This window comes from Gossypium raimondii, chromosome 1 (genome assembly GCF_025698545.1).
Source record: "Gossypium raimondii isolate GPD5lz chromosome 1, ASM2569854v1, whole genome shotgun sequence".
NCBI classification, from domain to species: domain Eukaryota; kingdom Viridiplantae; phylum Streptophyta; class Magnoliopsida; order Malvales; family Malvaceae; genus Gossypium; species Gossypium raimondii.
The window spans coordinates 6,307,981-6,380,069 of NC_068565.1; the positions used below are offsets into that span (position 1 = coordinate 6,307,981).

A 72,089-nucleotide genomic window follows, 5' to 3' on the forward strand; every position below is an offset into this window, starting at 1 on the left:
GTTTTAAGTTTAAAAGGATACTTGTAGACAGTGGTAGTGTAGTAGAAATGTTATCTTGGGAAGCGTATCAGAAGACAAGGCTAAAGGAGCAAGCATTGTCCAAAGCTAGCCCACTGTATGGTTTTGCAAACTATCCTGTTAAGGTGAAAGGCTCGACCACTTTACCTGTCACCTTGGGGGATAACGAGCATACAACTATGGAGTATGTCCAGTTCTTTGTTGTAGACCATCCCATGAAGGACAATGCTATCTTTGGGCTACCAATAATGAGGATGAAAAAATCGGTTACTACAACGTTCTACATGAATATTAAGTTTTCAACAAGGATGGTGGTTGGATTTTTGAGATTGGATCAGTGAATTACGAGGTAATAACATATGTTGTTGGTTAAGCAATTCCAAGAGCCAGTAGTTAGAGGATAGAGTTCGCGGGGGACAGAGTTACCAAGTCAAGTCTTGGACTTGAATAACGTGGATGTGAGGGATGAAGAAAGAAGTAAGAAGCAGTAGAGCATACTGAGACTTTACAACTATTCTGTGACAATGAGGAAAGAATTGTAAAGATTTCATCAGCGTTGGTAACAGAAGACAAGAGCATATTGATTCGGTGTGTGAAGGAAAACTCAGACGTTTTTGCTTGGTTAGCGGCAGACATGCCAGGGGTAGACCCTCAAGTGATCGTCCACAAGCTAAATGTGCTCCCAGGGTCAAAATCGGTTAAGCGGAAAAAAGAAAGTTCATTCTGCAAGTGGTAGAGACAATAAAACAAGAGGTAGCTAAACTATTATCAGTAAGTTTTATCAGGGAGGTTAAGTATACAGAATCAGTTTCAAATGTAGTTATGGTGAAAAAAGCAAATGACAAATGGAGAATGTGTATTGATTTCACTAACCTTAATAAGGCATGCCTTAAGGACAGTTTCCCTCTACCTTCAATTGACCGTTTGGTTGATGTCTCTACAGGTCACAGATTTATAAGCTTTATGGATGCCTTCTCGGGCTATAACCACATATTGTTGGATCAGGATGGCCAGGAAAAGATATCATTTATCATTGAAGAATGACTTTTCTTAAAACACCCTATACCCGACCTGGTCGCCAAGCCTAGATACGGGATGCCACACCACTATCCCATCTTATGTCCATCGAATAGGAAGCTAGATTCAAGCAAACCAGTCATCTTTTGTTAACTCGTATAAGTTTTAAGACGTCTCAACAGTTAGTTAACATTGTTACTTGCAAATAATATGTTAATCAATCATAAACTCTACCAAAGTTATGTATAAGAGCTAATTAGCAAAATTTCATAGAAATGTCCATAGGTATCTATATTGATATTCAAGTATCGATATTTCCCTTTATTGGTATTGATACCACTTGTAAAAATGATACCAAATGAACTTATTGTTTCTCGATTAAAAAACCCAACTATCGAAAACTATCGGTACCACTGAACCAAGTATCGATATTTATTCCCTGAGTATTGATACTCAAGCAAAAGTATCCATACCTGTAATACCCAAAATTTTTTACAATAAAATATTATCTTTGATAAAATAAAACAAGGAAATAAATCGACAAAAAGGGGAAATTTTGGAGTTATGTCAACATTGGGAAGTATATTATGACATATTAGTTCAAGAAAGGATTAAATCGCAAAAGTGAGAAAAGTTTTATTGCCCAATAGTAAATACTGAAAAATTGAGGGGTTAAAGTGTAAATATAAAAAGTTGAAGGACTAGTGGTGTAAATAGTTTAAGGGTGGAATGATCTAGAAAATAAGGAAAATGGATGGATTAGGACCAAATTGAAAAAGGTAAAGAATTTTAAGGGACTAAATTGCAATTTTACCAAATTAAGTGATGACTCAAGGATGGAATTTTAAGAGATCATAAAGGGTAAAATGGTCAATTAGAAGAGAGAGAAATCTAGAAGATAATGATGATGTTGGAGATATTTTATATTAATTAATTAAATAAATATTAGTTTATTTGTATTTTAATTTAATTTTTAAATGATATTTTATTATTTTATTATTATTTTATTTAGTATATATATAAGAAAAGGAAGATGAAGAAGCATGCAACCCACCATTTTTCCATGCACCAACGTGAGAAAAAGAGAGAAAGAAAGAAAGTTTTGCTTTCTTTACAATTTGGTCCTTCCACCAAAAATTCACCATTTTCATCTAGAAATCAAAAGAATTTTCATAGCCACCAGGAGAGAAAATTGATAAGGAGAATATTGGGAGCTAGAATATCAAGTTCGATTCAAGAAATAAAGGCTGGAGGAGAGAGAAAATCAAGTTAGAGATTGAAATCAATAGAACAAGGTAAGAACATTAAGATTTCAATATATTTTTGAGCTTGATATTATTGAAAAAGTAGGGAATTTATGTTAATGTAGGGATTTATTATATAAGGTTCTATATTCTTGATATGTTAGTGAAGGAAACAAGAGGAATTGATAGAAAATATTGTAGAGAAAAGAAAGGAGGGTGTTATAAATTTGATTATTAACATTTTGCACTAAAAGCAGTTTTGGACAATTGCAGAGGTTAATTTTGAAAATCACCATAAATTGTGGAAATTGAATTATAGAGTGAATAAGATATTAAATGAAATTTTAATGAGTCTATTTCTACATAAAATAAACAGAGCAAGTAAAAGAGTTATATATTTTGAGATATTTGACTTTTAGTTAGGAAGGGTCAGATTGATTTTGGAATCCCCTGTTCTAACTTTTATAAATCATTATAAATTGTAAAAAATAATTATAATTTTTAATTTATATTATTAAATTCCTTAATGAGTCTATTTTCAAGAGAAATAAACAAAACTACCATCAGAATTTTGTACTAAGAGATATTTGATTTTTAGTGAAGAGAGGTCAGAAATGGCGGGCAGTGAAACAAGGGAATCTTTAAAGAATAAACTGTACCAATTGGCTAAACTAAAAATTCTGAAAATTTCATGGTAAATATATATATGAGTCTAGTTTTAGGGAAATTAACAGTGCATAATTTTAAATTCTGTAGCTCCAGATAAAAATAATTTAGTGATACTGACTCGGATAGATAGCTTTGAATATACTTAAGGGTGAATAATGAAACTTTAGAAAATGTTATTTCTAAGAGTGTTAAGTACATTAAGGATGTGGAATGGAGTGGAGAAGGAGGAAAATATATATGAATATTCTGATAATATGATTTTATTTTAAAAATAGCTAATTTACATATTTTAGGTTTAGGGACTAAATTGAATAAAAGTAAAATTGTTAGGGTAATTTTGTAAAATGGAAAAATGACGAAATTTCAAGAATTGAATAGTTTTATTGTCTAAATTAATAAATTGAATGAAATTATTAATTTAGATCAAGATCTCGTGGAAAGTCGAGGAAATGCAAAATTTCCAAAATGCCCCTATATCATGGTATTTATGCAATTTAGCCTAGTAAGTTTGTATTACTGTAATTCAAATCTAATTATTATTAATTATTGTGTTTTAATTGAAATACATGGTAATTAAATGGAAATTGCTAGTGATATGATTTGAATTGTGAGCATGAGAAATTGTGAACTGAATGAAATGGAAATGAAGCATTGAATTGCATGGGCATGTATCGGGTCTCGTAGGCCTATTTATTATGAATATAATATTTTAAGGATATATTGTGAAGAATTATAAAAGCATGTTAAAAAAAATTTTGAAAGTTTTAATTTAGATGAAATTTTATAACTAAGTTAAATACATTTACAAGTGTATGTGTTCTAGTAATGCCTCATAACCTATTCCGGCATCGAATACGGGTAAGGGGTGTTACAATACCAAATCTCTATTTTGTTTCCTGTACGTTTTAATTCACATAGGTATCATGTAACACCTCTAACCCGTATCCGTCGCTAAAACAGGGTTACGAAGCATTACCGAAATATACAGATCAAGTAAATAGATATTTTATTTTATACAGTATTCATGTCAAAAATCAAACATAAAGTCCCTTATATGAACCTTCGAGGTCCAAAACATGCATTAGAAATGAGTCGGGACTAAACTAGGTACTCAGAGAATTTTTCGCAAAATTTAAAAAAAAATTCTTAGGTGCAAGGGTCACACAGCCAAGAGACACACCCGTGTCTCAGGCCGTGTAACTCTCTAACTTGGGTCACACGACCAAGACACACGCCCGTGTGCTAGGCCTTGTGTAAATACCTGGGCATTCTGTTTTAAAATTTTAAAGATGTAGGGGACACACGAGCAGGTCACACGCCCATGTACTAGGCCGTGTGTCACACACGGCTGAGATACACACCCGTGTCTCTGCCTGTGTGGACGAAAATAGGCTATTTTCTAAGCCATATTTATCACCCTATTTTATCATCCTCTTACACCAACACTTTAACACATTCACAAGCTATTATATGTCATTTAACCCAACTCAAAATTAAGTCCTATACATGATATAATACCTCATATAATCAAGTATACACACTCACTTAAATTACGAAGTACACATATATGCATAACTTATCAAATATGCGAACTTAATTCAATCATTAATATGCCAATATAATTTCTATCAATCAACCATTTCAACCACATACCAAACATATCCATCACAAGCCATTCCAATGGCTAGTTACAATTAAAGCATTTATATGCCGATATTGACCAATTAACCTATACATGCCATTATAACCATAATTAATTTACCATATATATTTACCAAAATGGGCTGATAGATAGTGTGAGTGATCTCTGTCAAGCTTTCAATCCAACGTATAAAACAGGGGAAAATAAAACAGAGTAAGCATGAAATGCTTAGTAAGTTCGTATAACATGGTAATTAACTTACCATTTATTTAAATTCAATATAAACATACAAGGCACAGTCAATCAACTTGATCACGAGCCCTAACACATATCTTCATTACCCTTGTTAGTCATATAATTCATATAAATATCAAGAAACATGTATGGGCTCAACAATAATTAGATTTCCATGTACATATACTTTCCACATCATGTATTTATATAACATATAAAAATCATATCCTTGGATTTCAAGTACATTTTCATAATAATTCGTCTTGAGTTCAGATTATTTCATATCGAAACTTTGCCCATTAAATCATTTGAAATGTCAGTGTCACATGGGTAATACACTCAAGGTGTACAAATCTATAATTATGGATGAACATATTCATCAAACAAATTCCATGTTCATATATTATCATCTCGTATTTCCATATATATTGTATCATCATTTTCATGCATTTCAGGTAGATACGTGTATTAATTCATTTCATGTTCATATTTTCTCATGTCAGGATTTTGACTTTTGAATCATTGAAAACATCGATGGATACACAGGTAGTACACTCGAAGTGTACAAATTAGAAATCTGTCAATTCATATTCAGAAGTGCTCTTTAAAGCACATAATCGGGAAATCCTCTCTTAAGCCATATAACAGGAAGCTCACAAAGAGCCATTAATCGGGAAGCTCACAAAAAGCCTATCAGGAAGCTTATCCGGGCTATATAATAGGAAGCTCATAAGAGCCATAATTAGGAAGTTTACAAAGAACTTTTAATCAGAAAGCTCACAAAGAGTATTTAATTAGGAGCTCTAAATAGCCATATATCAGGAAGTTTAAGTGAGTCATATCAGGACGCTCACAAAGAGCTACGTTTGTGTCTGCAATATATATAGGATCACAACCGATCATATAACAGGACGTTCACAAAAAGCTACAGTAGTCCGCAACACATGTAAGATCACTACAGATCAAGATGCTTGCAAGAACCATATAATGAGAAGCTCGAGAGAGCTTATAACAGGATGCTCGTAGGAGCTATGGTGTGTCCGCAACACATGCAGGACCACAACCAATCAAGAAATCCTATATCCATCGATTTCCATTATTCAAACGGGATTTAATATTTATCGGGCTTTGTCGGATATGTAACCAATTTCATATATTTGGCATTTATACAATTCACATACACAACATTTAATTCAAGCATATAAATATACAAAATTTAGTTACGCGAACTTACCTTGACAAATGTTCGTGTATGTAAAATCTACTAACCCGACATTTTCTCTTTTCCTCGTTCTAACTCCGAATTTGGTCTATCCGAATCTATATGAATGAATTTAACATTAATTCATGTTCATTTCAATTCAATTCACATCTTAGGCAAAATTATCATTTTGCCCCTAAACTTTTAATTAATGATAATTTTGTCCCTAAGCTCGAAAAATGAAATTTATGCAATTTAATCTTTATTCCAAGTCTAGCCAATTTTTACATGTAAAATTTATAGCCCATGTATTTAATAAAATCCAAAATTTTTCCATGAATTTTACAACTTTTCAATTTAGTCCCTAAATCATAATTTCATCAAAATCCCCTTTGCAAAAGTTGTTTATCTACTAATAACCTTTCATTTTCTACCATAAAACTTCATAATTCATCTATGTTCATCCATGGAAAAACCCTAGTACCTTGATAACTTTGCAAATTAAGCTATTACGATCTCGAAAATATAAAAATCATTAAAAATGGGAAAGAATACTTACCTAATCAAGCAAAATAAATTGGCTTGAGCTTAGGTTTCCATGGCTAGGGTTTCCATGCTTTTAATTTGGGAAAGATGATATAAATGATGATATTTTAATTTTTTTATCATTTATCATCTTTTATTATTTCATTTTCCAATTTCATCCCTTTCTTTATTTTATTTTCCATGGATGAATCATCATCCTTAACCACTAAGTATTTTTAATGGTCTATTTGCCATATAAGGACCTCAAATTTTGAATTCCATAGCTATTTAATCCTTTTAGCTATTAGAACTCAACTTTTGCACTTTGTGCAATTGGTCCTTTATCAAATTAAACATGTAATCGGTAAAATTTCTTTACAAAATTTTTATACGACATTACTATCATACTATAGACCATAAAATAATATAAAAATAATTTTTCTTCCAAAACCGAATTTGTGGTCCTGAAACCACTTTCCGATTTTACCGAAAACTGGCTGTTACATATCATATTTCAAAGTTATTTCCACTTATTCTACTTTGGTGAAGTAGTTCCTTATGAAACATATTTCGCAAAACATCTCTCATAATGCAATTTATTCTTAACAAAAAATTCTTTTTGGACGAGATTTATTCCCGAATTAAGGTTATTTTGATTTGTTCCAAACGTGAGTTGTTCTCAACATGAAAATTACTTTGGATAAGAGTTGTTCCATAGTGATACTTTTCTTTGAAGAACTTGTTCTAATAATGGTCCTGGTTCTAAATAGAAATTGTTTCAAATAACTATTGTTTTGAGCATAATTATTCTTGAAATGCAATTATATAAATGATACTTATTCTGTAACACCCTTAACCCGAATTTGTCACTGGAATAAGGTTACGGAGCATTATCGAAGTTTACAAATTAATTATCAGACATTTCATTTCATCTAGCATTCATATTAGAAACCAATCAAAATCATACATATTGTACCTTAAACGAGCCATCGAGGCCCAAATTACATATTAGAAACAAATAGGGACTAAATCAAAGGCACAGAAAATTTTTCAAAAATATTTAAAATTTTCAACACTGCAAGGGTCACACGGCCGTGTCTTAGCCCGTGTCCGAGTCCATGTGAGTATACTGACTTGGGTCACACGGCCAAGTCACACACCCGTGAGCTAGGCCGTGTGAGCATTCTGTTTTGTGCAAATATAAGATACAGGGGACACACAGCTGTGTCACATGGCTGTATGTCAAGCACGGTTGAGACACACACTCGTGTCTCTGCCCGTGTGGATGAAAATTGATCATTTTACAAGCCATATTTCTCACCCAATTCTATGTTAATCTATACATGCCATTATAACCAAAATCAAAACATTTGAAAGTACCGATAGAACCAATGGATAGTGTGATACAACTCCGACAAGCTTCCAACTTAATTGAGCTTCCGATAATCTGAAAAGTAAAGGAAAACACATACATAAGAACTGAATGATTAGTAAGCTCATATAACTTTAATCATAATATTTCTTTTCAAATATGAAATTTAAACATATCAAGAATAATCCAATATTGATACCACAATACTTATAACGTTATATTTAATAGCTCACTAAGTGAATAAATCTACAATATCACTATATATATATATATATATATATATATATATATATATATTATTCCTAACATAGTAGGAATTTTAAACAACTCTTCCAAAATTTCTTTATTTTCATTTGTGTTTCTTTACCTTCCACACTTATTCCATATGTACAACACACCAGTTATAAGCATATCATTCAACCATAGCCACAAGCTAGTGCATTTAAACATAGACCTTTTTTGAATTGATCACATGATAACTCATTTAATAAGAAATTGCATAACCTAAACCTTACCACTCTTTCATGAGCACAAGCATATTTCCATTTAAGCACTTACCATTTCAATGCACCTTATAATTAAACATATTACCCTTATTTTTAAAAAAATTTTGAATAATAACAAATGTAATATTTAAAACGATATGTATTTATCTTATTTGGGGTATAATATAAAGACCGCCAATTATATTTAAGCATAATGCATGATGTAGTGATGATGACTATATGGATAGAATATTGGAATGATAAAATATAAATAAATAAAGGTATACTTTAATAATAATAAAATAATCATTAAACAAATAGATAAAGTAACTTAAAATAAAATAAACAAAAATACATGATTGAAAAGACACGACTTAAAAATGCCAAAAATAATAAAAGGAATAATAAAATAACAGAAAAAATAAAATAAAATAATAATGAGATAATAATGACAATATAACAATATGTACAAATATGAACAATATGAATTTTAAAATAAAAAGCAAGGCAATAATAATAAATAAATAAATAAATAAAATCCAATGACTGAAATTAAATAAATAAAGGATTTAATTGAAATTTAAATGAAACTAGGGGTATAAATTGCAAATAATAAAATTAGGTGAATAAGGATTAAAATGTAACGCGCTAAAAAGGATAGGGACTAAAAAGGAAAATATCATTTGTCCTTATGCGCATCGTTTCTTAGGTGGACCAAAATAAAAAAGAAATGAAATTTTATGGAAAAATTTGTAAATATATAAAAATAGATAGGACGAGATTGAAAAATAAATAAAAGGCGGAAGGGTCGAGACTGCAAATAACCCATTGGTCACGAAAACACGCAGATCTTAGCTACTTTCGGGTCGAGTCTCAGGTTTGAGTCAAAACGATGTCATTTTGACGTCTGCAAATCGGCCCAAAATGGTGTCGTTTTATACCATATATTTAAGCCAACAATCTTCCAAAAAAATTTCATTTCTGCCTTTAAAATTAAAGGGCCTATTTTGGCCGTTTCATTTCCCTCGGCCTCGATCTGAGGCTAAAATACCCAAGCAACCCACCAAAATTCAGAAAAAGAAAGAAAAAAACAAAGGGACCTTCCGGTTCCTAGTCACTCCCGACGAGGTTTTCAGCCACCTTCTAGACCAGAGAAATCTCTGGCGACGGCGGTTAAGGTAAAACCTTTCGTATTTTTTTATATATATCTCTCTATATAAATACAATATGTTTTAAAAGAAAATAAATATGCCAAGGAGAAACAAATACCTTTCTTAAAAACTATTATGAGTTTTTTATATTTCTTCTGATTGACTTTTTTTTTTTTTTGCGTATATATCTCTGTAAAAATTACAAACTGGGGTATTGGCCTTTATAGCCATGAGTTACATCAGATTGCTATTTTGTACTATTCATTTCCACTGTTTTTGTTACTATTTTTGTTGGTTCTTTTGTTGTTTCTGTCTTCTCTCTTTGTCCTTTTCTGCAGGCATCGGCGTGGTCAACGGAGGGCAATGAGACGCGCACCTTCGCCATTTTGGTGCAACGGTGGCAGCAAGGGTGCGTCATGGCCTCAAGACGAGGCACCTCGGCGGCGTGCGAGTGAAAGGGAGGAGCGGCAAAGAGGGACTTAGGGTTTTTTGGTTTACCAGAAACGTTTAAGTCTTTCGGGCCATTGGGCCTCTTTTTCATTTGGGCCTGTAAATTTGGACTGTTATTATTTTTCTTTTTGGTTTGGTTTATTTTTATTCGGGCCAGATAAAATTGGCCTGTTACAATTACGTTTATTTTCTTTAAATTAAGAGTTATTTTTTAATTTAATTTAATGTATTATTTATTTTATTATTTTCCACATGTAATTATCTTATTGTATTATCTAAGTAATAAATTACATCTCATTAAAAATGTTTCACATATAAAATTCCACATCATCTCCATTAACTTTTTAATGGTACTTTCATTAAATCTATTAAAAATACAGATTAAAAAAAAAGAACAAAGGTTGATGACTCAAAATGCAATTAGAGCCATTTTGACAAAACATGGAAACGTTAGTAGCTAAATTTGTCATTAAGCCTAAAAATTAATAAACGTTCTTTATAGGATATTTGAAAAGAAAATTAGATAAAAGGCACATAAATATTTAGTCTTATTTATAGGATTTTTAAAAAAATTTACTAAAATGCATAGGAAAATAACTCCTATTTTATTGTATCAGAATAATTTTTCTTATTTACACTAAAGTAATTAAGTATAAAATTAAAATTAATTATTGTTCTAAGAGATTACAAGTACAATTACAATTATAAACTTAAAAATAGGTTTATTTCTATCGAATTCAATTTAAATATTTGAATTCAAATCCTACCCATATTTTAAATAGATTTAATTTTTCTAGGAGTTTTAAATTTTGATGGACAACTTAATCCTTCAATCGATCTAAAATAAAATGATAAAGCTTAAAAGGATTTGCTTTTGGAATATATTTTTAAAATTTAAGAATAAATTTACATTGAAAAGAAGGGTTGATGTGTAATGAAAAAAAACATCGCATAATATTATTGGAAGGACTATATCGTATACTATAAGAAGAGTTTACGAATAATTTCTTTAATTGGAAGAGATTACATTACATTATCAAAGTTTGAGCATCAATTTTTTAGTTCTAATTGCTAAAAAAAACATTATCTGTACTTATTATAAAAATTTTAATAAACCTTATGTTACGGGTTAATCAGATACTAACTCGGTTGAAAAAAAATTAATACATTTTTTTAAATGACTATTATGATGATTCTTCTGTCCTTTTAAAATTAAGGGACCGCAAAGGGTTCGGATTTTTTTTCTGGTTGGGCCTTCAAACAGAGATTGCTTACTCAAATAGAGCGACTAAGGCGTGGTGTGGGAAGTGAAGCAAGGTGTCTAATCTGTGGCCATGAAACAGAGGATGTTCTTCATGCTATAAGGGATTGTGATGCAGCGAAACAGGTATGGTTCTGCATCGTCCCTCCCCATAACCTAACCTTTTTCTTTTCAAGTAATTTACCGGAGTCGCTTGAATGCAATTTGGATAATCGACTCAATTTAACCTGGAGGAATGTCAATTGGCCGTGCTTCTTTGGAAGAACAAGAATATATACACCTTTAACGGGGTCCAGTGCACATAGTTGGGCCAACCAATACATTTCATCTTGCAAGGAAGGAACCCCAATGAGATTGAGCTCGAGAGAATAGACAGTAAAAACAAGAAGATTGAGTCGATTAAGATCCGATGGAGCCATTAAATTTAACACAGGTTATGCTGCAACAGGTGGTGTATTGAGAGTCACAGTGGCAAATGCTTACTCGGGTTCAATTGCATATTAGGTAAATGTTCTATTTTTGAAGCTGAATTGTAGGGCATCCTCAATGGTGTGATGTTGACACAAGGCAGAATACATGATAGAATTGTGATACAATCAGACAATATGGAAGTTACCGGAGCTATCAATGAGTCCTTGAGGGGATCAAATTCTGCATTAATCAGGCATAACTTACCGCTTTTGCAAAATGAGGAAAATTTGTTGATTGAATATGTTCCTAGAGACGAAAACAGAGAAACTGATAGTATTACCAAGCTGGCCTTTAGCAGGGAGGAGGGTCTACAGTTATATGAAACTTCTCCTCTTGAAACTTCTAGTATTTCATAATAGTTTCCATTTTTTTCACCAAAAAAAAAAGAAATAAAAACCATATATCAAAAAATCGAACTTAGATAAAATTTATATACAATTTTTTTTTTCAGAAATGTTTTTTCTTATAACATAACCTATTAATTATTTTAATAACACCAAACATTATTGCTAACATAACATTACAACATTATAGCATTCGCCAAAAACTTAAATGAGAAATTAGGAAGAGTAATCGAGCTCGAGTTCTTTGTTGCTCAGACTCGATAAAATGAGAGCTATATTTGTGTCGACAGGGAATATGTGTTGGATTTGTCGGATTCTTATAATTGAGTAAGAAAAGAAAAAGGAAAAATAAAAAGAAGATGGAAAAGAAAGAAACAGGCAAACAAAATCAAATGAAAATCGAGAAAATAAAGTTGAATGTGTCCAAAACAAGTAGAATGCTTTATCTTTTCAACGTCAATTTCATGTGAATTACTATTCCTTCAATTTGGTTTGTCTTTTGCAATCATTACAATATTTGATTACAATGTACTCTAAGGTGATAATCAAGTTTCTTGTAGATTAATCAATAATCTCTAGTAGAAGAGCCTAGTTACTACTACTCACTCTCCATCAACTTTCCTCCAAATATAGCACTAATGTTTGTTTTGAGAAACTACCTCTCTTCTTTTGTTCTCAGTTTGTTTAGAGGTGTGTTAATTGGCCAGCCTTTCTGCGACAAAAATGAATCTTGAAAATCTCCGAAGTACCAAGTAAATCCCATCGATTTCTTCAACTTAGCTCCTAAGTTCCAATGGTTAGATTCGATAATGAGACATCCTCCTCTTCCTCCTCCTCCTCCTCCTCCTCCTCCTCATCATCATCATCATCATTGGAATCATCTTCTTCAGTTTCTCGAGGGAAATATGATGTTTTCTTGAGTTTCAGAGGTGAGGATACCCGCAGGAATTTCACGGATCATCTTTATGCTGCATTCAAAAGGAGAGGAATCACCACTTTTAGGGATGACGAAAAGCTCAAGACAGGTGAACCCATAGCACCTGAGCTCTTCAAAGCAATTCATGAGTCATGGTGCTCTGTAATCGTTTTGTCGGAAGGGTATTGTTTTTCGAGTTGGTGCCTAGAAGAGCTTTCCGAGATTATTCAACAGAAAAACGACAAGGGACATAATGTCTTCCCCATTTTCTATTATGTGGATCCATCTGATTTGAGAAAACAAACCGGAAAAGTTCTAGAAGCTTTTATTAAGCATGAAAATAATTTCCAGGACAACAAAGAGAAGACACAAAGGTGGCGATCTGCTTTAACTCAAGTAGCTAACATCAAAGGATGGCACTTGAGTAACAGGTAACTATCATATTCTTTCACTTCAATAATATCTTACCAGCATCAAGATTGAAATTTGAGGCATTAGCTAAGGACTGTGCCCTTAATGTTTCACTAAGCTATTTCCTTTGCTTTGTATTTGAAGGCATGAATCAGAACTTATTGGAGAAATCATTGAAAAGGTATCAACAAAATTATGTCAAACATTTGCAAGTGCTCCTAATGACATGATTGGAATTGAATCACGTTTGGAAGAGTTAAATTGCAAAATAGGCATAGGGGAGGAAGATGATAGTGTTCGGATTATAGGGATTTGTGGTATGGGCGGGTTAGGTAAAACAACTCTTGCAAGATCTGTTTATACCCAAATTTCAAGTCATTTTGAAGGCCAAAGCTTTCTGGCCGATGTTCGTGAAGTTGCGGAGAAACATGGACTTGTTTGTTTGCAGAAACAACTTCTTTCCCAAATTTTTCCAGAGGAAAGTTTCAACTTTTTTAATGTTCATGATGGGAATGACATCATACGTCATATGTTATCTCATAAAAGGATTTTTGTTGTTATTGATGATGTCGATAACATACAACACTTAAAACGTTTATTAGGCAAGCGAGCTTGGTTTGGTTTAGGAAGCAGGATCATCATAACAACAAGAGACGAGCATCTGCTGCAAATCTACGGAGTGGATGATGTGTATAATCCGACGAAATTGAATGCCAAGGAAGCACTTCGCCTTTTCAGTTTGAAAGCTTTCAAAAGTGAAACACCTGCAATGGAATTTTTTGAGCTTTCTAAACGTGTAGTGGAATATGCCAATGGCCTTCCGTTAGCTCTTGAAGTTTTTGGTTCTTTTCTGTCTGGCAGATCAGATGAAGCTCAATGGAGAAGTGCTATTGAAAGACTTAAAAAGAAGTCCAACAAAGAAATTCTAGACAGGCTTCAAATAAGCTTTGATGGGTTAGGACAATCGGAGAAAGATATATTTTTAGATATTGCATGCTTCTTCAAAGGAGAAGACAAAGATATGGTAACCAAAATTCTCGATGGTTGTGGCTTTTTCCCGGATATTGGAATAGATGTTCTCATCAAGAAATCTCTTGTAACAATCGATGAAGACAACAAATTGTCGATGCACGACTTGTTACAAGAGATGGGAAGGAAAATTGTTTACCAAGAATCTCCTAATGAACCTGGAAAACGTAGTAGATTGTGGGACGAAAAGGATACGAATTATGTGCTAATAGAAAACACTGTAAGCCTTTAGCACTATTAACTGTTACTCCACCCTTGAATATTTGTTGATTCATACGATACTAGGATGCAAGTCTAGCTTTGAACTATTTTTGGACGTGCATTGCACTGTTAAGTCATTAAATTTACCGTATTAATTAGTTGATTGCTCTGATTTTCAGGCAACGGAAGCTGTTCAAGGTCTAGTCATCGATTCTATCAGGTGTAAATTCATACACCTATCTGTGTATATGTAGTTGATTACTCTGTATATTGTAAAGCTCATTCCTCTTTTTCCTTGGTGGTTATCAGGAAACAGAACACTTGGACTTTGAGTGCTGATGCCTTTTTGACGATCAACAGGCTAAGACTGCTCAGAGTCTTCAATGTTCCGAATTCTCGTGGTTTCAAATATCTTAGTAACGAGTTAAGGCTTTTAGAATGGCATGGATATCCTTTCAAATCCTTCCCTTCAAGCTTCCAACCAGAGAACCTTGTTGCACTTCTTCTGCCTTATAGCCGCATTGAAAAGTTGTGGAAGCCAAACATGGTAAGAGTTACTTTGTTTGATCAATTAATTTTGACCAAGATAACATAAACACAAAATACCGAAAATAAAATGGCATTTCATCTTTGGTTTTCTTTTTCATTTTTTTCTTTTACAGCCTTTATATAAGTTAAAATTGGTCGACCTCAAAGGCTCTAAAAACCTTGTGAAAACACCAGACTTCAGTATGGCCCCAAATCTTGAAAGTTTGATTCTGGAAGGTACTGGAATGGTAGATTTTGATCCTACCGTCAAGTTTCTAAGGAGGCTGAAGCTTTTGAATTTAAGAAACTGCAAGAGACTTAGGATTTTCCCATCCAAAATTGGGAATGGATCTCTAGAAACATTAATTCTTTCAGGTTGCTCAAATATAGAAAGGATTCCAGAGATTGTGGGGGAAATGGAATGTCTGAAAGAGCTTTGTTTGGATGGGACTGGTATTAAAGAACTTCCCTCTTCAATTGGACATCTCAGGCGTCTTATGTTGCTAAATTTGAAAGATTGCAGTAAGCTTGAGAGTCTCCCAAGCAGCATAGGTGGGTGTGAATTCCTTAAAACTCTTATTCTCTCAGGCTGCTCTAAACTTAAAAATTTTCCAGAGAGTTTGCAACAACTAGAATCTTTGGAAGAGCTTAACCTAAGTGAGACTGCCATAACGACACCACCATCCTTCATTTTTCATATGAAAAATCTCAAGTTTCTTTCTCTACAAGGATGCAAGGGACCACCATATAGAGTACGATCACGTTGGCGTTTTATTTCTAGGCCCACACAAAGACTTAGTTCGAACTCTATGACCTTGACGCTACCTGCTATTTTGTCTGGTTTGAGTTCTTTGAAGGAGCTGAATTTAGATGACTGCAACCTTTATGATGGGGCTATTCCTGATGACATTATCAGGTTGTCCTCATTAGAAGCACTACGACTTTCTGATAACAATTTCAGGACCTTGCCTACTACCCTTGGTGGACTTTCCAAGCTTACTTCTCTAGTACTGAATAACTGCAAAAGGCTTAAATCATTGCCCGAGCTACCAGCAAGCATAAAATTATGGTTAGATGGTTGTGGTTCACTGGAAGCAGTTGCAAATTCGACTACAGCTTTCAATTCACGGGTTGATGGATATATTTGTGCTTTTAACTGCTTCAAATTGGCAGAGGGTAACGATGCTGTAGCAATGCTGAAAAGATGTATTCAGGCTAGTGTTTTTGTTTTTATTTTTCTCTTATCACTCCCATTGATTTATTTACTTAATATTTTTATCTATAGCTCCCAAGAAGTTATGGTTCTAAAAATACTAATTATCATTTGCTGTGTTTCGTAGGAAGGTGCAAAGGTAAGAACGACAAATTATGACATTATAATACTGGGAAGTGAAATCCCAAAATGGTTTACTAATCAGACGGATGACCCTTCGGATTCAATAATAAAGATACAATTTGTTGAAAGCTGGACTGCAATGCAACATGGAGCCAGAAGCATGCTGCTATCGAGCTCAGCTCATTTTGCTTGGTGCGCACGAATGGTTTTGGACCAAATGAAGCAAGCGGCATTCTTTGTTTTGTTTTGTTGTAATTTAGTTCAGTTTAATTGCAACTAGCTTTAATAGTTAGTAAGATTAAGTTAGTGATTAGATAGTGATGTAAAAGCGATATGTCGACTCTTTTGTATTTGACTTAAGCTTACAATGGTTGTAAATTAGTGGAGGCGTTAGATTAGTAGGTAATCATCAAATGAACAAATTGTAACTCCTTTTATTTCAAATTTTGAATGAAAATGTAATGTTCGATTACAACTTTCTTTGAGTATTCAATTTTGTTCACTTTTGCTTTGCTTTGCTTTTCTTTGCTTGATTCTTCTTGCTTGATCTTGCAAACACCGTATTGTAACCTTGTTTGATTTTTTTCACGCCATTGTTCCAACAAATGGTATCATGAGCCTAAGTCTTAAGGGACCATTGATTTTGCTTCCCTGCTCAACATCGGCTCAAACTTATGAGACCTCCAAACAAGCTTGAATAAGCTAAAGGAGGAGTTTCAAGGAAAGGTGTGAGCTTTCCAAATGTGCAAGCTTAGCAAGATGTCAAAGTCGCAAGCTTAGCAAAGTCGAGCTCATTGAAGACACTGTTGAAGACAATATGCAAAGATGTGAGTCTCATCAAAGGTGTGAGTTCAGCAACATGTGGAAGCTCAATGTGTGTTGAATAGTTGCAAGCCTATTGAAGACAAGAAGCAAAGTGTGAGCTGTCAATTGCAAGCCAAAATGGCAGAATGAAGGCAAGCAAACTATACTCACGAACTGTTTGTGCAAGAAGAAGAAAAGAAACAAGGCAAGATGTGTTGTCAACCAAGGTCATGAAGGAGGAGAAGACTCCATTTGGTGAACAAATCTTTGACACAAAAGACTGGGATAGTCAAGTGTGTAAGTCGATTTGTTGTTTGTGAATGAAGCCAAGGTCGAAAATGAATTGGTCAGCTTGAAACAAAGCATCTAAGGGCTGCCAAGTTCAAAAACTTGATGAATGATATGTATTTGCAGCATGGAGTCCAAGGAGGAGTGTTGAAAATGGCCAACCATGCTGCTATTATGTTTTGTTAAAATGCATGGTACTATGATGATTCATTGAATGCATCTCGCTTGTATGCATGTTTAAAGATTTGTGCATGTTGCGACAACATATTTTCTGCTTTTAGTTGCAATTTAATTTAGTTTGGTTGAGAATGAACTTTGATGTTGATGTTTTGATGGGTTGGTTGAGTGATAAGTCGACTTATCCATGTGTACAAGCAATGTTTTTAAAGTTACTAGGCTACTTAGTGGTATTAGGTAGTAATAACTGATGTAGTTGGCTATAAATGTATTGTTTTTCTTATTGAAAAATTAAGCATATCAGTTGTAAGGCAGATTGCTTCCTTGCTGCACGTTTGTGAGCAAGTAAATTGTTTTTGTTTCTTCCTCCTTTGTTCTATGTTTTGTTCTTTTTCTAAGAGTTGCTGGCTCATGATCTTTGGAGTGTGATCGAGAATGATGCTGAACCACCTCCATTAAGAGCCAATCCCACCATTGCACAGATGAGGCAACATACTGAGGAGCGAGCCAAGAAGCATAAGGCTATGGCCTGCTTGCAAAATGGAGTCTCTGATGTGATTTTTACTCGCATCATGGCCTGTGACTCACCAAAGGGCTTGGGAGAAGTGAAGGAGGAGTTCATGGGGACCGATAAGACAAGGCAACAAACAAGTGATTAACCTCGGAGAGACTTTGAGAATTTGAGGATGAAGGAGTGCGAGACCATCAAGCGAAGACTCGAGACGGGATAATGGCCATTGTCAACAAAGATTAGGCTCACAGGAGTGGACTTTGAGAGAGAGCGAGTTGTTGAAAAGGTCATTACAACTCTCCCGAGAAATTTGAGTCAAAATTTCTTCACTTGAGGACTCGAGGACTTATCACCATTTCATTGTCTCGAATCGATAAACTCCTGTATGCACTTGAGCAAAGGAGGGCAAATAGGCGGAGGAGAATCAAGTCGCTTTCGAGGCTAAAGCCGGTGAAGGCTCGAGTGTGAGTGCAAAGGCAAAAAGCCCCGGCATAATAGAAAGGTCAAGTCAGGAAAAGATGAAGCAAAAAGGGTGTTCCCACCATGTGTTCATTGCAAGAAGACAACACATTCAGAAAAATATTGTTGGTTTAGGCCAGATATTTAGTGTAGAAAGTGCAAGCAGTTTGGCCATGTGGAGAAAGTGTGCAAGGGCAAACAAATGAAGGCTGCTCTGCAACAAGCTAGACCTGCTGAGGACATTCAAGCTCGGGAGGAGCATGTGTTCACAAAGAACTTGCTTTGTTGGCACAACCAAGGCCGCAATGATTGGCTACTAGGCGGTGGTTGCTCACACCATATGGCGCAGCGAGAAGTGTTCAAGGGCCTAGACAGAAGCTTCCACTCGAGGATTAGAATTGGAGATGGCAAGCTGATTGAGGCTAAGGGCAAGGGCAGTGTGCTGGTTAGCACTGGTTCAGGTAACAAGCTGATCACAGATGTGCTTTTTGTACCTGATTTAGACCAGAATTTGCTTAGTGTAGGCCAATTAGTTGAAAAGGGCTATACATTAGTTTTCAAGGATGGTTGTTGTACTGTTCAAGACATGAATGGTCTGGAGTTAATCTCAGTCTCTATGACTGATAGATGCTTCATGTTGGATGTTAGCCAAGTAGAAAGAAAGGCATACACCAGCCTTGCTGATAACACTGATTTGTGGCATAAGAGACTAGGCCATGCCAATTTTAGATCTCTTGATTTGCTACATAGGCTGAATTTAGTTGATGACATTTCAAAATTGAGGTTAGTGGGAATGTTTGTGAGGTTTGTCGACTTGGTAAGCAAGCTAGACTACCTTTTCTCACGACAGTGCTTGGAGAGCTCAAAACAAGCTCAATTGGTGCACTCGATGTTTGTGGCCCTATGAGAACACCTCAATCGGTGAGAACAGTACTTTGCCCTGTTTATAGATGATTTAACAAGGTTGTGCTGGGTCTACTTCTTGAAGCTAAAGTCAGAAGTGTTTGAAGCCTTCTGCAAATTCAAGGCTTATGCTGAAAATCAGTCAGGCTGCAAAATTAGAGCCTTGAGGACTGATAATGGCTCTGAATATGTGTCTGAGAGATTTGAAGCTTTGTGGCATCTTTGGGATTCACCATCAGCTCACATGATCTATACTCCTCAACAGAATGGAGTCTGTGAGAGAAAGAATAGGACTGTGCTGAACATGGCCAGATGCCTCTTGTTTCAAGGCAAGCTTCCAAGCCAGTTTTGGGCTGAGGCAGTCAACACCTCAGTGTATCTGCTCAACAGACTGCCAACTCGAGCAGTCAAGGATAAAACTCCTTTTGAAGCTTGGCATGGAGTCAAACCTGTGGTAACACACTTAAAAGTGTTTGGCTGTGTATGTTATGCACTTATTCCAGTAGAGAAAAGGACCAAGCTTGAGAGCAGAGCAACTCCAGGAATCTTTGTTGGCTACAGCAGCAACAAGAAGGGCTATAGAGTGTATGATCCTACAGCAAAGAAGGTCTTAGTCAACAGGGATGTAAAGTTTGATGAGGAAAAAGTGTGGAATTGGAATGGTGTTGAAGCTGACATGTCTGAAATGAACCAGTTGGACTTGGTTGCTGAACCCATAGAAGAGGGACCAGGAGAAGATGTTGTAGATGACATACCAGTGAGGGGCACTAGAACTTTGGCTGATGTCTATCAGAGGTGCAATGTTCTTTGTGATTGAACCTTCAGACTTTGAAGAGGTCGCTAAGAATGAAGTGGATGAAAGCTATGGAAGTCGAGTTAGAAATGATCAACAAAAATCGACTTGGGAGTTGGTGAGCGGACTGAACACAAGAGGGTCATAGGAGTTAAATGGGTGTACTGGGCCAAGTACAATCTTGATGGCTCATCGAACAAGCACAAGGCCGGGCTTGTGGTGAAGGGCTACTGATCGCCAGTATGGTGTTGACTACCTAGAGACTTTTGCTCCAGTGGCAAGATGGATACAATTAAGTCATTGCTTTGCTTTAGCGACTCATAGCGATGGAGAGTTCACCAATTGGATGTCAAATCAGCATTTCTGAATGGTTTTCTCAAGGAAGAGATCTTCATCGAGCAACTGAAGGTTTTGAAGTTGTTGGACATGAAGACAAAGTGTACAAGTTGAGAAAGGCCCTCTATGGTGCTCAAACAGCACCAAGGGCTGGTATGACAGAGTTGATGCTTACCTGACCAATCTTGGATTTGTGAAGAGTCTTAGTGAACCTACCCTGTATGTTAAAAGGTCAGAACATGAAACCTTGCTGATTGTCTCCTTGTATGTAGATGATTTGCTTATGACAGGGAGCAAAGTTGAGCTCATTAATGAGTTCAAGGTCCAAATGCAGCAAGTGTTTGAGATGACAGATTTGGGGATCATGACTTACTTCCTTGGCATGGAAGTGCACCAGTCTGATCGAGGTATCTTCATCAGCCAACACTCATTTGCTTTGAAGATCCTAGACAAATTTTGCATGCATAACTGTAAAGCAGTCAGCACACCAGTGGCTCAAGGAGAAAAGCTGACTAGCAGTAGTGATAAGCAGAGGGTTGATGAGAGACACTATCAAAGCCTAGTTGGTTGTCTGTTGTATCTAACAGCAACCAGGCCAGACATCATGTTTGGTGTCAGCCTGTTATCAAGATTCATGCATTGTTGCAATGAAGCACATTTGAAAGCAGCAAAGAGGGTCCTTAGATACATCAAGGGCACTGCTAGTTTTGGTGTAATGTTTGAAAGTGGGAACCAACTGAAACTAGAAGGCTACTCTGACAGTGACTGGGCAGGATCCCTTGATGACATGAAGAGTACCTCAGGATACTTCTTTACACTTGGATCGGGGATGTTTTGCTGGAGTTCAAAAAAAGAACTGTTGTTGCTCGATCCACGGTGAGCAGTACATTCTTTGCAGCGGGAAGCGATTAATCGAGCCATTTGGCTAAAGAAGCTGCTTCATGACCTTAATGAAACTCAAGATGAAGCAACTGAAATTTGGGTGGATAATCAGTCTGCAGTTGCAATAGCCAAGAACCCAGTGTTCCATGGTAAGACTAAGCATTTTAAAATCAAACTGCATTTTGTTAGAGAGGCTGAACAAGCAAAGGAAGTCAGCCTTGTGCATTGCAACTCGAGGGCACAATTGGTCGACATAATGACCAAGCCCTAGAAGGGTTTCGATTTGAATCTTTGAGAAGTGCAATTGGAATGTGTTGCATACAGTCCAAGGAGGAGTGTTGAAAGTGGATGCAATGCAACATGGAGCCGAAGCATCTCGCTATCGAGCTCAACTCATTTTGCTTGGTGCGCACGAATGGTTTTGGACCAAATGAAGCAACCGGCATTCTTTGTTTTGTTTTGTTGTAATTTAGTTCAGTTTAATTGCAACTAGCTTTAATAGTTAGTAAGATTAAGTTAGTGATTAGATAGTGATGTAAAAGGCGATATGTCGACTCTTTTGTATTTGACTTAAGCTTACAATGGTTGTAAATTAGTGGAGGCGTTAGATTAGTAGGTAATCATCAAATGAACAAATTGTAACTCCTTTTATTTCAAATTTTGAATGAAAAATGTAATGTTCAGTTACAACTTTGCTGAGTATTCAATTTTTGTTCACTTTTGCTTTGCTTTGCTTTTTCTTTGCTTCGATTCTTCTCGCTTCAGTCTTGCAAACACTGTATTGTAACCTTGTTTGATTTTTGCTGCTGCCATTGTTCCAACACAATTGCCTCCACGCTTTCTGATCGGTTGCCAGTTAGTAGGATTCGCCTTCTGCTGTGTTTTCTTCTCTAACTTCGATAATAAACCTAGGAGGGGGGAGCATATTTCCCATGCATCTGTTATCCATGGTAGAAATTTCTCTCGAGAATTTGGAAGATATGACTTTCATTTAGAAGGTAAATCTACGAGGGTAGGTGAGGACCACCTTTGGCTACATTTTATGCCTTGTAACCAGCTGCGCTTGTTTTCCTTGGCATTTGAATGTAAAGGAAAAGAGATTTCTGAATTCATCACATATGTGGTGAAGGAAAGTTCTGAAATTGAGGTTTTCTTCAAAATCTGGGGTATCCATTCCAAGCTGAAGAAATGTGGGGTTCGGATGGTGTACAAACAAGATTTGGAAGAGATGGACCAAACCGGAGATGAGCAGCAAATCAGACCAGCTTCTTCAAATTTTAGTGATGCCAGTTCAAACAATGGATCAACCGGGAATAATATCAGTTCCCCCATAGAGAGAAAATGGTTTAGTATCTATTTGTTTATTATTTTATTCCCAAAAATCATCAATATAATTGATACATACGTACGTAATGTATATATGGTATTGCCATCTCTTTTATAAGGCTAATTTGCTTATGTCTACGTGCTTTGATTCCAGGTTGAATGACAAAGCAAGTCTTCAGTGGACCAAACCTTTTTTTTGTCGCGACTGTCAAGCATATATCGGAAACGACCGATTACTCACTCAGTTCTAAGTTTTTTGGTCTGATCGGATAGAGAGCTATCTATAATGCGTTTTAGGGTGGGTTTGGATAGGCGATTGGGTGCGGTGCGGTACGTTTAGTTTATTTTTTGTCCCATGCTACAGTATCACTATAATATTTAATCTCACCGCCACCGCTATTTTTACATTAATCGCAGGTAAATACACTGTCCATCCAAACCCACCCTTAATACATTTAAATTTACATCCTCCTACATTAGCAATTTAGCATATATAATTAAAATAAATCAGTTATGGTATCCTTTGTAAGGTGATGAACTTTATAGTTTCGATATCTTCCTACAATTTAACTTGTAGGTTTCTCAATTTTAACATTCGATTTTCAAAATAATTAATAGTTATATACTAATCAGATTTTATTTTTAAACAATTTTTTATTCAGTTTTTTCTTTATCACCTCCATCAAGATAGCCTATCAATGATGGCTATAAATAACACTTGATTGTTGGTTAATTCATTGTCGTGAATGACAATAAAGTGTTATTTATATGCATTTCTAAAATTCTAGTTTCATGTGAATATATATATTATTTAATAAAATATTTTTATTTTGTAATTATTATTAAAAATAATTAATATATAATATTATAAAAACTTTTAGATCATAATTAAGTAATTCTACAACAATGTTTAAAAGATGGACATAGATGTAATTGTAATTTTGTGTATGTTTCTATTGTGATTTTCTCAATTGATAATAAAATTAATCACAGCTTAAATAAAAATAATTTAAAATAATATATTTTATTAATTAAATTAAATAGTTTAAATTATAATGGAATTGCAGTTAAAAGATAGATTACTTTTAACACTTATCGTGAGTTTGAATACAGGTAAAATAATAATTCTAACATGAAAATTTATGTAAATATCTTGAAAATTAAATTTTAAAACATTAGACTTTAATTTAATTTAATTTGGGTGCTTACATTGATAAAAGACAAAATTAATTATGATTTTAATGTATTAAAATTATCGAATTAGCTATTAATTTTAAATTTAATAAAATGTTAAATTCAATTTCTTTTAATTTTAATATTAAAATTTATTTTTAAAATTTTATTTTTAATTTTTTCTAATTTAAAACTGAATAACAATATTATTAATTAAAAAGTAAATTCAAAATGTATCAAATATAACTAAATTAAACTTTCTTTAAGTGAAACAACTATTGATATTATTAAATCGTTTAATTGTATTGTAAAAATATGAATTAAATTAAAGATATTTTTAAAACTTCAACTTTCTAACTAAAATAAAGTAATTTTTAGACAAATAAAAAGTCAAACTTCCTAAAATTTAAAATAAAATCTTTAATCTATTATCCTTGTTATCGTCTTCGATTAATATTGGACTTTTGAAATTATAAATTACCAAAATAATAATAATAATAATAATTATTATTATTATTATTGTAAATAGGAGGTTTTATAAAATTATAATAGTAATTTGAAAAATAACATAAAAATTAAAATAAATAAAAGCGTATAATTATAATGTCAAACTTTCACTTTAGATAATCGAATGATAGGAAAAAGTGAATAATGGTGAGTTTAAAATAAATTTAGTATAATAAACTAAATAGATGTGTGATAAAATAATATCATAATTTTACCATATCATTGATTAATACTGGGACGGAGCCACTTGGAGGCTTGTGGGGACCCTACAAGGGAAAAAATAATTATAATTTTTTATTTATTTTATATGATTGATTCAACAATAACTTTAAAAAATTTATCAACAAAAAAATTAGAAATAACTCACCAAAATTTTTGAAAAAGATTTATCTTATAAACAAATTATTTTATATAAAAATAAATGAATTTATCTCTACCCACTAAAACTCAAAAAAAAAATCCCTACTCCTTTTATTTTCTTTTTAACACTCGTCACTTCTCTCTCAAATTTCTCTTATTCTCTCTCACACACTCTCTAGAATTTCTATAAGATAAGTGATCAATCTTTTAATACTTTCAAGTGGGCCTCCCTAACTTGGTAACAACTTTCTTTTCTTTTCGAGTCTTATTGATTAATCATTAGAAATTTAGGATTGTGACTTTCTTGTGATAGTTTAGAATTGTGCTTATTAAAGAAGCTTTACAAACAAGTGAACGGAATGAATTAAAAAAAGGTGGAGAAAAACATTGGAATAGATTTTACAGCATTGAGCACAATAACAAATGGTAGTTTATAAAGTGAAAGAAGGGTCCTGTGCGACTAAGAATAAAGTTAGGTAAAGGAATTGTTTAAGAGAGCTTTAAAGAGAGTTCCTAAAGTCACAATCCCAAAATGACAGGGCAAAGCCCAAACAATAAACATGACTAATGCAACTTGAACCCAAGTCACACTTGAAGCGATTAACACCCTTAACCATCAAGCCATCATATGGGATTCAAACATTAATGGTTTTTATTAAGGAATTTAAGTTAGTGGATAGTAACAGTGATAGTGAATAATGAATAAGAGTTCACTATGTTTAAAAAAAAAAAGAATCACTCAATGTTACAAGAAAAAGTTAAGTGTAAATCTCTTAACTACCTTTGTATCTAATTCACTAAGTCAAAGGTTCCGAAACATCCCAATAGTAAAGATAATCCAAGAACCCTATCATATTTTAGAGTTATTTCCACTTATTCACTACACCAAAATAGGCTTTTAACGGCAATTTTAGCGGCGTTTGGACAAAAAATGCCGGTAAAAATCGAGCATTAGCGGCACTTTACGGAAAATGCCGCTAAAGATTGAGCATTAGCAGCGTTTTTACGCTGCTAAAAATGAGCATTACTGGCGTTTTTCGAAAAAATGCCGCAAAAAACCTAGCATCGTCTTTTTGACCCTTTGGGGCTTTAGCGGCGTTTTTGGGAAAGCGCCGCTAATGCTCGGGGCTTTAGCGGCGTTTTTGGTAAAGCGCCGCTAATGCTCGGGTCTTTAGCGGCGTTTTTGATAAAGCGCCGCAAAAAACATTTTATCGTTTATTATTTATATTAATTAAACAAAATTCAATTTATTTCTAATTGAATATTTAAAATCTTCAGAAAAAAATAATGACACATAGAAATAATTTGAAATAAAACACATGGAAAAATTAAAATACTATTATTTAAAATAATTTTAAAGTTTTTTGGGTACATGATTCTTGATTATTTTTAATTTATATATTAAAATTTTCTTATATAATCGTAAAATAGATTGTATTAATTTTAAAATATTGAATTAATTATCACTATAGTTTAGGGTTTTTGGTTTAGGGTATATGATTAATTTAAGATTTAAGGCCGGTTTAGGAGTTACTATTTTAAGGTTAATTTAGGGAGTATATATGGATTTAAGGATTATGGTTTAAGGGCTGAGATTTAATGTTTAGGGGTTAGGAGTTAGATGTTAGGGGTTAAGAGTTAGGGATTTAGGGTTTAGGGATTCAGGGATCAGGTTAAGGTTTTGGGTTTAGATTAATTATTTTTTAATTTATATTTTAAATATGTTCTTATATAATTGTAAAAGAGATAATAATATATTTGTTTAGGGTTTTTGGTTTAGGGTATATGATTAATTTAATATTTAAGGCATGTTTAGGAGTTACTATTTTAAGGTTTAGGGGGTATGTATTTAGGGATTATAGATTAGGGATTATGGTTTAAGGGTTGTGATTTAAAGTTTAGGGGTTAGTGGTTAAAAGTTAGAGATTTAAGGTTTAGGGATTCAGGGGTCGGGTTAGGGTTTTGGGTTTAGATTAATTAGATTTTTAATTTATATTTTAAATATGTTCTTATATAATTGTAAATTTACAATTAATTTTAATATATTAAAATTATGATTATAGTTTAAATTATTTAAAAGATAATAGATAAACTTTATATATATTAAATGGTTTAGGATTTAAGGTTTACTTGAAATTTGTTAAATGATGAAATTTTATACAATCAATTAATGCTTTTATATTTAAAAATATTTAATCTAAACCATTTGATATATTTAAATATTAGATTTTAAAAATTGATAAATAAATAAAAAAAGTAATAGATTGATATGGATAGGTAACTATCTATTTTGGATAGGACCAAATTATAACAAATAAAAATAAAATACAAAACTAAAATCATTCCACATCGAACATCATGGATAATTCTATTAAAATGGAGATTAGATCGAAAAGAATAATATAAAATTATGATTAACGTCTCAATCTTTAATGAAATTTGATATGTGAGAGATTGATTACTTACATTGGATAATTCTAACTTAATAATTAATTACAGCCATTTAATAATTCGTTTTCTTATTAAAATATCGATATTTATTTTGAGAGTACTTGATTTTTTAATAAAAATCTAATTTATAAAAAATAGTTATAATAAATATTTTCTAAAATCACATAACTAATAATTTTTAGCAGACAAAACATATTTCACGAAACATCTCTCGTAATGCAATTTATTCTTAATAAAGATTTGTTTTTGGACGAGAGTTATTCCCGAATAAGGGTTATTTTGATTTGCTCCAAACATGAGTTGTTCTCAACATAAAAATTATTTTAGATAAGAATTATTCCATAATGACGCTTTGCATAATTATTCTTGATACGTAGTTATTATAAACAATAATTATTCCAAATTTCGGTTGTTCTCAAATGACAAGCACAATATTAAATACTAATTATTCTAAATTAGAGTAATGTTCTAAATGTAATTATTTTCTGAATAAACAGCGGTGCTTTATCATTAAGCACAAATCTCATGAAACATATTTTCTTTTATATATTAAAAGATAGAAAAGGTTAACTGCACAATAATTATTGATCATTGATTATTCCTAAGGTGCAATAATCGAATAAAAACATAAAATACCTACGAAACTAGCAAGTGAAATTCGGAGAACCAATAGCTTAAATTATAAAGCCTCCAACTATCAATGGAACTAATTTAATTAAGCAAAAATTATAAATAGTAATTAATAAGGAAATGGTTAAATTATGATATTAGTCTTTGTACTTTGTGAAAATTATAGATTTAATTTTGTACTTTATTTTGGTCACTTTTAGTCCTTACATTTTCAAATTTTAAAATCCCAATCCTCGCCAAATGATAATTGTTAAATTCATTAAGTTCTACGATTTTTAAAATCTAATGTGATAAACATATTCTCATGTGTGATACCATGTTAACTTGTTATTTTTCACATATTACTCACTTAAAATTCAATTAATAGATTAATGTTTATCATTTGCGGCAAAACTGGAATTTCAAAATTTGAAAGTATATGGGAACTTAAAATGATCCAATTGGATGCATAGTATAGGACTAGTAATTGAATTGAATCCAACAAATTCACTGTTATTGCTTGGGTCAGGACTAAAATTTCAAAATTTGAATAGTACAAGAACTAAAATTAATCAAATAAATTACAAAATATATGGGCTAATAGCAGAATTTAACCTAAGGAAAACGCTTTCACCTACCTGGCAACCATTATTACTAGTGGTTGAATCAGTCAACCATCAGTTGCCGATCCGATCGGTTTTAATTGGTTCAATTAAAAATTAAAAAAATTTCATTCGGTTGAATCGTCTTTGTTTTCTAGTTGACTGGTTGCTTGGCAAGTGGAGGGAAATAGAAAGGAGTATTGTTAGTTTTAAATTTTACATAAAAGTCAAATCTTTCTTAGTTGAACCTATCTTAAGGGCTTAGAGTTCAATATTGTTTTTTGCAAAGCTATAATCAGCTGATGTTTCTGCTACAATTAACTGAGTCTGTTTGTTAAAGGTGGAACATTTGTTCTAGGGTTTAGAGAAGAAGGAAGTAAACTGATTTGAGCTCCAAAGAACTCACCTTAACAACCCGTAAGAGCCCTTCCATTGCAACTCGATATGGTGTTACTACTGAGAAATTCTTGTAGGTTTTCCTGGAAGTTAAGCTCTTTCTAGTAATTTCATCTCTTGTCAACTTCTAGTAGGTCATGTTAAGATAAGTTGGGAAACACCAGTTTCTGTTTTTAAGGTTAGTGAGTAGGAATGGAATGTTTGGGCATGTGTGTTTATGTAACAAGACTTTTTCCAGTGACATTTGGGTCATTTGCAAGCAAACATATTATATTGTTTATGGATGACAAGGTGACACCGCACATTGCTTTAGATTTCTGGGCATGTTAAGTCTTATCCTGAAATTTGAATAAAGGAGAAAAAAACATGGAAGTTAAAGAAATCTGGAATTTCAAATATTCTTTAGACGAAACAGCTGGTCCTCGGAATTTCTAGAGAATCAACACTTTAGTCGACTATGTATTTTTCCTCGTTCTCACTTATCTAAAACCAGCAAAGAGAAAGGGTAAATAAACCATTATTTAAACAATTTAAATAAATTTGTATATTATATTTCGCTGTTCATACTTTCTGTGCTCAATTTCCGTGTTCCACACTGAAACTGTTCCTCGTCGAAGCAACATAATAACATAATCTAGAAAGAAGATTAAATTTATAAATAAATAATTGTTTTTTCTATACGTAAACAATAAAATATTTACAAATAAAAATATTAAGTAAATTCTGAATTTTATTAAATTTAAATCATTTCACCCCATTAAAAATAATGTTTTTTTAATGAGATAGTTTGTGGGAAAAAAAACTCATAGTAAATAGGATATCAATCCACTGAAAATAGGTTATCATGTAAAAAAATGACTTAACGATAAATTTGGTCACTAATGTATACATATTTTTGTCGACCTGTCCATGGGCCGGGCGGCCCAGCTTGACGGCCTGCCTGAAATATGAGGGGGGTTTGGGTAAAAATATAGGCCCGAAATATGGGCTTAGGCAAAAAACGAGGCCCGTTTAAAAAATGGGCAAAGCTCGGGCTCACCTTTTTTGACCCGGTCTGAATATAATAAATATATTTTTTATTTTTATTTTTTAATTTTAAAATACTTTAAAAATATATTTTTTTATTTTTAAAATATTTTTTTGTGTTTATTAAAAATTAGGCCGGGCCGGGCCGGGCTCGGGCTTATTATTTTTTCCCGGGCCAGGCTTGGGCAAAATTTAGGCCCATATTTCGGGCCGAGCCCGGGCCTAAGAGTTGGGCCAAAATTTTTTTCCGAGCCCGGCCAGCACATGGCCAGGTCTATATTTTTGTCAAAATAGCTCTAATTGTATTTTTTTAGTGTTTTTGGCCATCAGGCATCAACTATTGTTCTTTTTTTCAATATGTTATTTCTAGCAGATTTAATTAATAAATTTAATATTTCAAATTTTCTTCTTTCTAAAGGTTTCAATCTATTATACGTTTGTTTACTGAGAAATTTTTCTACGGAGTTAATTTTTTAGATAATTATGTTTATTTTCTTTAAATTAAGAGTTTTTTAATTTAATGTATTATTTATTTATTTTATTATTTTCCTACAGACAACCTGATCCTTAAATTGATCTAAAATAAAATGATAAAGCTTAAAAGGATTTGCTTTTAGAATATTTTTTAAATCAGGAATAAATTTACATTTAAAAGAGAATTTTTTCATCAATTGTATTTTTTAATAATATACAAAAATTTTTCTTAAAATAGCTATTCTCAATTTCGAATGAGTAATTCTTGCAAGGCATCGAGAAAATGTGAAATAAAAAATATTGTTGAACAGGGTTCCTAGTTTAAATAATTCCTCATCTCTTCCAAAATTTGAAGTTTAGTAAAATGAAGTTTGTTTCCAATAATTTTAAATTATTCTTTTCCAATTATTTTTCAGATTTGACTTTGTTTTATATTAAATTAAAATAATCTAATTTAATTATAAACATTAAATTATTTTTCTAAAATTTTTAATAATCTCATTGTATGTTCTAATAATATATTTTCTTCTAACACAATGTAAAAAATATCCATAGTCTCTTTCCAACCCATAAATAAGAAGATAATGCATTGAAATGCACTCAAATCAAGTTAAGACTCGATCGACAAATTTTGTTAAATCTTAAAATATCATTATTCCACTTATTTTACTATGTGCAACTCACATGGGTATCTATTTACACGTATTTTTCTTGTAAATTGGGTAAACTCAAAACTGCTTTTATGTAAATATTAAATGTATGGATTATAATTTATTTATTTTGGATAGTATCGTCTAGTCAGCAAATCTCAAAATTAACCCAAAGAAAAATATAACATTATTTTACCATCTCATTAAAATATTCTATGTTAATTTAAGGTCAAAAAAAATTTAAATTTTGTGTGTTGTCACATTCTTCTAGATGTTCATTATATTATTATTATTTTACTATATAACTGTTTTAAGTAAGCAGAAATTGCAGAATTTCTTTGTTTTGGTTTGATTGGAAAGAGAGAAAGAAAAGAAAAGAAAAGAAAAGTAACAGATGAAATTTTTTAAGTAGAATGATCTGATAACTTCTTTTTCTGCTGCATAAATTAGAAAGTAATTTATTTATATAGATGTAAAATTATAGTAATTTTATATTTTTTATTGTTTTTATGATTAATATTTTAATAATTCATACATTAAACTTTTTATATAATTGTACTTATTATGTACGTAAAATTTTAAACTGATTTAATATTTCTATTATATCAATCTAAAATACTTTATAAATTAATATTTTATTAAATGAATGAAAATTTTTTTGCCTAGCATCGAATTTGACATGCGTGATTTATATAAATGGAATAATAAATTTAACAATTGGATTGTTAAAATAATAATAGTACAAATAATACGAAAATAAATCATTCCCATTTAATATATATTATTTCATTAAAGAAGCTTTAGTACAGTTGGTAAAAGAGTTTTGGGTTCAAAGTACTTATCATGTCCAATCGTGAGTTAATTTGTAATTTGGATTTGTTCTAGTTCGTAACATTTTGTACTGTAATGGGTTGTTTATTTATTCTAATTCTTAATGTGTTTTTACTGTAATAACGTGAGGTGTGAATTGTATTTTATCTTTCTAATTATACATTTTGTGCATTTTCAAGAATTTATTTATTCAATATAAATAATTTTTTATTATATCTAATATTATTGGAATTAATAAAATGCAAACAAAAGAGCATTTCAGTTGCTAATTTTGTTATTTTCTTTATTTCTGCATATATTATTTTCCCACCTTAACTCAAAGAATTTAATTTCTAATTTGATTTGTTAAAATCTTTTTTTAATTTCTCTACATATATATATATATATATATATTTCCTTTATAAATTAAATTTTACGTAAATTTCAATTCTAGTCCTTATATTTATCTTTATTTATCAATTATCTTTTTTTAGGAAGCCTAATTTTACCTAATTAGAAAAAAAAAAAAAAAACCAAAAACGGTCTGAATAGAAAAAAAAATGAAAACAAATGACTGCTGGGTGTACTCCGCAGGCCGCAGCTGTTTCTCTTTTTCACCCACTGAAAATAAAAAGAAACCACGTGTCCCTCATTTGCTCTATAAATATGAATCTCTCCCTTTCCTTCTCTTATTTCACCTATTAAAGTCACTCTCATCCGAAGGATAAATATACCCAAAAAGAGAAACCGCAAAAACAAAGCTCGGAAATCCTGGTTTTTTTTTTCAAAGTTAAAACCCAGTTTTCATTTTGGTCTGTTTCAGCTTCCTCTTTACCTGTAAGTTATATCTCCATCTATGTTGCAATTTCTATTGCTTTATTTATTTGTTTCGGGGTGTATTTGTTTAATCATGTTTTTGGTGTTTTGGGGGTGATTTTTTTTTTGGGGGGATGATTTTTTGTGTACATAATGATAAAGAATGGGTTTCTTTTTTTCATTTTCAATTTGGGTGCTTGAATTTGTTGAATATTTTTAAGAAACTTTTTTTCTTGAAAGAGGAGGAAGAGGAAAGAAATGGGAATAAAGAAGAATGCAATTTGGTTATATATAGCTTAGAGAATTGATGTTTGTTCCATTAGTTTCCTAGCTATTAGTGTTAGAAAAAACTGAGTTTTTCTAAATGAAAATATGTAAACTTTCTTCAAGAATTGCTTCTTTTCTTTTTTTATTTAAGGTTTTCTCTTCGAAAGGTTCTAATTTGGTTTATATTGCTATGATGATCATAAAGATTCTCTGTTTTTGTTGCATACAAACTTTTATTTTTCATATATCTATTTGATCATCTGAATTTAAAGTAGCAAATTAATGTATTTACAATTAATTTATATAATCAACTTGGTATCTCTGTATTTCCAATGGTCCTCTGTTTTTATGATTTGCTTACATGTTTATACCTATATCTGAACTGTTTACATCTTGCAGAATGGCTATGGAACCAAACTTCTTTGAACAAGAATCACATTTCGAGTCTGATGGAGATATTTCACTCAAGAACAAATGGAATCCAATACCAGAACCAACAAAAGACCTAGAAAAAGATTCCAGCTGTTTCGATTGCAGCATTTGCTTCGAGTCAGCACAAGAGCCAGTAGTCACCCTCTGTGGTCACTTGTATTGCTGGCCTTGCATTTACAAGTGGCTTAATGTCCAAACTTCTTCCCTCGATACAGACCCGCGACAGAAGAACTGCCCCGTGTGCAAGGCAAGCATCTCTTCCGGTTCATTGGTTCCCCTCTACGGTCACGGCACATCTTCACATTCTCAACCCAAGAATCCACAGTCAGATCTGAACATTCCCCAAAGACCACCTCCTTCTACATCGAACATGACCGCCCCTTCTTCGCATCTAAATCAACAGCTTCACGAAAACTTTTTCCATTCTCAGTCTCAAGCATTTCATAACCAGCAATACTTCCCACCTTATGGAGGATATGCAACCTTGGCATCATCCGACCTTAGTGGAATACCGATGACGAATTTCTTCCATCCGATGATCGGAACTTTGGGAGAAATGGTGTATGCTAGAATATTTGGGAGCTCAAACACAAGTATGTTTGCTTACCCTAACCAAGCGTCTTACCCATTAATCAGGAATAACAATCTTAGGATGAGAAGGCAGGAAATTCAGGTTGACAAATCTCTTAGTAGAGTATCCATGTTTCTTTTCTGTTGCATCATTCTTTGTCTTCTCTTGTTTTGAGAAGTAATGAATTTGAGCTTGTATAGTTGCAAACAAAATTTGTGAGGAACCCAAATGTCAAGGTTTCTCTTAAAGATATTTGTATGTATATAGTACGCTCATTTTTTAAGAACTGGGAGTCTGAATCCTCCATAGAAACTGTTTAGCAGCAAATCAAGTCCCAAACTCTTATTAAGGGTTTTGCCTTGGGATGTATATGCTTTTGTACGTCACTTTGAAGTTTCCATTATTACAAATATATTCATTCCCCCATTTTATCAATCCTTGCTTTAATTTATCTCTCCACTTCAAAATATAATATTGAAAAGATGTTTTGCAGTTGATTTTGTCATATATATAACAAAATGAAGAGTTGATCAAGTAAAAGTTGAAACAAAGACCAAGGGTTCTGATCATCTAGATTCCCTGCCGAAATTGACTATAATCACTTGGAGACAAGCTTTTGATTATAAAAAGTTTCATGGATGAAGGATTGCTTTCTTTCATTCTTTTATTTATTGAGGTGGTTGGTGTCCCCTTTTCACCTAATAAAAACTCAATTATTTCCTTTCATTACCCTTTTTATTCATATGGTACAATGAAAAGAAAGATAAGCCCCACAAATTGATGCCAATGTTGCCTAACTTTCAAGAATCTTAAAAAACAATTGTTGTATAATTAATATTTCAACTTATATTTTTAAGAATTTAGTTCATATTGGTTTAATTGTTATCACGTTAAATTGTTTATACTTTTTTACGTTAGAAAAAATACAGCAAAATAGCAACTATAAGGTAAAGAAAACGCCAATGGGAGACATTGGATATAGTAGCAAGATCAACATTAAGTAATTCTTGGACTGAGACCGGAGGTTCTTCAAACAGCTCAAGCTGCTGTAATTTAAGCTAACAATTTTATTTGAAATTTGTCTATCAAATTTAACTTTGTGATATTTTGAAATAAGAAAATATTTACTCGGTATGCCATGTAACAAAGAATGACTAAAAGAATTTTAACACTGTTAACAATTATTGTACTTGGATTTTTGAAATTGAGAAGTAACTGTATTAAATTATTATAAATATAAATAAAAGGACTAAATTTCAAATGTAGAAAGAATACAGGGACTTGGAGTATATATTAACATTGTTACATTTTCCATAGAAGAAAAACAACTATCAGTTTAAGATGAAATTGTTCCCTACAGCTGAGTTGACCCCTTCAATAAGAAACATAAACTTTCTTCCCCTTAACATGCATGGAATATATATATTGAAATTAGTTCGAAACGTGGTCTAAAGAAGAAGTTTGAAGCTACCCTTTTTCACATGACCATGAATATGAAGCTTCCAAATTTGATTTCCTTTCTGAAAATATTTTAGTCGGTGATCGTATCATTTGTCAAATTTGCAAACTGATCTTTTTGCCCAAAATTTTTTTTCTCTTACCTTTATGAAGTGATGCTCCCACGAAACATCTTGACATTTTAGAATTAAGTTTTTTTTCAGCACTTATTTTTCTATTTATTTGGTACATGTTATACATTATATGCTAGTTTTTGGCATGAATTAAAAGTTAAAAATGGGATTTATTTGAATAAAAAGAATTTCAAAATTTATACGTAGATAAATTATGGATCGTTTCAGATTTAATAAATGGTAGTATATATTCAACCATTTGGATCAAACGAATTGGATGGAAAGTTTCAGGAAATGTATCGAGAGAGGCTCTATTCTTAAGTCCGAGTTATGGGCTATTTTAAGTGAACTAGAAGTGGCTCGATTGAGGAATTATAGTAAGGTTATTGTTGAAAGTGACTGCATGGATGCTGTTGAGATGATAATGGAAAGTTACGTGAATTCTCCTTCAATGGCCCTTGTACGAAGGATTAATGAAGTCAGAAGATAGTTAGAAGAAGTTAAGTTCCAATTTGTTCCAAGAGAGGGTAATATGATAGTAAATTGGTTTGCTAAATCAGCCTCGATTGATGATGTTGAACTTACTATTTTTGAGTTTCCTAGCTTAACAATTAGGAAATTGTTGTTAGAAGATGAACTTGGTGCATCACATGTAAGATTTATTTGATCTAAAGGCAGTTAATTGTATTCTTTTAATAACTTGTATAATCAATTTTTGAACAGATTTTAAATTGCACAAGTCAGTATAATATATATAAATTTTGATTATATCATAACGAGTTTCATGGTATATATTTGAAGTGGTACTCAAATTACAATAGACTCACATCATCTTCACTTTTACTCACTCCAAGTAATATCACATTTCGAACATAAATACTACTCCAATTTGAACAACAAATTCTGATCCGACCAAGCTCCAATGATTTCTTAAAACGTTGGTCTAAAGTCAGAGCTAATTTATCACCGACGGACAGCCTTAAAAATGTCCCCAAAGCAAAGTCTATTAACATTAACCATCACATGCACATGTTTTTCTCGTCTTTAAAAGATTCTCAACCCCTAACTGTAATAAAAGTACAATTCTCCCGTACTTTATTTGTATAGGACGTGAAAGCAAAATTAAAAAAAAAAATACAACGCGTTTTTCTTTCTCTTTTTTTTTTCATATTCATATTTTTTTCTATTTTTAACCAATTATTTCGAAGATAATAATGGAATTGAAATAAATAAACAAAAATAAATAAGAATTTTAGATCTAGATTGTAATAATATATAATCACCGACAAACCGCGTTTGGGAGCCTATAAAATGGAAGCTCTTTGTTCAAGAATTTTCGTGAAGTTAAAGAAAAATTTGTTGATTGGTTAGAGAGAAAATTAATGGGGCCTTTCATCATTCCTTTTGTTAAGGTTTGGCTATTGTTTTTCATTGTTGGCACCATTTTTGGAGCAGTTAATGGTTGGTTTAATGCTCATGCAACGTTCTATGGGGCTGACCAAAGTCCCTTTTCTCTTGGTAAGCCTACATTTTCTAATGGATAATTAATTTCATAAATTTCTATTTTTTCATTATCGATTAAGTTTTAATTTTATTAATATTATTATTATAATAATTAAAATATATGAGTTTAAACATTTTTTTCGATTTAAGGATTAATAAAAATTTATGACATGGTATAAAATTTATATTTATCTTCTTTTAAGAATAATAAATCCAATAATCTTATACTTATAATTAAAAGCATTTGCATGACTATTTCTTTTATATATGTATTTTAGTGTGAGATTATTTTGTCTTGATTTGAATAGAACGGTAATTAAAATTCTCATCGAGACACTTATTTGACACGGATTTGAACCAACCATCTCTTACCTCTAATATTGTATTGAAAAAAATATTTATTATGAATTTTATTTCAAGTTCTTATAAAAAGTTTTTGTCGTAAATAAATATATAGGCTCAACTCTTTTTGAAAAATAAAGTTTGTATTTGTTATATTATTTTGAAGTGAACATACTATAACTCAAATAATGTCATAAAATATGGAACTTTCTGAATTAAATATTATATATATATATAGATAGATAGATAATTATCTATTGATATGTTTCTTTTCCCTAGAAATGCCAAAATAAATTTGGGTGCCCACCCAATAATTAAAATTGGGGGATATTTGAACTTTCAATATATATATACTTACACCAAAAATATATATATATATATACACTTTTACAAATTATTAATTGGATGATGATATTATTATAGGGGGAGCCTGTGGATATGATAACACTTTGCATGCTGGATTCGGAGCAAACACAGCAGCACTGAGTGGTGCACTTTTCAGAGATGGCGAGGCTTGTGGTGCTTGCTACCAACTCAGGTGCGATTACCGGGCCGACCCGAAGTGGTGCCTCCGTCGTGCTAGTGTCACCATAACGGCCACCAACTTTTGTCCTTCCAACAACAACGGAGGGTGGTGCAATCCCCCTCATCACCATTTCGACATGTCATTGCCTGCCTTCCTTCGCATCGCTCGCCACGGGGATGAAGGTATTGTTCCGGTCCTTTATCGGAGGTACGATTAACATTTTTGCATACCATTACCAATAATCTTAATAAGATTGTGCTTTTAAAATTTGTTTTTTCATTATTTGATTTTCGAAGGGTGCCATGCAAGAGGAGAGGCGGAGTCCGGTTCACCTTGAAAGGGCAATCGAGTTTCAACATGGTGATGATCACGAACGTCGGTGGCAGCGGCAACGTGAAGGCGGCATGGATAAGGGGGTCGAGAACCAGAACATGGCTGCCTATGAATAGGAATTGGGGTGCAAATTGGCAAAGCAGCATTGATCTAAGAAACCAAAGACTGTCTTTTAAGCTCACTTTGGTGGATGGCAAAACATTGGAATTTCTCAATGTTGTCCCTTCGACGTGGAAGTTTGGCCAAACCTTTGCTTCAATACGACAGTTCTTTTAACTAATATTGCCATTAAGACAAATTAATGTCTTAGAAAAACCATTATTTTTAAAATTGATGGTTTTATAATTAAAAAAAGGGATAATGACATAATAAATACGTCATTAATTTTTCCCAGAGTTTTCATTTAACCCTTACTTGATGTTAGCAAAATTTAAACATGCAGTGTTTGGGAGAACGCAATATGCATATATTTGTAATTTGCTTGTATAAGAATTTGAATAAAAATAGAAGAGGACTAGAAAATCCAGTCCTTTTTTCTTCTTCTTTATGATATTCTAATCTTGCCAACTTGTATAAATTAACATCTCTTATTTATATTGTCGCCTAATATTCTAATTGATCTATATCTAAAGATTATCATGTTGATATTTAATTTATATAGCATGTGTGCAGTAAATCCTCAAGTATCAAAATGTTGAAAATATCCCATGAACGTAGTTGTACATAAGAAGGAAGGAAAGATGAACACACCATGATTTCTTCAATCTTTTGAGATAATGGAGGAGATTAAGTGTTGATCTAAATTTAACTCAAATTCTGAAATCCGACAACTTGAAAAATTCTGAAATCCTACTACTTGAAAAAGTAAAACTACTTTATTTTTATGACCTCTATGGTAAATTTTTTTTATTCTTCGTATTCATTTTACGGTTTATATTCAAGGTTTATGGTTGTTCCTCTCAATAATATCGCCTCCAATATTCGAACTCGTATCGTTCTGTAGGGGTGCAGTACTGTTCATATCACTATATCAACATTTACTAATACACCAAAATATCTTTCATGTTCATTTCCATAAAAATTAAACTTTTCGAAGTTCATGATTCTTGAAATAAATTTTTATCATAGCTCACGGGTATAAATTTTGATCGTCTTCAAAAATGTATTTTATCAATGGTAACAATCATGTTCCAACCTTGCAAATTCTCAAAGGCTTCCAAAGTTAGAATCACTCAAATTCATAGTTGGATTGAATTCTAATTATTTTCAAGTTTTTCGAGTATAATTCGAAAGAGGCTTTGCTTCAAAATATGGTAAATCATATAATTGGTCATCAAATTTTAATAAGTTTTTATTTTGTGCGACGAAAATAAAAATTTGCATTTTAAGCAGTTGGCATTAAAAATCGTTCTCATGTTGGTCACTCAAAGTTAACTCAATGTTATTATGCACTCATTTTAATCACAAAACTTTATAAATTTTTATTTTGGTCATTTATTTCTTTTCTAAAATTAATTTTAATTTTTCCAAAAAATATAAATTTTACTTGGAATTGAGTTTTCATCAATAGAGATAAAACTCAAGTTTTTCCCTGTAACTAAATTTCTTGTAAAACTCCAAGTTTCTCTCTTTTACTAGGAAAAACTTAGAATTAATTTTTTAAAAATAAAATAAAAGATAAAATGATTTTTCTATATAAAACCAAGCTTTTCCTATAAAAACTCAGGACTTTTATTTTATTGAAAAAACTAAATTTAATTCTAAAAAGAAAAAAATTAAAAGATAAAGTGCTTTTCCATGTAACATTCTAGGTTTTTCCCAAGTTTTTTTACTGAAAAAATTAAAATTAATTCTAGAAAGATAAAAGAAAATTAAAAAGATAAAATAAGTGATCAATATGAAATTTTATTGAAGTTGGATGACTGATATGAATGTACAATAAAATTGAATTAATGGTGAGTGACCAAAATGAAAACAGTTTTTAACAATAGTACCTAAAATGCAAATTATTTTAATTTTTGGGTGATAAAACTTAGAACTTCTTTAGATTGTGCCAATTTTCGTTTAGGTCCAAACTCCCAAAGTCCAAACCCAAATTTTGGTGGACAGTGTATAAATCAATCCAGCTGCAAAACCCTGTTGGCTCAAACCATTGAGAAAAAAAAGGAAGAAGAAGAAGAAAAACCTCGTCTCCATGGCATCAAGAACCTTGTTCACAATCTTAAACAACAAGAAGACCAAAACTTTAACCGCAGATTGGCTAGTAATGACAAGGGCATATTGTGTTGCACCAAACCCAGCAAACATAAACTCTCTTTATTCAAGAATCAATGCTATAGGAGACCCAAACTGCAGTGTAACTCCAGTTCTTCAACAATGGGTTAAAGGCAAAAATGTCAAGGAATTTCAGCTGCAGCGTCTCATCCGTGATTTACGTTCTCGTAGGCGTTATACTCATGCCTTGGAGGTAAAGTATTTTATAAAGGGAGTTGATTGATTTTAGCAAATGAATGGGTTCTATATGTTGCATTGCTTATGTTCTGGTTCTTTAAATTAGAATATGGAGGGTCGTCGCAAAATAGTGAACAAGCTGTATAGAATAGTTAGCAATGGAAATAAAAGGAAAATGAAATGTTTTGGGATTAAGGTTTTAAGGGTTTATGTAGAAACTTGAACCTCTAATTGGAAAGGATTGTTCTGAATAATTGCTAAGGGTTCAAATGCCTTGCTTTGGACTGCAATGGAAGTGGAAATCCAAATTATTGAAACTTTCCTTAAGCTGTCTGCAATGGATAATTGAAGAATAAAGACAGAAAAGAAGCAATTACAATATGTAAAACTTGGAAAGGACGCAATTAATCAAATTGATATCATGGTTTTTGGGTTGGAAAAGGCTTCAATACTTATTAATTGCTAGTTTTATAATCCCTATCGTGTCTAGGTTTGAGACTACCATCCTGGCACTAAATGTGTAGAACTTCACCACTAAGATTTACTACAAACTGCATTTAATCTTTAGCTGTAGATGTGCAAACGTGTTGTGTATCTTTATAATACTTCAAATGTCTTTGTTTTGTTCTTGCAACGATTCATTTCCATGCACGGATGCAGCAAAGTAAAACATCTCCTGTCCTATTACTAATGCTCTGACAGTATGCATGGGTTTTTAAGTTTCTGTTTTTCTTGTATGCTTATGTTGGGTCCTTGGCAGAGCAGGTTTCCAAATGGATGAGTAGTAGCGACCTTGAATTTTCTTCAAGTGACTATGCTGTGCAGTTGGATCTAATTGGTAGAGTTAATGGGCTAACTGCTGCAAAGAACTTCTTTAGTAGCTTGAGAGACCAAGATAAAACTGTGAAGACCTATGGGGCTCTTTTAAATTGCTACGTTCGGGTAGGCCTTATCGATGAGTCTCTTTCCCTTATGAAGAAGATGAAGGAGATGGGTTTTCTTTCCTCTCCGCTCAACTACAATAACCTTATGTGCCTCTACACACACAGGGGACAATTTGAAAAAGTCCCTGATGTATTGTTCGAGATGAAGACGAATGGTGTCTCCCCTGACAAGTTCAGCTATAAAATCTGCATCAATTCTTACGGGGCTAGAGCTGATTATGACATCATGGAGAAGGTTCTACAAGAAATGGACAGCGAACGGGACATTCAAATGGATTGGTGTACTTATTCCCTAGCGGCAAACTACTACATAAAAGCAGGTCTTAAAGAAAAGGCACTTCATTATCTCAAGGAATGCGAGAAGAAGGTAGGTAATGATGCAGAAGGCTATGACCATTTGATTTCATTTTATGCTCGTTTGGGAAACAAAGATGAACTGAAAAGGCTGTGGGACCTTCAAAAGTCCAAATGTAGGAAGCAAACCAACAAAAACTACATAGTAATGTTGGGTTCATTGGTGAAGCTTGGTGAGCTTGAAGAAACTGAAAAGTTAATTGATGAGTGGGAGTTGTCTTGTAAGACATATGATTTCCGAGTGCCTAACGTGCTTCTTATTGGATATTGTCAGAAAGATTTAGTTGAAAAGGCAGAAGCAAAGTTACAGGATATAATCAAAAGAAGGAAGATTGCAATCCCGAACAGTTGGTCTATTGTCGCAACTGGATACATGAATAAGAACAAAATGGAGAAGGCTTTTGAGTGTTTTAAGGAAGCTCTTGCTATACAGACACAAAATAGAGGGTGGAAGCCAAAAGCAGGTTTAATATCAAGCATATTGAGTTGGCTAGGTGAGAATGGAGAAGTTGAAGATGCAGAAGCTTTTGTGAAATTATTGAGAACCAAGGTTCCTGTAAATAGAGAAATGTACCATGCCCTTTTAAAGGCATATATCAGAAATGGAAAAGAAGTAGAGGGGCTTTTGGTGAGCATGAAGGATGATAAAATAGATGAAAACGGGGACACAATGAAGATCCTTAGCCTTCAAGACCAAAACTCTGAAGTCACTGGGTAGAGGTGCAATTTTAACTACTTGAAGTAGCTACAGAATCTTTTAACAGTCAATCTGACCAAATGATGATAATCTTACATTACATGTTGCCCTTCCTCAGTGTGTAACATGTTTATTTTGTTATGTCCTTGGGGAACATGCTTTGAAATTATGTGCAGATTTATGTCATCATCGCTATGTTGTTAGAAGCAGGAAAGTAGTTTGGCTTATTTATCATGTATACGGGGTAGGGGTGGGAAACTGCATTTCACATTTATTATATGATAAGAGATTCATGATTGTAGTGACAGCTCTAGTTATTACAGTAAGGTTGATCATTTTGTTGACATCAAAGACATTCAGAATTTCATTTCTAATGACACTTTTTTAATTAGGGATAGTAATCAGGACCGTTATTCTATATATTTTGATAGTGAAAATTAAATTTTTGAGCTTAACAATGATCATTCTTTTTTGAGTGGGCTATTTAATGTTCCATCTAAATCGAAGTCAAAATCCAAACCCCAGTTGGATTGGGAAAATATAAAGCCCAAAAGTTATTATACTACTTGTCTTAAAAGAACATGTCGAGTCAACCGCAGGTTCGCTCATTGGTGGGCTCATCTAACTCAAGATTTTCATGTGCTTCTCATGTGGACGGTGGACCTCATCAGATTATATTCCAATGGTGAGAGTACCATCAAACACTAGAGTTTCATTATGATCTACTTGAAAGTCCTTTCTATCACATTTCATTAAAGCCTTCCATAATTTTACTACCAACTCCATCAGATCATGTCTCAGTGTTGATTTCCATCAAGGCCTACTCGAAGGTCCGTCGTATCATATCTCAATAAAGCCCTCCATAGTTTTAGTGCAACCAAATGCAATCATCAAGTCATTGCTTACGACCAATCCCATTTTACTACCAACTGCAGACACTATCATCAAGTTATTGCTTGACATCGCTCCAAGACCCTACAATAATCCTATGCTATAGATTACCGGTACAAAAAAGGTCACACCAAGCTCTTCCTCTATATAAGTTACCTCATTCTCTAACAAGGGGCAAACTCTTTCTTATCGCAACCACTTCCAAGTTCTACTATGACTTTCCAAACTTTTGTGACTCTTGGTACATCAATGTTAACTGCATCCAACTATCGTCCCTAAATCTTATATCATCAAAAAGCCATAACAAAAGCGAGAAAGAAAAAAGACCGAGCAAATCACGAATGAAACATCACATCAGTAGTAGCAGTGAAGAAGAATTGCATTCGGAATCAAAGTCAAACTATACAGAATCCAAGGCAGAAGCAACCAACGAACAAGCTAAGCTATGATAAGAAATGACTTGCATGCACAAAATTGGCAACTTGGAGGTAAGGATGTAGTGTTAGTTTTATCTTGAATTATTTCATGGCTAATGATTGGTTTAGTGTTGCAGTTTTATAATTACAGGATGCAGCTTGCCATACAAAAAACGGCTCTGTCCAGATGTTGCTATGCAAGGAGGATAGCCATAAGCCTAGATGGAGGCTAACAACTAACTGTTCCAAATTCATGAATCCCATTCCCCCACGTTGGCTATCTAAAGATGCTTTAAGATCCATCGGTTGTAAGCTTTAACAAGTTGAAATCTCCATTTCCACACACTCTCAAAATCTTCGGATCGGGTTAATTTAAGTTTTAAAAAATTGTAATTATTTTATTTCGTATCAATTTTCGAATTTAAATCATGTTAGAATTGTTTTAAATTTAAGTTATTTGAGTCATTTCATGTTCGAGATACTTTTAAATTGAATATTACTATAAATTTAAATATGGGTTGAACATATTTGAGTTATTATTATTTTATAGATTAAATAAGTGAGTGAAATTTTCATTTTAGATTTTGAATTAATCGGATTAGAAAATGCAAAAACTAAAAATAAATGTACTTTAAGTAGTATGGATTCTACCGAGCTTCGTGTTAAATTAATTATTAATAAATTTTGTTGGGACAAATTATAGAGTAAATATTTGAATATTAAAATATACATTAAGAATTTGAAGAATATAAATTAAATCTTAAATTTAGTGTAACAAATGAATCAAAATTAAAATTTAACCATTATTATGTAATTCAGAATTTGAGTTTATCATGATATTAAATGTATAAAATTGAAATCTTACTATTTTATTATATAATGAAAAAAAGGTTATATAGATTTGTCTAGGGGTGAGTGTTCGATCGGATCAAGTGAAAAAATATCGAGTTAATCAAGTTGATGAATCATATTTTATCATCTTAACTAGATTTGAAATTTTTCTAATCGAGTCGAGTGAAATGAAATTCAAATCAAATAAAATTGTTCAAGTTTTAAATTAAAATTAAATAAGTCAAATTAAAATCTTGTTACAATATAACTAATTCCATATAGCCCATAAATTTGAAACCATATATATTTGAAATTTAAAAAAAATTAGTATAATAAACTTGAATCATTAATTAAATTATTTAATTCCTCGTAATTATTGTTCTAGAAAATATTTTGAATTTTAAAAATCATTTTAAATTATTTTTGTAATTTTGTTGAGTGAGAGACTAATTTGTTTATTTTCAAACTTGATAAGGACCAAAAAGATATTTACACTAATTTATTATTCAAATTATTAGAATCGTAAAATTTACCTATTTAAATTAACTTAAATCATTTGATTTTATTGACTCAAAATTTGAATTATTTTTTTAATTTTTTTAAATTGAATCGGGTTTTTCTTATGTTATATTTGCCCTTGGCATGAATGAAATGGCCGTGTACCCTTCAAAACGACACGAAAACAGAGCAGCCATAGTACCGCCGAACTCGGTAATGATAGCAGCGAAACTAAAACCATATCCTTTCCAACAAAAATATCAGATGGAAATTCCCATCAAATGTTGTCTTCAAAGATGCTGAAAAAGCCATTTTCTTCATCTTCAACTAAAACCTTATTAGACATAATTTCCCAACAAAAACATCCCATTGCCTCAATCAAACCCATACTTTTAACCCTCAAATCCAAACCCAATTTTGCTCTTAACTTCTTCAAATGGAGCCAAAGTTTCTCAAAATCGCCCCACGGTTTACCCTCCTACTGTGCACTCATTCACATCTTTCTCTGCCATCGAATGTTTGGTTCCGCAGCTCAGGTGTTCGAGGAAATGATGGACCATGTAGATACAAATATTAATGTTCTTGATGCTTTTAATGAAGGGTTTAGGGATTTTGGATCCAACCCAAATGTCGTTTTTCGGTTTTTGTTGGAAAGTTACAGCAAGAATGGGAAATTGGATATGGCTTTCCTTGTGTTCATGGAAATGGCTAAAAGGAGGCTTTACATCTCAAATAATTTGGTTTTTAGGATGCTGAATTCTTTAATGAATGCGAATTGTGTTGACAACTATGGTGAATTTTGTAGATTTTTTAGAACACGAGGTTTTTGTGTGTATGGGATTGTGATGGAAGGGCTTTTGAAGAATAGGAAGATTGGAATGGCCTTGATTTTTCATGAAAAGATGATTTTGAAGGGTATAGAGGTTGACATTGTTGCTTGTAACAAGATTTTGAAGGGTCTTGCTGTAAATAAGGAAATAGGAATTGCTTCTAAGTTATTTGATGTAATACTAACTTTTGGTCCGTTGCCAAATGTGGTGACTTTTAGCACACTGATTAACATGTATTGTAAAGATGGAAAATTGGATACAGCATTTGAGATTTACAATGTTATGATAAAGAGGAATGTAATTCCAGATTTAATTCTGTATTCTATACTTATTGATGGTTATTTCAAGGCAGGGAGATTGGATGAGGGAGAGAAGCTCCTCTCTGTGGCTTTAGATCGAGGTATCAAGTTGGATTTGGTTGTTTTCAGCTTGGTTATGGACGCTTATGGCAAGGTAGGGGATTTGGGGAGAGTGGTTCAGGTTTATAAGAGAATGTTGGAGGAAGATTTATCACCAAACATGGTGAGTTACAGCATTCTCATAAGTGGTTTGTGTGGAAATGGTAGGATGCTTGAAGCTTGTGGCATATTTGGTCAAATTATCAAAAGGGGTTTTGAGCCTTCTCTCATAACCTATAGTAGCCTCATTGATGGTTTCTGCAAGATGGGGAATTTGAAGGATGGTTTTCATCTATTTGATGATATGATAGAGAAGGGCCATCAACCTGATGTTGTTGTTTATAATGTGTTACTACATGGTCTTTGCAAAAAAGGGATGGCTAGAAGTGCTCTTAGGTTCTTCTTTAACAGTGTAAGCAGGGGTCTAAAATCCAATATCTTCATTTTTAACTCCTTGATGGATGGTTATTGTAGGTTGAAACAGTTAAGGAATGCTGTGAAGGTGTATATGTTAATGGGAATCTATAGCGTAAAACCAGATATAGTAACCTACACTTTGCTTGTTAGAGGTGCTTCAAAGCAAGGAAAACTGGATGCAGCACTGTTAGTTTTTTTTCAAATGCTGAAGAGGGGTTTCCCTGGAGATGCTATAACATACTGTACCCTCATGGATGGATTCTGCAAACATAAAAATCCAACTGCTGGATTGCAGATATTTAAACTGATGCAAACGAATGGAGTGACTCCTGATATTGCAGTATATAATGTTCTCCTCAATATGCTTCTCAAGGACTCTCATCTAGAAGAGGCATCAAAGCTTTTCAGCCAACTTGTTGAGAAAGGGCCAAAACCCGATGTCATAACGTACAACACAATGATATGTGGTTACTGCTCGTTGCAAAGATTGGATGAGGCGATTAGCCTCTTTCAACAGCTGACTTGTCTCTTTGGACCCAATTCAATTACCTTTACTATATTAATTGATGCTTTCTGCAAGGAGGGTAGAATGGATGAAGCTATGTCAATGTTTTCCAAAATGTTGGAGAAGGGTCCTGAACCCAATGTGGTAACATACGGTTGTCTAATTGATGGCTACTTCAAATCTCAGGACATGAGGACTGCCACTGAGCTTCACGAAGAGATGCTCGAAAACCAAATCAGTCCGAATATTGTCAGTTATAGCATCCTCATTGACGGCTTTTGCAAACAAGGATTAATGCTGGAAGCATCTCTTGCATTCTGCTGTGCTCTAGATAGACGTTTATTGCCTGATCTAGTTGCGTATTCAATTCTGATTCGTGGTTATTGCAAAGTTGGTAGATTAGTTGAGGCCAAGCTGTTATGTGAACAGATGTTCATGGAGGGAGTAATGCCGGATGATTTGTTAGAACGAACCCTGGTGGAATATAATCTCTAAAATACCAAGGAAAACAAGTCATGTACAGAGATCTTTTCATAGTCCACTAATTTGTGCTCATGGATGACTGATTTTTCACTCTCTGCATCTTGCTAGGTAATTTCTACTCTGCTTTACATTTACAGGGCTGAATTATACTTCTAATTTACATGCTCCATTGAGATCTTTTCCATACATTATCTTAGTGCTTATTAGATTTTAGGATCAAAATTTTGTACATTGCATTTCCAGTAGAGTTCTGATTATATATGTTTTTTTATGAAAAGTTATCCATAGGAACTTAAAAGGTTTTGACTTTTAAAATTGAAAAATTTTAAATTTTGTATTCTTCATAATTTATCACAAAATATTAAACAATTAAGTCTATCTTAAAGTTCTAAAACATTTTCTTACTATAACAAATAATTTATTCTAATAGTAAATCTTTAAAAATCATAGAAATAATAGGAGCTTAGTTTTAAGATAAAATATTTATCAAAATTTTAATTTTGATAGGTATATTTAAAATTGTAATCAACACCATGTTTTTCATCATTGTGTGTCACTAAGTTATAAGTACCACATGTAGATTGTTAGGCAATTTACCAAAAAAAGCCGTTTTTTTTAAATTTACTGAAATGGGCCGATTTTTTGATTATTTACCGGAATTGTCCATTTTTCGGGAAATCGCGTCCACGTCAGCGCGATGTCAGGGTATGTGTCAGGACATCGCGTCCACGTCAGCAGGTCGCACTGACGTGGACGCGATGTCCTGCCACGTAGCGCGTTCCGGGGGACGCGATTTTGACGTTGTTTTCACGTTTGATTTTTTTGGCTTTTAGGGTTTAGGGTTTAGGCTTTTTAGGGTTTTTAGGTCCCGGAATAAATTATTTCGAGTTGACGTTTCTGGTGAAATAGTATAAAATTGCTTCTACCAGGATGTTATTTGAGAAGAAATTGTGAAATCGCGCCCTTGTGGATGCGATTTCGCTCCAGTAGGTCATGTAAGAAATAATTTTTTTTGACATTTTTGAGCAAATAGTATAAAATCGATTCTACCAAGATGCTATTTGAGAAGAAATTGTGAAATCGTGCCCTCGTGGACGCGATTTTGCTACAGTTGGTCATGTAAGAAATAAATTTTTTTTGACGTTTCTGAGCAAATAGTATAAAATCGCTTCTACCAGGATGCTATTTGAGAAGAAATTATGAAATCGCGCCCTTATGGACGCGATTTTACTACAGTAGCAAGTTTAGGCTGAGGCTATAAATTAGGCAGAAAATGTTCTTAGAATGCATAAGTCATAGCAGAAACAATTTAGAGAGGCTAAGAAAGTTAGAGTTTCAAAATGAGTGAACGTATTAATGCTGTTATTTACTACAATGGTGAGGTTTGCCACACCGAGAATGGTGTTATTTTTTTGTCGGAGAATACGGTGCGACTGTCATTTAACCAGAACATAGATTTGACAGAACTTCGTAAAAGAATTAGGCGTAAAATTTTCGGAACGACGCCAAAAAAAGTTCTGTCAATCACGTATCGATTTTTTTCTTGTGTTGATCCGGTGACATATGACTCGTTCGACATAAAAGGTGTTCGTAGCTTGGAGGCAATGGTGCAGACTCATCTTGCTAGCGGAGCAACTTATATTGAGTTATATGTACAATTTACGTCGCCAACTGATTTACTTCATTCCGGTGTTCGAGATGTATACACGACCCCTGGCCGACACTCGGTTAGCGGGTTACAAAATACGGAACAGCCCATGTTCGGTAGCTGTAAAAATGCACATCCCCCGCAAGACACTCTGTCGGTGGATGAGACATGTACTTCGGTGGCTCGACGTTTGATGCTGGAAATACGTACTGGGGAACTGCATCAAGTTCTAGTGGATGGCAATCTACATCCAATTGGGGATGTTATCAAATGCCCAGAAGAAGGGATGACGTACTACCTACGACGTCAACCGGTGAGGGGATGTCGTACGCTGCAGATGATTGTGGGTTAGAAGATGACTCCGATGTGGATCCACCTCGAGAGCTCGAGCCGGATGGTGCAGAAGTGGGATTATTTTCTGAACCAGAGCCTATTCCAACAGAAGGTGAAGATGGTGAAAAGAGTTCAGATGATGAAGAAAATCCACGATTTAGAGCATGCTCACCTCCAGCCCACATGCATAATGTCGATCTGTCAGCAGATGATGCGTTAAAGTTTCCAGATCTACCACACCGGTTGCGCGATCGTACAAGTTCGGGGGTAGATTTCGGTGAACTTGAAGTTGGTAATCAATTTACCAACAAGGATAATTTTATTGGTGCTTTGAAACAGCATAGCATAAAAAACGGTGTTAATTACCACGTCGTTAAATCGAAATCTAATAAGTTTGAGGCGAAGTGTGTGGTGCAAGACGGCACATGTTCATGGAAAATCGTCGCCTCGTTAAGGAAAAGGACAGGGTTGTGGGAGATAAAAAAGTACAAAGGTCCACATACATGTGCTGCAGGTACAATATTGAATGTATCTGAATAATAATTTTATTTTGCAATGTTGCATTATTTAATGTACTCCCTCTATAGGTGTTTCACAAGATAATCCCAAAATGGATTCAGCTATGTTAGCTAGCTTGATACTGCCCACGATAAAAGCAGATCCTAGGACTTCAGTGCCGGTAATAATTACCAATATCCGTAGCCAAATGGGGTACACGCCCTCTTACCGCAAGGCTTGGATAGCTAAGCAAAAGGCGTTGGAGAAGATGCATAGTGGGTGGGACGCCTCATATAATGAAATATGGCAGTGGTGTCAGGTGCTAGAGAGATACGTCCCAGGTGCCATCACAGATCTTGAAACGGAACATGCGTACTACAACGGCCGATTGCTACGTGGATGCCAAGTGTTCAAACGCCTATTTTGGACCTTTAAGCAATGTCGAGACGCATTTCCATACTGCAAGCCGTTGGTACAAATTGACGTACCTTCATGTTTGGTAGGTATACTCATCGGCTATTGGTTGCAGTGGCACAGGACGGCGGTGGGAGAATTCTTCAAATTGCATTTGCAATAACACCGGGGGAGTCGTCTAATGACTGAGATTTCTTTTCTCTAGGTTAAGGAGGCATGTGTGCCCCCAACCTGATATCTGTGTTATTTCAGATCGGGGCGCCGGTATACTAGCTGCATTTGATCGAGAGGGAAGCTTGTGGCAGCGCACACACCATAGATATTGCCTAAGACACGTTTCGAACTATTAGAGGCAATATCCATATAAGAGCGAACGACGACAAGTGACCAACATGTGTATTTACTCTATAACTGTATTATTTCGTTTGTCAATTTGAATTAGTTTTATTGGTAGAAGTGGTATAAAATATTCGCTATGATCTTATATTGGCAGGGTATGAAATAAATAAAGATCGTTTTCAAGAGATGTTGGCAATTTTACGATCCCAAAACGGAGAAGGGGCGGACTACCTTTGTAACATATGTTTCGAATAGTAGGCACAAGCATACGACGGAGGCCTACGATATGGCCATATGACGTCGAAACTGGCAGAATGCATAAATTCTGTTCTTAAAGGAACGCGCCATCTACCGATAACATCAGTTGTGCGAGAGACATTTTCGTTTGGCAGCGCTATTTCTAAAGCGAGCAGCAACTTATGCAGGTCAGATGCAGGGTGGCAATTTATGGTGCAGTAAGGTAGTTCAAGAAATTAACAAGGTGAAGGCGAGGGCAAACATCATGCACACAGTGTCACGATCGAGACAATTTATGGTTTCGCGTGACGGAGTTTGACAGACCGCACCAAGGTGTTGTTGGCGGGCAATATCGTGTACACTTGCGAAACAGGACTTGTGACTGTAGAAATGGAAAGCGAAACCGTGCCCATGATTGCAGTAGTGACAGGCAACCTCCGATGTTTGCTCTCCTCGGTCGCGTCGCCCCGCACATCTCCTAATATAATGTTGCCAAGACGGCAGACCCCCAACTAAATTCACCGGCTCCTCTAAAATCAACGAGTTTTAGCAGCCACCTTAGATGTACACGGCTCCGTGACGTGTCGGGCATCAGATAACTTCTAATTATTTGAAGAATGTATGATTGAGCATATCGGATTATTTCAATTTCGGTTGAATTTGCATTCGGATCGGGGAAGGTGGTACCTCCATCCATTTTATCCGGAATAGCGCCCAAAAGTTCGTAGCACACCGCCTCCCAATTACTAGATTGGGCAGGACCCGATGACTGGGTGCCCGTCTACCGGCAATCCCAATTGCAGATGGACATATTCTAGAGTGATAGTGCACTCTCCACATGGAAGATGGAATGTGTGCGTCTCGGGTCTCCACCTCTCGATCAACGCAATGATCAGTTTCGGGTCCAACTTGCATCCCTGGCCTACCGTCGCCACATGCCAAAAACCCGCTTCCCGCAGGTAGTTCTCTACTAACGATGATGGAGGAGCATGCATATTTCGGATATTGCATTCCAATAACCGATCTGCAGACTTTTATAACAAATAATAAATTAATAATTATCTAAAAATACATAAATAAAAAATCTTAAATAATATTTAAAAATTAAATTTAATACTTACCATTTTCATTTGCTCCACCGATATGTGATTCCTATCAAGACGAATCAATAATCCGACCATTAATGAAAATATAAAAAATTTAAAATTATTTTAAAAAATTTAAAAAATTTAAAATTATTTTAAAAATGAAATTGAGGGAAATTGAAATTAAATATGGATTTGAGAGAATTTTGAAAGGAAATTGAGAGGAAATTGAAATTAAATATAGGTTTGAGAGAATTTTGGAAGAAAATTGAGAGAATTTTGGAAAGAAATTGAGAGGATTAAAGAGGAAATATCAGATAGGATTTGTTTGTGAAAAAAAAAGATGGGGGATATTTATAGTTTTTTGTTTTTTGACCGTTGGGGGGGCAACGGTCAAATTTTTGACCGTTGGGGTACTGTTCACACGCGACGGACATCGCATCCACGTCAGCGCGACCTGCTGACGTGGACGCGATTTCCCGAAAAATGGATCATTCCGGTAAATAATCAAAAAATCGGCCAATTTCGATAAATTTTGAAAAAAAAACGGCTTTTATTGGTAATTTCCCCTAGATTGTTATCTAAAATGTTTGTGTATCTTGTGATATAATATATTTATCTGGTTTTTTTATATTGTATTATATTTTTTATTAAAAAAGATAAATTAATCTTTGTACATTAAAAAAAAGTGAAAATTAACTTTTCTATTAAAAATTTCATCCACATGTGATGTTAAGTGATGATTTAGATTTTTTAAAGTTTTTCTTTTATGCAAGTGACTGGAATTAAAGGATGAGTAGGATCAATTAAAAGTGATATATGAAGGCTCTTTTACCAAGAGTAGTATTGCATTTTGCCTCCGCTTCTAAAAAATAGATAAATTAATCTATATACGTTAGGTTAAATAGAAATTTACCATTCTGTTAAAAATTCCTTTTAGTTCTACTTTTAAGTGATGATATGACTGGCAGAGCAACAAGATAGCAATACGTGATGCATTTGGCCACATCAGCAAATATTTAAAAGTTTTGTACTAAAAAGAAAAAATATTTAAAATTTAAAAATCTCAAAAAATCTTTTAATAATTATTTAAAAATCACATCTAAGATGAACATGAACTTTGTTTAGGTTCATCTTGGGTGTGGTTTTTAAGTAGTTATAAAATTATAGAAAATTATTTATGTTATAAAATAAGAGAGATGGAGAGAATAAAGAACAAAGAAAATATGAAAGCAATAGAGGATGTACTTCATTGATCAAAAGTGATGATTACAATGCTTAATCGAGTCTTTATTTATAGGCATAAGAAGTATAAAAGAGTTAGAGATCTAATTCTAATAACTATTAGAATTTAAAGTACATTAAAACTTTATCTTAATCATAATGGACATCCACTTAATAAGATATTCATAACACTCCTTCTTGGATGTCTATTGGTAGATAATGTGCCTCGTTAAAACCTTATTAGGAAAAACCATGTGGGATAGAAACCTAATGAATGAAAAAGAGTACACAATCTATAATACGCATAATATGCTGCCTCATTAAAAACCTTACAAAGAAAACCCAATGGGACAAAACCTCGATTAAGGGAAAAAGAGTGCAACGCGTATTTACTCCCCTCATGAAAATATCACATATTTTCTCATATTCTACGTATTCAATCTTGAATACTAGTTTTTTAAATGACTATTTGAACGTATTTATTAAGCATTTATATTACCATTCTTTTAAAAGTCATGAGTGAGGGAAATTTAAGGAAATATATTTTGGTCTCTTCAAGAGATTCAACAATAATTATAACAAACTTTAATTATGATTCTTTTATAAAAAAACACTAATAGGTATTTTGGATCATTTTATAATCCTCCTTCAACTATTATTCACTAAGTCAAATTTACTACATATGTTCAAATTATTTCAATTCATATAAATGAACAATTTCTCTAGAATTCCAATATGCTTCTAGCATCCTAAATTCTTTAAGGATTTTAATATAAAATTTACAATATAGTGATTCATAAAATGTTGTAATAATAACCGTTAGACGCAAGTTAAATCTTTTATAAATTGTCAATTTAATAATATATCTAAAGGTTATTGCATCCACCACAAAAGAATATTATATCTTTTCATAATCAATGCCAGGACTTAGTGAAAAACTTCATATTTTTATTCCGCTTTTGCAAAATTACTTCAACTGTACCCTTACTGGCTTTATACCCTTAGATATTTGGACTACTGGTCCAAAAACTCCACAAATTTAATTATACTTGAGTTGCGTCTTTCTATTTTGATCAATTTATTCCATATCTATATTTCTCAATAGGTTTATTTAAGATCCTCCTTTTATTTCATTTTTTCAATAATAATATTGCATGCAAAATCATTGTCGACCACTTTTATTATTCGGTTCCACATTTTATCGAATTGAAATAACTTATCGAGATATCTTATTTTCATTATTTTAAAATTCAGTTTCAGGTACCTGAATATCTTCAGAAGTTTTACTTATTAGTTATGCATTGGGTCACTTCTGGAGCACCCGCCTTCACTATATGACCATTTAGAAGAATTTTCATCTTTGGAATTGATCAATCTGTTGTTTATTCTAACTGATTGTCCTACTGGGACTTTAAAAAAATTAAAATATTAACTTGGTTATTCTCATTAATTTTGTAAATACATCTAATAGTTAACTTGTAATGAGTTATCATTGTTGAACTTCTGGTTCAAATTACTCTCCCTCTAACTTATTACAAGTTATTATTCCTCTCCCCCTAATGTCGGAAACAACTATCGAATCAAAATTGTAATTACAAATCATATTATAATTGAATCTCGAATACATTCAAAACATCTAATAATATAAAGAAACTTGTTATTAATATATATTCTCAACTTTCTTTGATGATTCACTCATCTTTAGCTCATATCACGCACGTAAAAAAATTCAAATATGAGAAATATTTAGCTCTTGATCAAAAACCAATTGTAATGGGGAGTATTTATAACTTATTGGCTTGATGCGTATGACACATAAATCAATATAATCTCATGTTGAAATAGGAAGTTTAGTTCTCATAAGTAATGATTTAGACATTAATCAAAGGTGTTCAATCAATAATTTCTCTAAACCATTATGCACAAACTTTTATAAAAGTTTTTCAAACTCAATTAATAAAAGATTGAAATATAAACTCATCAAGATTAGCAATATGAATTGTCTTAATTACATGATCCGAATTAATTATTTAAACAAGCGTCTTAAAACGACAAGGTTGCAAATTGATAACACATGTGATTATTTTGTAGATGCATCTACTAAAATCATACAATATCAAAATCATCCACATAGTGGATGAATGGACCCATATTCGTTTTAGAAATGCAAGATATTAAATCTCAATTTTAGCTAATGAGTTTCTAATAATCAATTTTCATTGAGAACAAGCAACATATGAGAATTCTTTTAAATTAAAGAATCTTCGGTTCTTTAATGAATGTTCATATGAATTCTCAATTAATTTTCGTATCATATATGATCCAGGATGGTCTAACTGGTCACACCAAGTAGTAAATGCATTTGTATCAATAAACTTCTAATTTACTTTAACATGTATTTCAATTGTACTAAATTGTAACAAATTAATAATTTTACTATCATTCTTTTACTTTGTATCCACATATAAGTGTTATTGTGACATTTACTACTAAAATTGTCTAAATCAATGTGAATATTATAATGTCACTAAGTCGACAAAATAAATATAATTTCCAAATAATTATATGCAATATTCGTTTGTGGAATATGCCAAAATCTTCAAATATCTAAAAAATTACAACTTCATGTGCATCCAACCATAACGAGTTTTAAATAGAATTATCATATTTTATTGCTCATAAATAGATCTTTCACATCAAATATTTTACTTCCAACCCTTAATGGGGATAATGACAAAAGAAGATCACAAAGATTACAAAATAAATATAAATTAATAACACAATCCTCTCTTTTCATCCTTTCAAAATAGATATTTATAGCAATAATGATTCATATGAAATATAACATTTTCATCATTCACAATCTCAATATAAGATCTATTATAAATATATTTTAAAACCAATGGATTAACCATCACAAGATATTAATATATCGCTCTTCTAGAGCTTTCGACTAATTTTGTACTATCAAATATTGGAATAATATTTGTTTGTTTTAGTACCAAATAAGATAAATATTTTCTATCTATAATGATAGAATTATTACTAGATTCCCTATCCTTCCTCAAAGAATATTAATAGAAACAAAATATTTAGGTATTTGCCACATGTGGCCAATAATCATATCACATTGATAACATAAGTTATCTTTACCCTTTGAAGAGTTATCTTGAGAACTCTTATTGTTCTCTTATTTATTATTATGTTCCCACTTTTAGTGGTCTATGATTATATCTTGTATTTTCTTTATGTTTGCATTCACTTCAAGGAATGCAATAAATCTAATAGGATAGACTTTTAAATGCCTCTATTGATTCTTTATTTTATAATCACCATCGCAAAACATGCGTGGATTTCAAATTAAAATCTATCTATTCATGTTGTCATGATTAGTCTCCAATCACATCCTCAATTGCAACAACAATCATGATCTCTGTATTTTCATTTTTCATAATTGTTATGTACTGCTAAATTCACTTCAGGGAATGAACCAAAATTAGTGGGAAGAATTTCATAGTTTTTCGTTAGTAACTTGTTATTTTGCTTAGCCACTAGAAGGTATGAGATCGTTCGAAAATACTGTTAAAGTCATTTTCACAATATTGCTACTGCAAGAGCACATCAGATATTTCAAGCATATAGTGTAATGTATTCCTTCGGGGAATATATATAATACAAATACATGAGTATCTCAAGTTATTTATATATATAGTTTTAATGTAAAACACATGAAGGTTTTATTTAACATATATCTTTTAATCTGAAAAAAATATTATATTTTATAAAATTTTGCATCACAAGAAGCAAAAATATAAGCTCTTAAAAAGCTTTTTACAATTTGATGCAATATTAGCTCTTCAGAGCGTATAATCATTCTATTGTATAGCCTTAATAAATGCTTAATTTATTTTAAATAAAATTTTATTTTTCATATAAAATAAAATGAATAGGTAAAAATAAAATATATATTAAACATGACAAATAATAAATTCATGTTACGAATAAATCATTGTGGTTAGATAATATAAATTTTATATATCATACCACAACAAAATATAAAATATTATAATGTCAAATTAAAATAACTTTATAACTATAAAAGTTTAAACATAAACTTTTTCTAACCTCCACCTCTTATGATATAATTATATCTCAAATTTTACGATGTTATGAAATTATCATAGACAAGGTGAATATCCCAAAGTTCATGACAAGTATTTTACTCACATTCAACAATAATCATATATCTTAATCAAAATCAAAATTAAACCAATCAATTCTATTAAAAATATTTATCTTCACATAAAAATCTCAATAACTAAACGCATGAAAGGTTTTATAAATTAATAGATATACATATATTGAATTATATAAATTGATTTTTTAATAGAAATCAAATCAAATTTCAAAAGAAGTTAATTAAATTGACTTACGTTACCATGGATGAGAAGTAATGATTATAAACATACTTTGTAATGAAGAGAAAAAGATCATCTCCAAGCAAATATCAAAAAGCAAACTTTGAGAGTGAATCTTACTTCTCGATTTCATGTAGATAATGGTATCAAATTGTTGACACCATTTTTTTGATAAAACGAGGTCGACTTGGATTTTAAAAACGAAAACGAAAATGGGAGTCGCCACCAATCTTTTTTGATGAGGTGTGATCGGATCACCTTGAAAAGTGGTTGTTTTTAATAAACGATTTGATTATATTAAAACAACGATTTTGGTCCACGAAATTCAGAAAAATAGGTTCAGGAGTCGATTACGTACGAGGAAGGATTAGCACCCTCGTAACGCCCAAAAATTGGTACCTAGTTGATTAGTTAATGTCTTAATATCGAAAATCGAAAACTTTGAAGAATTTTAAAAATAAGATCCTAAAAACTTTTGAACGATATGGGTTGGAATTTAAGATTCTCTTGTTCCGAAAGAATATCACATCCAGCACATTAGGACACGATACTATAAACTCTCGAAACCAAGATCACCTTATGGTTTCCAAAACCCATACTTTGAAACTTTAAGAGGGTATTTGGCTATTTGGCTAAACGAGGAATCGGAACCCAACACATTAGGGCACACTTTCTCGAATTTCCAAATGCAAAATACTGTCTTTATTATTTTTTTAGAAAAATCCTCATCTCGGGAAAACAACGTGTCATATCCAATGCATTAGGACACAACGTATTGAATCCCCGATAATGAGCTTTTTATTTATGTGTTTTTTTTATTAAAGAGCATTCTCGATTATTTAGATTCAACGAAGAAAATTGGAACTCAATACGTTAGGGCTCAATCATCTCGAATCTAAACACGAAATTTTGCTTATTCAAAAGTTGAAAATTATGCGTCGAGATAAATTAATCTAATTCGGGATAGTAGAAACGAAACACGAGGTTAATATGCGTACAAAGCAATATTGAATGCGATAGTAAAAAAATAATACAAGCAACAACAATAAAATGAATGGATAAAGAGGACAAATTAATAACATGTAGAATAATAAACATATGAACAAATTAGATTGAGATGTTCTTTTAAAATAATAATGAAAACGTGAATAAATAACTAAAATGAACATGAACAAAGTAATAAAAATATAAACATATAAATATGTACATATATATGTATGTGGAAATTATAAAATATAAAAACAAGACAACAAGGATATATGTAAATATATATATATGTATATGTATATAAATTGTAAAATATATAAATGATGTATGTGTATATAAATTATAAAATAAAAATATATATAATGGAACAAAAATAAAATAGGAGATTAAATTTAAAAGGAAATAACAGGCCTGGATTGAAGTGCGCTTGAAAAACATAGGGACTGCTTGCGCAAATAAACCCTCAAGGCTAAAACACGTGGATCCTGCCACGGTCGGGTGGGTTATGGATTCTGACCCTCATCTGACGCCGTTTAGGGCCATCAAGGTGCTCTATACGGCGTCATTTAATCCCCTCAAAATTCACCTCAGAAAACCCTAAATCCTAACATTTTATTCCCCTCAAACTAAAAACAGATCCTTCTCACCCTCATCCGCCTCAAATTCGGGACCCTTCTTCGACTCCGACGGAGACCGACAGAAAGGATTCCAACGGCGCGCCCAGGTGAGGTTTCTCTTCGTCTTTCCCTCCTTCTATTTTATGTCTATATTCTTATATATATACATGATTAATAAAAACGAAAAAAAGAAACATGCATTCGAAAATAGAATGAAAAAAAGAGAGAAAAAAATGAAAACCTTCTCTTCCGTTTTGTGTTTTTTTGTATTGATTCTCTTCAATATATATTTTTTACATTCGTTTTCTTCCCCCCCACCTTTTACATTACATTTCATTCGGCTCTTATAGCCGATTACATTGCTATTTTCTCTTGTTTGTACATTGTGTTTTGCGGTATTGGGGTCAGAGATGAAGCTTGCCATTTTGGTGCAAGGTGGCGATCCTCGGCGGTGGGTGTCTTGACACCAAGACATGGAGCAAATGCAAAGGGGCACTAGGGTTTCTTTTTCATTGAAATTTGTTTAGGTTTTGGTGTTTAGGCCATTAGTTTTTTTTAATTTTGGGCTTTGTAATGGGCTGTTTGTAATTTGGGTTTAAATAGTTGTAAATGGACTGGACAATTATCATTTATTTTTTGTTTGGTTTTTTTGTTTGGGCCCGGGCAAATTTGGGCTATTTCACAAATCTTTCACCATCCTTAAGAACAAAAAGTAAAATAAGTTAATCAAAACAATGATAACGTATAATGAAAGAAGAATGAAAATACTAATCAGATATGAAGCATTAAATAAAAGAGCTTCCTATAAAAAATTGCATCTTGCCGTAAAAAATATTAAAAATCATGAAGGATAAATTTGATCATCAATAAAAGGAACTATCACTTTGAGTAAGATCTTGCGATAACGTTTTATAAAATAAAGAGAGATAGAGAGAATAAAGAACAAAGAAAATATGAAAACAATAGAGAATGTACTTTATTGATCAAAAGTGATGATTACAATGCTTCATCGTAGTCTCTATTTATAGGCATAAGAAGTATAAAAGAATTAGAGATCTAATTCTAATAACTATTAGAATTTAAAGTACATTAAAACTTTATATTGATCATGATGGACATCCAATTAATAATATATTCATAACAATTTAAATATTATAAGAAATTATGATTTTTCTTAAATTATTAAAATAATTAAAACTATGTCTATAATGAATTTGGGTAAATAGTTGTTCAGGTTCAAATGAGCCTAGACAACCATATGTCTAGGTTCATTCTGAGCTGTTTCTTAAATAATTATCAAATAGTCATACAAAACTATAGAAAATTATTTAGAAGTTATTAAGAATTATAAGAAATTAATAAAACAAACAATTGTTGAATTATTTTAACATGCTATATGTGTATATATAAGTTTTAATTATTATTTATAATTTATTATAATTCTTAATAATTTTTAAATAATTTTTCTAATTTTTCTAATTATTTAATAATTATTTAAGAAACTATTTTAGAATGAACTTGGACAACCTTTTATCCAGGGTCAATAAAAACATTATTTTAATAATTTTTAGTAATTTTATTTTTAAATTTTATAATTCTTAATAATTTTAAAGCAGTTTTCTATGTTTTTATAAATTTTTTGAAAAATTATATCTAAGATGAAATGAACCAGACAACTGCTTTTCCAAGTTCATCTTGAGTGTGGTTTAATTATAAAAATTATTTTTTATATTTTTTAATTTCTTAAAATATTGTTATGTTAACATAAGGGACATGTGGCACATCAGGTGTTAGTGTTTAGTAGACCTGCTCATGGGCCGTCTGCCTGGCCCGAATATGTAAAAAAAATTGTAGAAAATTTTCTTTGTTGTTTTTTTTACTTTTTTTGCTAATTTATTGTTGTTGTTGTTTTTTCATTATTTTTCTATCATTTCACCTATCTTAATTTTATTTAATTATACATATTTAAAAAAATTATTTTCAATTTGTTAAGAAACATTTATTTTAATGTTTTTAATATTTTTTATGTATTATATTTTTTAAAAAATTATATAAAAAATTAATATGAGCCAGAATGAGTCGAGCTTGGGCAAAATTTTAGGCCCATTTTTTGGGCTAGGCCCGAGCCTAAAATTTTGGTTGGACCCGACCAAATGATTTGCTCTTTGATTTAATAAATAGGGATTAACATGTCTATTTTTTTAGTAGAATGAGGCAAAATGCAATTCAAATCCTAATACAGAAGCCTCCACAACACTTTTACCTAATCCTACTTATCATTTAATTCCACATCACTGACATATAAAAAACTTTAAAAAATCCAAATCATCTTTTAACAACACATATTGATGTAATTTTTAATAGAAGGGTCAGTTTGCACTTTTTTTAACATAATTGGGCTAATTTACCCCTCTTTTTTAGTAAAATAGGCAAAATACAATCCACCTTCTAGTGTTATGAGCCACGGATCGAAGCCCGTGACCATTGCATACAAAACATCCTATGAAGTTCAACTGATTAAATGTGACTCATTTGACCCACTAGAATTGACTCGATTCGAGGAACACATAGAGAAACCCATTTATTTAAAGCATTGGTGACTCAGTGAAACACTTCAATAAAACTAGATAAGAGTAGGATGATTTAGCTCATAATAAAGCTTAACATCCAACTAGACATTTCATCAAACAATTGATATGCACAATATAAAGATAAGGGTAAGAAATGCTCATTTAGATGTGAAACTCATGGCACCCAAAAGCTTGATCCATCTTCATTTACAAAAATCTTTAACAAGAAATAAGAAAGAAAACAACAAAAATAAAATCTACTCTAAAAAAGAAAAGAGAAAACCTAATCTAAAAATGAAAAGAAAAAAAAGGAAAAGAAAACGTAACTTAAAAATAGGGAAACTAAAAAAGACTATCCAACCAACAAAAATCTGAAATCAAAAGCTTATAAAGTAGTATTTACAGTCTAATAGCATTTAACTTAACATTGACTATTATGCCCTTAAATGAAAAAAAGACTTAAGCTTGTTTGAATATAAAATTGCCCCTGCAATGTTTCACCTGTCAGGTAGAGGTATCGCGATACCCAAACTTTAGTATAGTGATACCAAAAATAATAGCTAAATTGGGGTTTGGGGGGTCTCTGTAACACCCCTAACCCGTATCCGTCACTAAATTAGGGTTACGAGGCATTACCGGACGTAGCATGATTTAGCACAATCATTAAACACTCTTTATGCACCAAAGAATAACTAAACTTTTATAACATTATCAGACTTAAATATCCACATATCAATTATATTACTAATCATATTATACAAATTAGCACTATTCAATATTATGAATTTAGAAAAGTCGATCTTATAACAAAATAATAGATCATGTTCCATACTTGTCAAATTCGAACTGGTAAGAATCCAACTTAACATTTAATCACTTATGCAACGTTATGATATGGCTATATATACTTTTGCTGTCACTATGTCATGCATCAAGCACTATGTTCACATTAAACATTTAAAATCACAAGTACAATTCACAGTATATCAAATTTGTATGCTTAATAGTCAATTCTAATTACCTATACTGAACCATTCAAAACAAAACTAAGTTGCAATTTCAACCATCCCTACTTCATGATCACTACATAGTTAACAAAAGCATATTTGGTCATTTCATAAAAATTATTTAATTTACAAGACATTTATATAATACCATGACCGGACCTAATTTAATTAATTAGTATATCCGAATATGCAACATAACCAATCCATATATTTAATCATTTTAATATATCACATATCCAATTACACAAGCACATTATAGCCAAATTTTGTAGCTACCCATAAGGCCGAATATATATATATACCAACTATTACCTATCAATAACTTAGCTAATGACTTAATATTTTCAAGACGCATGTTAAGACTTATTTTCACCATAAATCGTGATTTAATTTATCACCCATTATCAAAATATATTAAATCAATTTACACAAGAACTTACCATGACTGAAATCATACGCATAAACATAAACATATCAACTATGTTTCATATAGAATAAGCTAAGGCCAAGTTATTAAAAGCAAATTCAATAAGCACATAATCAATAACTCATACCACCATATCCGAATATACATATTTAACAATATCGTTTCAAGCTAATTTATCAAAATCATAAAGACCAAACTTAACTCGTTGCCTACATACCTTAACTGAACCTATATAATACCAAAACCAAACACACCATACATATATGACATACTTACTAATACCAATCCACACACACATTCAACTTATTATTGTTCTTTATAAATACATTCGATATTTAGTTTATCTCGTAGCCGAATCAATCCAACATTATATGCATCAAAACCAAACTCAAACAAAAGGAGATAAGCCATTTTCGTATGGCTATTAATTTCATATACAAATTGACCCAAAATCAACATTTCGACTATGCTATACATGCCATATATTCAAAAACAATTTAATAAAGTACCGAAAGTAACTATCGATAGTGTGATAAGGCTTTCTGACGATCCCCGAGCTCGTAGCGAATTCCAAAATCTATAAAACAAAAAATAAACATACACACAATAAGCTTTTGCAACGTAGTAAGTCGTAAGCAGACATTATTCATTCTAACATTAATATCAAACCAATTTACCAAGCTAACCAAATCAAATATAAGCAAACATTTAACTTTATGAAGCTTAATGCACAAATGCTCAAATACTTGTATACTTAACAATTTATAATTTAAGACTATAATGATAGGCCAAATCTTCTTATATCACAAATTCTACTATAAGCCAAATTACTTATAATCACGAATATGCTCACACATTATTCATATATTAATTAACTTTGAATCATCAATTCATTATACAACTTACCTTAATTTCATAGCATGATATAAATACATACCTGAACCCTATTATTTCGATTTCACATTCAGTCTTCACTTAACATTGCCCGTTGAACCATTCGGAATTAAAAAGGATACACGAATAATCAGAAAGCTCGTACAATGCCATCGTCCTAGACGTGGTCTTATATGTAATCACATATCGATGCCACTATCCCAGAAAGGGTCTTACACGTAATCAGATATCGATGTCGACGTCCCAGACGTGGTCTTACACGAAAACACATATTAGAGTCCTATGTCATGACATAAGTATCCTATCTATTCCTAGGGTTCGTACGGGGCTTTCAGACATTGAATATCGATTGAATCAAACTCGAAACAAAATCCCTATTTCAAATATCACATTCGGCCAAAGCATATAACAAATAAAATAATTTAATTTATCACTTATTATATATATTCTTGAATTTAACAACATTTAAATGCTTATCGACTTACCTCGGATATTGACGGACACAGTCGACTACTCGACTACTTTCAACTTCCCCCGATCTAATTCCGTTTTCTTCTGTTCTTAATCTAAATAAGTTCAAATTTAACTAATTTAACCACATATTCATTCAATTAAATCCAAAAGCACATAAATGGGTAAATTACACTTTTGCCCTTAACATTTCACATTTTTCACAAATTAGTCCCTATTTCACAAAAATACAAAATAAAAAAATTTTCATTGCACAATAGCTTAGCTGAATATACACTAAGCTCATATAAGTCCTTGCATGTTATTTATTTCACATTTTAGTCCCTCAACTTACACTTTTCTTAATTTAGTCCTTAATACACATTTTTATCAAAAATTACTAACTAAAACATGAAAAATCTAACAACATATATTTATTTTCCATCATCTAACAACAAAAACAACAAGCTCCCTTCAATGGAATATCACAAAATACACAATCAATTCAAAAATTCAAGCATGGGCTAGCTAAAATACAAAGCAACGATATCAAAAACGTAAAAATTATCAAAAACCGAGCTAGTTACATACCTTAATCAAACTCAAAAATGGCCGAGCCCTTAGCTTGTTCTTTTATTTTACATTCGGTTGGTAGAAACAAAAAAAAATGATAATGGCTTTTTAACTTATGTTTGTTTTTATTATAATAACTTTATAATATATTATTTATTATTATAACCTTTATAATTATTATAAAAACTATATAATATATACATAGTGCCGTCCATTCATTAATTCAGTGGCAAAATTGCAACATGAAACCTTCATATTAAAAGAACAACCACTATTTGGCCCTTCTAAAAATAACCACTAAATTTTTATTTTATGCGATTAAGCCCTATTCTCAAATTAAGCACTCAAACAATAAAATTAATTCACGAAACTTTCACACATATAAATTCACACATAATAAACACAGAAAAAAATATTAAAATATTTTTGGGACTCGGATGTGTGGTCCCAAAACCACTGTTCTGATTTGGGTCAAAATCGGGCTGTTACAGTCTCGATGTCACAATACTATCCCATGATGTCGCGATACCACTAGAAAATGACTCAATTTCTTCACTTCAACACCTCCATGGATGTCATGACTTTCATGGCATTGGTGTCGTGATACTCACTCTAAATGATGTTCTTCTCGAGTTTGAGCCCTTATTGTCTCCCTACACCAACTCAATTACATTATTAGATTCCTCATAGCATGTTTGGCCAACTTGGGTTTCAAAAGGGTGTAAAACTAAAAAAAAAACATTTATTAATGGTTAGAACTAAAAAATTGACAAAAACATGTAAAAGAAACTTAAATTGCTTAACAATAAGCTCCTCAAGTGTATTGGAGAGCCTAATTTGACGTATCAAATTACTGCAGATCATCCATCTTGAGGAATCCATGGGTGATGTGAATGAAACACTGATGGTAGTGGAGACACATATTGACTAGTTAGATTCGATGAAAGAACAGTTTAAGGAATATGTAGCAGGGGCCTAATGTGAACGTGTTGCAAGCGCTCCTCAATATTGTTGTGGATAAGTTGACAAAAAAGAATGATGTTCTCGAAGCCACAGTGACGACTTTGAACACAAAAATTGAGGAGCTCAAGGGAGAGCTTGCTGTGTGCAAAGTTGATGTGGGAAAAGAGGTGTTTAGTGTGACACTGAGTCATAAGATTGATGTCCCCAGACTGGAAAATTTTAAAGGGGCAAGGTCCATAAGGGAAGTGGCCAACTTCTTGCGGGAAATAGAGCAATACTTTCGAGTCATGGGCATCAAGGACAATGATGCTAAGGTAAATACTGTTTCTATGTATTTTACTGATACCGCTCTTTTTTGGTGGTGCCATAGGTCTATAGATGAAAAGCTAGGTAAGACCGAAATTGGGACTTGGGTGGAGTTCTAGAAAAAATTTCAATGAGAAATTTTACCCACAATATGTCGAGAAAGAGGCTCGAGCTAAGTTGCATCAATTTTTGCAAAAAGGCATAGTTAGAGAGTATGTGAAGGAGTTCAGTGAACTGATGCTCCACATCACTGATTTGGGTGAAAATGAGTCCTTCTTCTTCTTCACGGATGTGTTCAATCCGTAGGTTAAGCAGGAATTGGAGTGTCGAGGGGTCCAAAAACTTTCAAAAGTCATGATCGAGGTGGAGTCATTAATTGAGTTTGTTCTAAAGAAAGACAAGTTCGAGTCTTCCAAGCCCAAAGAAAAAGGCAATGGTTGGGGATATGAAAAATGACATGTTGAGTATAGCAAAAGTAATGATGACAATGGGAAACCACGAAATGGGAATGTGAGACCCAACAACAACCCAAAAGAAAATAGCGAGATAAAATGCTTCCTTTGTGACAGTCCGCATATAGTGATGGGCTGTCCAAAAAAATATGCACTTTCTGCCACCGAAAGGGACAATAAGCCAAACAAAGAATCAATGAGGCTTGGTTTGATTTTGAGTTCTGTTGAAACCAAGAAGGTCAGAGAGAATGAAAATAAACTAGTGAAGTGCTTCTTATGTTATGGGTCACATAGGATGTGAGACCATCCAAGATATCCATGATGAGTAAAGAAGATGAAGCGGGGCAAGAGAGTGAGACTTTAAAGCTTGGGCCAATGATACTGAATTCTACAAAAAAGAAAAGGGATCACAAGTAGAAAAGGTTGATTTTTGTGGACATCAATATCGCAGGCCAAAGTAGAAGTTCTCTTATTGATATGAGGGTATCAGACTTGTTCATATCAGAGAAAGCCATGGGTAAACTTAAGTTTCCTAGTTAGCAAATTGACCAAGAAGATCATGATTGTAAATTCCAAAAAGGTCCCAATTGTGGGAGTAGTACAATGAGTTAAGTTCCAGATCGGCCAGTGGAAAGGCAAAAAAGACTTGAAGCCCATCTACTTGAAGCCTTGGTGACCTAGTGAAATACTCCTGTAAAACTAAAGTTACCAAGGTAATTATTGTAAATCTTAAGAGATAAATATTATAGAGTTTAAAACACTTAGAACTCTCATCTTGTAGATAGACACTAATCTTAGTTGACGCAATTCAATCTATACCGATGGATTTGGGGGGAGCTCAACTATAAATAAAAATCTTCTCCCTCATTTGTAATCATCTCTTTGTATTTCGTTCTTGAGTTAAAGAATACTTTTAAGAGCATTTACTCAAAAACGTAGTGTGTGCTCTTTTTTTGTGGCTTTTTTCTCTTTCGAGATTGCTTTCGTTTTGTTTTCAGTGGCTTAAAGGATTTTAGAAAAATTCTCACTTTTCAAGAGTTAGACTAACTTAGGAAGATTTAAATCAAAAAAATAGTCTAAAATTACACGGTTTTCCAGACTAAAGTTCTAGCCTCATGACAATAGTACATAGGTCTCCATATTGCTTTTACCGTTACTTTTTATACAATTATAAAGTTATAAATTTATATAAAACTAGTTTTTAATAGTGTTCAAGGTGCACATTAATATACGTATTTATATTTTTATTATTTAATAAATTATTTTATTTCATATAGTCACTACAAGTAATTATTACTGAAAATTATTAAAATATATAATTTTAAAAATAAATAAAATTTAAATTATACTATAAGTAATTAATATTAGAATTTGATTTTATTTGTATGTGTGCACTAATAATAGAAAAATTAATTGTGATTTAAATTTATTGAAATTATTGAAATAACTACTAATTTTAAAATTAATGTTAAAACATTAATTTCAATTTTTAGTTTTAATATTAAATGGGTATTTTTAACATTTTATATTTCAAATATTTTTTCTAATTTAAAATCAAATAACAATATTATTAATTAAAAAGTGAATTCAAATTGTATCAAATATAATCAAATTAAACTTTATGAATCTTGTTCAAAATCAGTTTATCTAAGTGGGAAGAGATTATCATAACATATTTTTCAATTAAAACAACAATTGAGATTGAATCATATAATTGTATTATAAAAATATTATGGAATAAATTAAACACTAATTAGAAAACTTAAACTTTCTAAAATAATTAAAATAAAATTATATTAAAAAATAAAAATCTAAATTCCTTAAAAACTAAAATAAAATCTAATTTAAAAATAAATGCTTAAATATTAGTAATATATTTAAATTTTCTATATTAATCTTTTTCTTCAATTGATTTTTTTGACAAATCTAATTTATCAATGCCAATAGCCTTTTTTTCTTTTATGTGATTATGGAAATCACTATGATAATTGAATTCAACCAAATCACAAGACATGTTAGGTTTATGGCTTAAATTATAGAATCAAAAGTGTAAATAAATATTATATATGGATATAAAAACAAAATTGAGAAAATAAAACCTATCATCCATTCTAAAATAGTTTTGATCCCGTCACCTTTAAGCCTCGTTTAATGCCCATGGAGTTGCATGAATAATGTTGATGTAATTTAAATGTTATTGTTTGAAAATACTTAATATTGAATGCTATTTATAATTGTAACTTTTAATTTTAATTAGGATATGGAGATGTCATTAATTTAATAATAAGTAATTAAAAATGATATCATTTACGGATCAAGAAATCATAGGAGGGATGGCTAGAAAATAATTAAAAAAAAAAAGGAAAAGAAAAAAGCTTATCAGCCTTTGTTGATAAGGAAAATTTGCCACAAACTTGAACAAGTAGATTAATTTGTCTCACTCTAAGAAAGTAAAATGATAAGAATCAAGGTTACTTGTGACTAAATAAAGAAACTTGCTTAGATAAGAGTAGATAAGAATTGCAATAAACAAATTCTGAAATTTAGAACATTCAACATATATCATGTTGTTTCATTACTTTGAAAGGATATTTTATAAGAAATTAGAACATCCCCTAAGCATAGGTAATAAGTACATATATTAGTGGTTACATTAATGACCAAATACATGCATCTAATCTTATATACATGCATAATCACAAAGTGTATGTTTGTGTTATGGGGCGAGAACTCTCGAAAAATGAAAAATTCTCGTAAAAATTCTCTAAGGCACTGAAACCAAAGCAAAAGCAAACTCAAAAAAAAAAAAAGAAGCCACAAACGAATAGAAAAGCCACAAAAAAAAGGGCGCACAAATGTCTAAATAAATGCTCTCAAAAGTATTCTATTACTTTGAAAGTTTACAAAGTGATTACAAATGAAAGGAAAACCTCTATTTATAGTTGAGCTCCTCCAGATCCAACGGTACATATCGAATTACATCAACAGTTGAGATTTGCACCTAACTACAAAATGAGAGTCTTAATAAAAGATTTAAACTCTATACATATTCATCCCTTAAGATTAACCATAATCACATTGGTAACTCTAGTTTATCTTCAATAGGCTTGGATTCATCTCCTTTAGACTTCTCGAATTGGGCCGACTCTTCTTACAAGTATAATGCAATTTCAAGCATTTGATTAGCATGAGTTGTTGGCCCAAATTATCCACTATAACTTGGGCATTTTATCTTCTCCACTTATCACATAATCACCCAATACATGCACGAGGAATTAAATTAAAAGAGTATTTTAATTTTCACCAAAAAAAGAAAAGGAATATTTATTAAGTTGTAGAGAACTCCAAAAGATACATGATTTGATGCATTGGAAACTAAGCTTTCAAAGCATTTCATCCACATATGATTCATGATTTTTGAGCATGTGAGTCGTTATGAAATTTAATTTCAAGTTGATACATAAATCTTAGATTTTCAACCACTTTGATTCTTTTTGCTTTTTAAGTAAAATATTTATTAATGAACCAGGACAAGTACAACATAAATGGTCCAAGAAAATGCAAGACCAAAAGCTCTCTTACATAACAACTATCAAATCACGCACAACACAAAACACAAATTAATTCGTTCGGTCTACTTTGTTAATTCAAAAGTTTGTTTTAATATATATTAGGCATAAACATAAATTTAGCCTTTAATATTTACATATTTTATTAATTTGACTTTTGTCTTTTTTAAATCTAAATTTTGCTCTCATTGTTTTAAAAAGAGTTGATTTTGACCTTCAACATTTCAAAATAATTAAAATATTCTTTTTAACAAAATACTAATTAAAACATTAAAATTTTATATATACTAGCCCATATGACTCCATGTAAACTTTGTGCTATTTTAAAAAATTATAAACTTATATATATATATATTTAATATTTTAAAATTTTAAAATTATTTATTAACATGACATATAAAACAAAAGGTATCATATCAACATGAAGAACACTTTGATTCACACACATGTTGTCATGCCAATATCATTCAAACAATAAATTGACAGTTTTTAAAAGATTAATAACTAAATTTAATTTAAAATAAAAATAAAACCAAATTAATAAAAATATATAAATATTAAGAAATAAACTTATCATAATACTTTTTATGTCTACAATTCTTTCGTGGGTATGCTTATATTACTTTTGTGTAGTGTCTTGTTTTAGAATTTCTTTTCTTTTTTTTTGTTTATTCTGTGTGTTGTGTCAATTTATTTATCTAAAATGTTTCTTTTATGTTCTATATATTTTTCATTTGTAAGCTACTATAAGATTATATTTATTTATACATTAATAATTTTTCTTATGTAAAATTTTGTACGTTCACATATTTTTATCGTATTTACTTTATTTTCCATGACACGATATTTTTAATTATTTTTAATACTTTTATATCATGTTTTAATTCGACAATGTTCATAGTTTTATGAAAATAATTCAATTTTATTCTAAATCCATCTATTTAACAATATATTTATAAA

At 32.1% G+C, this 72,089-nt stretch overlaps 7 protein-coding genes across 7 annotated transcripts; all 7 read left to right on the forward strand.

Annotated features, from left to right (window-relative positions):
- Positions 1–12,646: 12,646 nt before the first annotated feature.
- On the forward strand, positions 12,647–16,652 carry LOC105779152 (disease resistance protein RUN1). The gene is made up of 5 exons (XM_052630868.1): positions 12,647–13,431; positions 13,556–14,660; positions 14,821–14,861; positions 14,951–15,188; positions 15,304–16,652. Exons 1-5 carry the CDS (start codon positions 12,878–12,880, stop codon positions 16,507–16,509), a joined length of 3,144 nt encoding a protein of 1,047 aa, XP_052486828.1. The 5' UTR covers positions 12,647–12,877; the 3' UTR covers positions 16,510–16,652.
- A 4,114-nt stretch (positions 16,653–20,766) lies between these two features.
- Positions 20,767–22,092, forward strand: LOC128042406 (uncharacterized mitochondrial protein AtMg00810-like). The gene is made up of 4 exons (XM_052633451.1): positions 20,767–20,929; positions 21,049–21,570; positions 21,661–21,807; positions 21,983–22,092. The coding sequence occupies exons 1-4, from the start codon at positions 20,767–20,769 to the stop codon at positions 22,090–22,092; spliced, it is 942 nt and encodes a 313-aa protein (XP_052489411.1).
- Positions 22,093–22,486: 394 nt separating this feature from the next.
- LOC128041249 (uncharacterized) lies at positions 22,487–23,280 on the forward strand. The gene is made up of 2 exons (XM_052630875.1): positions 22,487–23,002; positions 23,139–23,280. Exons 1-2 carry the CDS (start codon positions 22,701–22,703, stop codon positions 23,233–23,235), a joined length of 399 nt encoding a protein of 132 aa, XP_052486835.1. The 5' UTR covers positions 22,487–22,700; the 3' UTR covers positions 23,236–23,280.
- A 9,431-nt stretch (positions 23,281–32,711) lies between these two features.
- On the forward strand, positions 32,712–34,563 carry LOC105779182 (E3 ubiquitin-protein ligase RMA3). The gene is made up of 2 exons (XM_012602936.2): positions 32,712–32,879; positions 33,525–34,563. The coding sequence occupies exon 2, from the start codon at positions 33,526–33,528 to the stop codon at positions 34,300–34,302; it is 777 nt and encodes a 258-aa protein (XP_012458390.1). The 5' UTR covers positions 32,712–32,879; position 33,525; the 3' UTR covers positions 34,303–34,563.
- Positions 34,564–37,054: 2,491 nt separating this feature from the next.
- Positions 37,055–38,901, forward strand: LOC105787177 (expansin-A12). Its single transcript, XM_012613614.2, has 3 exons — positions 37,055–37,217; positions 37,968–38,277; positions 38,367–38,901. Exons 1-3 carry the CDS (start codon positions 37,082–37,084, stop codon positions 38,677–38,679), a joined length of 759 nt encoding a protein of 252 aa, XP_012469068.1. The 5' UTR covers positions 37,055–37,081; the 3' UTR covers positions 38,680–38,901.
- A 1,586-nt stretch (positions 38,902–40,487) lies between these two features.
- On the forward strand, positions 40,488–43,246 carry LOC105779189 (pentatricopeptide repeat-containing protein At4g21705, mitochondrial). Its single transcript, XM_012602949.2, has 2 exons — positions 40,488–40,870; positions 41,620–43,246. Exons 1-2 carry the CDS (start codon positions 40,598–40,600, stop codon positions 42,868–42,870), a joined length of 1,524 nt encoding a protein of 507 aa, XP_012458403.1. The 5' UTR covers positions 40,488–40,597; the 3' UTR covers positions 42,871–43,246.
- A 2,412-nt stretch (positions 43,247–45,658) lies between these two features.
- On the forward strand, positions 45,659–55,340 carry LOC105779199 (putative pentatricopeptide repeat-containing protein At1g31840). Its single transcript, XM_012602963.2, has 2 exons — positions 45,659–48,226; positions 55,151–55,340. The coding sequence occupies exon 1, from the start codon at positions 45,767–45,769 to the stop codon at positions 48,128–48,130; it is 2,364 nt and encodes a 787-aa protein (XP_012458417.1). The 5' UTR covers positions 45,659–45,766; the 3' UTR covers positions 48,131–48,226; positions 55,151–55,340.
- The last annotated feature ends 16,749 nt before the right edge of the window (positions 55,341–72,089 follow it).

Coding starts and splice junctions, on each gene's coding strand:
- LOC105779152 (XM_052630868.1), top strand. CDS start 12,878: ATGGTTAGATTCGATAATGAGACATCCTCCTCTTCCTCCTCCTCCTCC. Junction 13,432..13,555: donor GGATGGCACTTGAGTAACAG/GTAACTATCATA, acceptor TTGTATTTGAAG/GCATGAATCAGAACTTATTG. Junction 14,661..14,820: donor ATGTGCTAATAGAAAACACT/GTAAGCCTTTAG, acceptor TCTGATTTTCAG/GCAACGGAAGCTGTTCAAGG.
- LOC128042406 (XM_052633451.1), top strand. CDS start 20,767: ATGGAGAGTTCACCAATTGGATGTCAAATCAGCATTTCTGAATGGTTT. Junction 20,930..21,048: donor TCAAACAGCACCAAGGGCTG/GTATGACAGAGT, acceptor CCTTGTATGTAG/ATGATTTGCTTATGACAGGG. Junction 21,808..21,982: donor CAAGAACCCAGTGTTCCATG/GTAAGACTAAGC, acceptor TGTTGCATACAG/TCCAAGGAGGAGTGTTGAAA.
- LOC128041249 (XM_052630875.1), top strand. CDS start 22,701: ATGCCTTGTAACCAGCTGCGCTTGTTTTCCTTGGCATTTGAATGTAAA. Junction 23,003..23,138: donor TCCCCCATAGAGAGAAAATG/GTTTAGTATCTA, acceptor CTTTGATTCCAG/GTTGAATGACAAAGCAAGTC.
- LOC105779182 (XM_012602936.2), top strand. CDS start 33,526: ATGGCTATGGAACCAAACTTCTTTGAACAAGAATCACATTTCGAGTCT.
- LOC105787177 (XM_012613614.2), top strand. CDS start 37,082: ATGGGGCCTTTCATCATTCCTTTTGTTAAGGTTTGGCTATTGTTTTTC. Junction 37,218..37,967: donor CCAAAGTCCCTTTTCTCTTG/GTAAGCCTACAT, acceptor ATATTATTATAG/GGGGAGCCTGTGGATATGAT. Junction 38,278..38,366: donor GTTCCGGTCCTTTATCGGAG/GTACGATTAACA, acceptor TGATTTTCGAAG/GGTGCCATGCAAGAGGAGAG.
- LOC105779189 (XM_012602949.2), top strand. CDS start 40,598: ATGGCATCAAGAACCTTGTTCACAATCTTAAACAACAAGAAGACCAAA. Junction 40,871..41,619: donor GTTATACTCATGCCTTGGAG/GTAAAGTATTTT, acceptor TTGGCAGAGCAG/GTTTCCAAATGGATGAGTAG.
- LOC105779199 (XM_012602963.2), top strand. CDS start 45,767: ATGTTGTCTTCAAAGATGCTGAAAAAGCCATTTTCTTCATCTTCAACT.